This window comes from Eucalyptus grandis, chromosome 10 (assembly GCF_016545825.1).
Source record: "Eucalyptus grandis isolate ANBG69807.140 chromosome 10, ASM1654582v1, whole genome shotgun sequence".
NCBI classification, from domain to species: Eukaryota; Viridiplantae; Streptophyta; class Magnoliopsida; order Myrtales; family Myrtaceae; genus Eucalyptus; species Eucalyptus grandis.
The window spans coordinates 5,125,409-5,197,497 of record NC_052621.1 but is presented as its reverse complement, the minus strand read 5'-3'; the positions used below and the strand labels follow the sequence as shown (position 1 = coordinate 5,197,497).

Here is a 72,089-nt window from a genome sequence, read left to right as displayed (position 1 = left end):
CCGCTGTGCTTCGGCTCGGTCTCCCTCCTCTGGCTTGTCTCTCCTGCATAGGAGCTGTTGGGAATGACGGATCCTCAAAAAACCGGATTCGACACTAAATCGAACCCCTAAATCAATGCGGAAGACGAAGTCCGGGAAAACACGTATCACCGATCGTAAAGCACACCACGGATTTGAGCGTACTTTGTTAGCCACAGATTAGACACCGATGCTGAAGAAGAGGAAGAAATTCTAATCTGATGATGTCAATTGAAGGGAAAACAGTGCCGTTTGCCTTACCGTTCTTTTTGTCTTTTGGAGAGAGAGAACGCGCACGGGAGAAAAGCGTACGTATGTCTGTTTTTCCAACCAGTGTCTTCTCTCTCTCTCTCCTCCCTTTTATACCTTCCCCTTCCACGGGCCCTATTCCCGTGGACCGGGCCTTTTGGGCCCAGCATGGGCGGACGGGCCTTAAGCCCATCTCATAAATCGATCATCTCCCACTCGCACATGGTGGTCCAAAACCAACATGGGCGGACAGGCCCTACTCAGCCCCATCAGAGAAAAATCCATCATAGACTCTCACTTAACATGATGGGCCGAAACAGAATCCTCTTTTCCTCTCTTCAACATTCATACCGATGAATAATCCGTGCGACCAGCATACTTTGAGAGCTCGTTGCTATACATCTGTTAGGAATATATAGCAGCTCATAATGGGTATCACATCCTGAGTAGATTTAGTATGCAGTTCCCTAGATCGATCGATCACATTTATATCTCTCTTGATCTCTTTTAAACAATGATATATATATATATATATATATATATATATATATATATATATATTGTATTCACAATTATGATTATCTCAAAGATAGTCATAATTGGTTAACCGGTGAATACAAAACTACAATGTGATTCTCCAAAATCGATCTTCCTCTTTCCTTCAAACTCTCAATTTCAGTTCAGCTTGCTTTTCTAGAAATGCCCCATTAGATCGAATCAAACTCATGACCATTGGCAACATCCTAAGATAGCAAATATTAAATAGAAATCTTGAGAATAAGTAAGAGTCATGAGGGGACTAAAAAATTGAGGAACTCTTTTCCTCAAGAGTCTCACACGACATAAAAAAGTTGAGATCAAACTTTTGCCACTCTTATTGGTCGTCTCATGCATACGTAGTATGAAATACGTATTACGGTATCAACTCCTTTCCCATGGAGCGTATGTCTACACCTTTCAATACCGTACAGATGATAGTTCAGACATACCCAATGTCTAACTTGAGTTCACTTATCTACTCAATCATAAAATTCATCAGAACTCACATCTAGCATCATAGACAGATAAAGTAAAATATGTGGGTTATTTTACTTTCGGACATAGTTAGTATTATGTCCTCATCTTAACACTTAGTTAAGGCGACATACGTATTTTAAGCTTGAGCTCTCGATTATCACCTAGATAATAAGCTTAAAAACAGTCTCATCTTTATTTATCACACAGTAAATAGAGGCGATTACCCGTGTGAGTGGGCTAATCTTTTATCTGTCCGACATACTTTCTCAACTTAAAGTAATGCATTGAGCATTAAGATGCATAAAGATCAAACAAAGATTCATAGGCATTAATGATGAAAAAATACAAATTCATCATATGTGAACACTTAGGGAAAATTACAATATTCAGTACATTAGCCTCTACGCAGTCCTAGAGATTTCATATGGCCACAAAACACATCTCTAGGTATTGGTTTTGTCATAGGATCTGCTACCATTCTATGCGTAGTATGTACTCTAAGTTCACGTCTTTTCGTGCAACGATATCCTTTACAAAATTATACTTGGTATCTAAGCGTTCGGTCTTGCCATGATATTTTGGATCTTTGGTGTACACTTTTGCTGCTTGGCTATCACAGTTAACCAACAATGAATCTGCAGCACTTCCAATAACACCTAAATGATCCAAAAAACTCTTAAGCCAAACACCTTTTTACACTGCTGCTGATAATGCCACGAACTCAATTTACATCGTGGACAAGGCTATACTCTTTTGTTTCTTACTGCTCCAACATATGGTGCCATTATTCGGTAAGAAAACAAATCCAGAGATAGATTTTCTTTCATCTAAATCTCCTCTTCAATCGGCATCAGAATAGCCCTTGAGTTGCAGATCCTTTCCTTAATAACTCAACATATAATCAGCAGTTCCCTTTAGATACTATAGTATTCTTTTAACGGCTTTCCAACGTGCTTGACCTGGATTAGATTGGTATCTACTCACTATTCCAACTGCATAACATATGTCAGGTCTTGTACATATCACAGCATACATCAAGCTCCAACAACACTAGCATAAGGAATATGTTTCATTTGTTCATTCTCTTGTGGAGTCCTTGGACACAGTCTATGGCTCAATCCTTCACATTTTGCAATAGGAGTGTCTATGGGTTTACAATCCCATATCCTTCAATTCAAAATTGGAATACAACCAATTTTTGACAGTATTGACAAACTCCATATTACTTCCGGCAATTAGTATATCATCAACATATAATGATATGATCACAAATTGATCCTTGGATCTTTTGATATATACACAATAATCCTCATCTATCATTGTAAAGTCATATGCCATTATGGCATTATGAAATCGTATATACCATTGTCTTGACGACTGCTTAAGGCCATATATCGACCCCCAAAGTCAACATACCTTTTCTTCTTGGCCTTTCACTATGAAACCAGCAGGTTGTTCTATATATATATTTTTTCATCTAATTCTCCATTGAGGAAAGCAGTCTTTACATCCATATGATGTAACTCAAGATCCATACTAACCATTATTGCCATTATAATGCGAATCTAGGTAAATCTTATTACAGGAGAAAATGTATCTTAATAATCAATTCATTCCTGTTGATTATACCTCTTCGCCACAAGGCGAGTCTTATGCCTTTCTATCGAGCCATCAGCCTTTTGCTTTATTTTGAGAACCCACTTGTTCCCAATAGCTCTGCGTCCTTTTTGGAAGATCAACCAGTTCCCAGACTTGGTTTGATTTCATTGACTCCATCTCCTCTTTCATTGCATAAATCCATTTTTCTTTACTAGGGCAATTCAGAGCCTCATTAATATTTCTTGGCTCATCCTCATCTTGTGGAGCAAATATAAAAGTGGCGACTTGTTCGCCGTATGGGAGATAGTACACTTAGCACATCATTCCCAATTATGCTCCCACTCGGATTAGATAATGATGATATCATCTCATCATGTGGTTGTAATTGAGAATGAGTTGAATTCAATTCATCACTTCTCATATTACTCCTACTTGGACGAACTCCACTAATATCATTATCTTGATCCAAGGTTTCAAATAGGGAGTAATATTCCCTTATTTCGCCCTTCTTAGGAAATTCATCCACTAAGAATGTGACATCCCGTGATTCAAATTCAGTTATACTCCCACTTTCCTGCTCACCTACGAACACATACCCTTTCGAGTGTTCGGAGTATCTCATGAAAATACTCTTATTTCATTTGGGACCATATTTCCCAAATTTATGAGAGGATTCATTATAGGCAGCACAACCCCATGACTTAAGAAAACCTAAGTCCGATTTTCTACCTGTCCATAACTCATATGGAGTGGAACTAACTGATTTGGAAGGCACCCGGTTAAGTATATAGGCAGCAGTTAACAACGCATCACTCCAAAAAAAGTGATATGTAAGTTAGCATGCGCCATCATGGACCTAACCATTTCCAGTAGGGTTCTGTTTCTTCTCTCCGCAACACCATTTTGTTGAGGAGTATATAGAATAGATAACTGTCTTTCTATTCCTTTTTCATCACATAATTTTCTGAACTCATCAGATAAATATTCTCGACCTCGATCGGATCTAAATACTTTTATTTTCTTGTCTAATTGATTTTCAACCAAGTTCATAAACCTTTTGAAACAACATAATGCTTCAGATTTATGAGAAATCAAATAGACATATCCGAATCGAGTATAATCATCTATAAAAGTGATGAAATAAACAGCCCCATGCCTTCCTCTCACATTCATTGAACCACAGACGTCAGAATGGATTAAATGCAGAGGAAATTCAGCTCTTTTACCTTTTTCAAATGGTTTCCTTGTCGTTTTCCCTTCTAGGCAATGCTTACATATGAGCAAATTGACTTTTTCAATATTGCCCAACAAGCCCTCTTTGGCTAGTCTTTTCATATGTTGTTGGCCCATATGACCAAGTCTAGCATGCCACCATATTCACATCATTATCATATAAAGTAGAAGACGTGAAACAAGGGAATAACATATTGACATCACCACAGTCAACATTTAGTACAATAAAACCATCCAGAAAGTGACCAAAATCATAGTAGTTTGTATCCAAATACAAATCTACACATCTATTATGGAAGTTCATACTAAAACCAAGCTTAACCAACATCAAAACAGACACTTAAATTTTGACGAATCTCTGGAGCATATAGGACATCATGTAGGAACAAGGTGCGTCCACCACGCATATTCAATTGGCAAATGCCAATCCCTTTAACTTCAACTCTGAAATTATTTCCCACATAGATCCACATAGTTCCAGTTGGTATCGTCGGAATTTCACGAAGGATCCTCTATCCTTCCTTACATGGTCTGTCGTTCCTGAATCTACAGTCCACAAAGGATTGGATTCAGCCAATAATGCAGAACTCGACACATAAGCAAAGTTCTCAAATGTGCAAGAGGTGTTTATCTTTTTTTGGCTCACAACAGTTGCGAGCATAGTGACCTCTCTTGTCACAATTGTAACACCTCACCCTTGACATTTTCTTTACTTGAGGACATTTTCCTCTCTTGTGTTGGTTAACTCTTGATTTCTTGCAATAAGGACTTGATCCTTTGCATTCCCACATATTGAACGAATCAATACGCTTGCGCTTAGAGCACAAAGCCCTTTCTAAGCTAGAACCAGCATTGTAAATATCTATTTTCTGCTCATATGCTGTTAGTCGGTCCTCAGCTAGCTCAAAGTGGCGCACATCATTTATAAGATCTTCCATAACATGGTCAAGAGCTTCTAGTGCTTCTTGCTTTTTCAGCACATATTGAATCTTCATATTCAATATTTCACAATTGCTGCCGTTCATATCAGCAATTACATTCTTAGTTGCCGAAACCATCGATCTGAACACATCAGACATATATGCACGAATAATTAATGCCTATCATTTATGCATCCACTTTTACATAGACCCATCATATTAATGAATAATTTCAAGTAAGGCTTCAGAATCAAAAGGTCACTATGTTTCCAATTATCCTTAAAAAATCCTAACTTAAAACTATCATTAATATGATTGTCATATGCAAAATCAATTCTATGAAACTATAGAAACTTCTAACACTACCCACAGCTAATTACCCACAGCAACTAGCAATAGCAGAAAGCAAATAAAATCTTAACATCGAATAAAATAACAATGCTTTCACATGATACAACTAACATATCGGTTGCTACATCAACAACAATCAGGTAGTAAAACATTACATAATTAATCAAAGAAATAAATAGGGAATGTCCCTTCTAATCTATCAGCCATAATATCTGAGAAATTTGAAGGCACATTTGCCAACCATGGAAAAACTTTTGGAGAGCATTCATGTCGCCACCAAGGCGCATTTACTCTACGCCATGTGGCACTCAATCTAAGGGTTGAATTTTTTTGGCCAACTCAATCCTATAGTGCTCTCTTACAAAAGCTTCCACCAGTCTCCTATAACCCGGGACCTCGTTGACCTCCCATAGCCGATCCAACACTGCTTGCCATTCAGGTGGAAGAGTGTTCATCAAAGCCGGCACCTTCTCAAAATCCGACATAAGATAACCATTCCAGATGATTTCCTGTATCATCTGATTGACCCTGATCACATGTGATACTAAATCACCATCATGCCACCGATAATTAGCTAATTCTGACATCAGCCTTTTAAGTCTTGCATTTCCCTCGTTCGTTCTCAGGATTGCAGGTATCCTTGCATAACGCATCACAGTTCCTGCAACAAATGCAGAACTAAAAATGGATCACTTATAATCCATAATAAATATAAGGGAAAATACATAATTTTTCCAAAAATTCATGCAACAAATGCAGAATTAAAAATGGATTACTTATAACCCACATAGGCATGACTGAAAAAGAAAAAAATTCCTTTTTTTTTTTTTTTTTTTTTTTTTTTTTCCGTGTCAACGGTCAAAGTCAACGGTCGGTCAACGGTCGTCGGTCAACGGGTCAACGGGTCGGGTCAACGGGCGTGCGGGTCGGAGGACCGGATGGACCGGTCGGGCCGGTCGGACCGGCCGTGCCGGTCGGACGAACCGACCGCACGTGCCGCGCGCGTGCGCTGGCTGACGTCACGCAGACGTCATCCAGCATGTGCCTCGCGCGTGAGCGTGCTGACGTCACGCAGACGTCATCCGCACGTGCGCGGCATGCGCCAGGATAATCGGGTCGGGTCGGTCGTCGTCGGGTCGGGTCGCCGGCCGGCCAACCGTTGTCGGCGCTGACGTCATCAATGACGTCATCCCGACGGTTATCGACCGTTGGGTAACGTCACGATGACGTCAGCGGGTGACGTCAGCACGCATCGGTTCGCCGATTGGCGCGTGCCGTTTTGCCGGTCGCCGGCGCGCACGTGCCGGTTCGTCACCGGCGCGTGTGGCGCACGCGCTGGCCATAGCCAGCGCTTCGGACGTGTCGCGCCCACGCGCAGCGGCTTCTGGCCGCGCGTGTGGGTGCGTGCGGTGTCATACGGCGGCGTGCGACATGTCGCTGGACTCGTCTCGACGTCGCCTTTCTCCCCATGTGTTCATAAAACGATTTTGACTTACGAAAACTCAGAAAAATGGCCGAACAACGCTCGGGTGTCGGGATTTCTCGCCCCGATCCGTACGGCCGAATGGTTTTTGCGAAAAATCAATCAAAAAACATCAAATTGATCGGGAAAACGTGAACCTGGCTCTGATACCAATGTTGGGAATGTCGGATCCCCAAAAAACCGGATTCGACACTAAATCGAACCCCTAAATCAATGCGGAAGACGAAGCCCGGGAAAACACGTATCACCGATCGTAAAGTACACCACGGATTCGAGCGTACCTTATTAGCCACAGATTAGACACCGATGCTGAAGAAGAGGAAGAAATTCTGATCTGATGATGTCAATTGAAGGGAAAACAGTGCCGTTTGCCTTCTTTTGTTCTTTTTGTCTTTTGGAGAGAGAGAACGCGCACGGGAGAAAAGCGTACGTACGTCTGTTTTTTCAACCAGTGTCTTCTCTCTCTCTCTCCTCTCTTTTATACCTTCCCCTTCCACGGGCCCTATTCCCGTGGACCGGGCTTTTTGGGCCCAGCATGGGCGGACGGGCCATAAGCCCATCTCATAAATCCATCGGGAGCGAAGAAGAAGCACTGCTCTTTCTCTTCTCGGCACATCTCTCCGGAAAGCTCTGCGGCAACAAAACACACAACACCACAAGAAAAGTCAAAACTCTTACGTACAATTTGCGATGAGTTTGCACAATTATCAGAACCCAAGATTTCTTTCAGTGGCATGAACGAGAAACATCGAGAAACGAAGAAATGCCACGCGTGATTTCTTGTTCTTTGACCTGGGAGATTCCATGGCTCGGTGGCGTAAATGTCAAGGACTGGAATGATACGGTGGAGCTGGTCTTGTAGCAAGCCCTCGAGCTGGTTGTGCAAATAGAAAGAGATGAGCTCTTCCTCCGTTGGATAGAACCTGAAGCCTGTCGGATGATCCTCCATCATATTTCTCTTTTACTATATCCTAGGTTTTAAAGTAGAGATGCGGTCGTATGCGTTTTTCTTGACAACAGAACTGGTAGATTGTGTTTTGTGTTTTGGAGAACGTAATGGATCCGGATAGACCCATATATAGAAGTGGACTGCTTGGTTTACAAAAGGGGAAATTTTTTTAACGTATGCAATGAGTTTTTTTTTTTTTTTTTTGGTAAAAACGTATGCAATGACTTAATAAAGAGGACCGAAAATTAAATTATTAAGCACGTTCTATTTTAATTGATTAAAGGTCCATTTAGAGTGGCTTTCTTTTTAAATTTTTTCACTTTTTAACATTTGAGAGGTGCCTTTTTTGATAATGAATGCATGGATTGAATCGTTAAAAACTCATTCTAACGAGCTCTTTTGATTGTCGGCTATATTTTATCTCTTTTATTCCATAGAAAATGAACTTCACTGAAAAATATTTTTGCAAAAAAAGCTATTTTAGAAAAAAATTAATTTTGCTGTATTTAATGCCTTTTGCGAATAAGATAGAATTCAATTTATGATATTTTTTTTTATCAGAAAACTCTGATTTTTTTGAGGAAAGAAAGAAGCTCAAGTAGAGCCCTTGGAATTCAGGTGTGGATATCGAGGTCTCGAGTTTGGGCCGTCGAGACCTTAGATCGGGGGCATTGGGGTCTCAAGAATCCGGGTGTCAAGTTTCAGTCTGTCCATCGGGTGCCTGTGTTTAAACACTCAAGATGACCTTACTTTGAAAGAGATCAAGTTGTAAATGATTTCTGACTTTCAAAACTGCAAGTCCGTTTTTCGAATCTATATTTGATTTTTCAGTTAACTATCAAAAGAATTTTCTTTACTTATTTCCTAAGTGAATCAAATGTTGGAAAAAAGGGTGAATATATGTTCCCACTATCAATTTTTCCAAAAAACAAAATATGAGCATTCATCTCAGAAACTTTTTCGCAAGTTTTTAGAAGTTAATAAATAGCTTTCTTCTTGAAATATGACGAACTAATGAATGAGGCCCTAATAAATCTCGAATCATGATCGATAGGATCACCATCGAACTCTACATAAAGAGACTCAAAATTAATGGGAGAATTATCATACAAGTCATATACCTATTGCAATTGTGCTAATTTAGTCATAATTTTATTTTTGGGTCAATTCAGTCCATGACCACTTTTAGCCTGCTGGAGCTAACGTGGATGTTGGTTGTTTAGCTGATGTTGACATGAATATATTAATATATTTTTTTTTTTTTTAATTTTTCCTTTTCTTCTTTCTTTGCCCCACAGTGGCCAATGAGCCTTCGATAATGGTTGTCAGCCATTGGGAGAGGATCGTGAAGTCCTCACTGGCTGCTAGCGAGGGTCGTGGCCCTTGCCTGGTCTTGCCTAGCTTGGGCAAGGCCTAGGGGATGCAAGTGAGGCCAACCTCGTCATGGCCTTGGGGGTTGCGGGCAAAGGTGGCCTTTTCCATGGCTGGTAAGGCCATGGTCGCTTTCACCCATTGATGGCGAGGCCCTAGCGAAGTGGCCATGGCCTTGCTAGTCGCAGGCAAGGCTACCTTCGCCTACAGTTGGGAGCCCATGGTGAAGGCTTTATGGCCCTCCCTAGTGGCCGGTGAGCCCATGGGGAAAATAATCAAATAAGGAAGAAAACAAAAAAGAAAAAAAGAAAAAGAAAAAGAAAAGAAAAATTAATAAAATTAAAAATTATTAAAAATTATTCATGTCAGTATCACCGTCTATGGTAGTTTCAACTAGTTAAAATTGACCAGATGGATTGAATTGACACAATTGCAAAATGTTTAGAATTGAATTAGAATTTTTTTAAGGCTGAATTGACACAATTGTGATATATTTTTGACTTTTCGATAATTCTCCCAAAATTCAACATGTACAATACCTAATGACATCTATTTATAGAATTCGCATCTCAGTTTTCACTTAAGAAAACTGAATCAGTTGAAAAAGTGCAATAGTTCCCCCGTGCAATATTGGGTGGATGCTAAATGTGTAAATAATCATCATTTAAAAATTTCCCGGCAATAGCATTAGGGAGACAACCTGTCCCTTTTCGCACATCGTGTTTCTCATCGGAAACGCTCACGTGGGGGAAAAGAACAGAAGAACCAAGAGAGGGCAAGACAGAGAAGTAGATTTCTATCTTCGACTTTCAGTACATTAGGTGTCTTAACAACGACGACAACAACAACATGAAGACAACAATAGTTAATATTCCTCGCATCCGACCACATGGAGTCAACCTCATCTTCACTGTTTCGCCGACTTGCTAATTTTTCCATGCAGTGATTTGATTATTTTAGCCGGTCTATGTAGTCGGCTCATCTCATCGCATTTACACACTCACATGAAGTAATATGCCATGATCTTCCACGAAGCTGAGAGCTTTCTTTGATGGGGATGTAATGATTGTTTCTCAACACTTGTGGCGTTTTAAGTGGTTTCAGCCTTTGGGCGGAGGATAGAGATGGAAGTAGCATTGAATCGGGGCTTCAACTGGTTTATGTCAACGCTCTTTACGCCATGGGCCCCTTTATTCAACTTGACAATTTTAAAATTAGCACCGAATCTGGAAGAATAATTAGGTCAAGTTTTCTCTCGTTTTATATCATTAAGAACTATTTCGTCACCGTACTCACTTTTAAATTTCAGAAATAGATTCTTCATGCTATCCTTGGTGTCTTCTAACCACCTTTTTGCTTTTCGGTCCCCTTTGTTTGTTTCAACTTAGGAAAAATGGACTTTAAGGAATGGACGATTCTAATGAAATTACAAATTGTTTTTTGATGTTTGGAAGTTACCAACTTTTCTTCATCATTTATTATTTTTAATTCTCTTTGTTACAAGTTTTTTTTTTAAATTATATGAATTTGATTGATTTTCATTTGAGTGATTTACCAACTTTTTCCCAATTGAATTTTTACCAATCCGAAGTTATAGACTCTCGTAGGAGTTACTTATCAATCTTTATTCGATTCTTTTTAAATATATCAATTTTTGTTATCATTTACCAATATTTTTTCTTACAAATGCCTTAAAATTCATTGACTCTTGTATGAATTCCCAAATCTTTAAATGTGTCACCAGCTTTTTTCAATTAGGTTACCAAGTTGGTTTGGTTAACCAACTCTCCTTAGAGTTGCATACACGTTTATTTATATATTTTCCTAAATTTACCAACTTTTCTATTGTGTTACCAACTTTATTTGTCTTGCTTACTACAACATTAAATTTACCTACGTTAATTGCCATGTTAATTAGAGTGGTTATCAACTTGTCTTGTGTTGCTATCTTATTTGAGTTAACTACCGAATTATATATGATTTATTTTAAGTTTACAAGTTTCTGTTAAATCTAACAAAAATTCGATCCTTTACAGATTTTCATATGCCTTTCTTATCAACGCCTTGAATTAATTGTTATATAAAACTACCAATTTTTATTTAAGTGATTTGCTAACTTTTCTTCAATTAATAATTATCAACTGGTTTCGATTTACAACTCTCATTTGAATGGCTTACCAAGAACTATTTTCTTATTAAATATACCAATTTTTCTATTAAGTTACAGTTCTTATCTGTCTTACTTACCAACTTTCTAAATATACTGATTCTTTTTAGAAATTACTAACCTCAATTAGAGTGATTACTAACTTTCTGCCGATTAGATTACCAAATAATTTTGTGTTACCAAATCTTATTTGAGTTTTATTCTTGGTTAAAAAAATCTTACTCGAGTTAGTTACCAATATTTATTTGGTTTTTTTGAATTGTTAACTTCCCTTATTTTTGGAAAAAAATGTTTTCCTTATTGTTTACTAGCTTTTATTAATCCTTCTTGCTAACGGCATAATTTACCCAATAGTAAATGAAATTACCAACCTTTATTTGTATGACTTACCAATTTTTTGTTCGATTAATTTACCAGCTAATTTTGGTTACTAACTCTCCTTTAAATTATTTACCAAGGTTTACTATTTATTTTTTGAAAAATTTCTTATTGAATTTCTACTTTTATTTGCCTTGCTTACCTTTTTTTTTTTTTTTTTTTTTTTGTAATTTACTCACTTTTTTTAGAAATTACCAACCTTAGTTGGATTGATGACCCACGTTTCTCCTATTAAGTTATCAACTACTATGCATTACCAACTCTTATTTGAATGCGTTAACAATTTTTATTTGGTTTTTTCATTAGTTGGTGAATTTAAGACTTTTTAATTACTTGCTTTCTTATTCCTAAAAAAAAAAAATTACTAACTTTTATTTTTCTTTCATATAAAAGTTTGGGAAAATTCTAAAAAAGGGCCCAGAGTGTCATTGTTTTCTCAAATAAGGGTATGGAGTAGATTTTGTTTCAAATAAGGGCTTGAAGTAGCCATGCTTGTTTCAAATAATGGCTTGATTTCGTCGTTCATCGGCCGACTAAATTTTCCTACCAGTCAAGGATGTTTTCGTTCAAAATTTCTTTTCCTTTTTCTCTTTTTGTTTTTGGGTGTCGGCTAATGGCCGTTATTAGAGGCTAATGAGGGCTCGGTGACCCTCACTGGTCGTTAGGAAGGGTTGGCAAGGGCTCGACGACCTTGCTAGTAGCTAAGAAGGGTTGGCGAGGGCCTGCAAGCCTTCGTTGGCCATTGGCAAGGGTTGTCAAGCCCTCGCTTGGGGTTGGCGAGGGTTGACCTCACGGACGGCCGTGAGGGGCAGCCTCCCCTTGGGCAAGGGTCACCTTGCCTGTGGCTGACGTGGGTGGCCCTCGCCCAACCTGTTGTGGGCATTGTCGATGGCCGACTGACCATCGGCAAAGACAAAGAAGAAGAACCAAGAAAAAGGAAAGAGAAAGGAAAAAAGAAAAAAAAAAGAAGAAAAAAGGGAAAATGGTAAATGACGAAAATACCCCTGGCCTTGGAAAGTCAAGCCCTTATTTGAAACAGATATAATCATTTCAGGCTCTTATTTGAAATAGACATAACTATTTCAGGCCCTTATTTGAAATAAGATTCACTTCGAATCCTTATTTGAGAAAGTGATGGCATTTCAGATCTTATTTGAAAGAAGGTCCACTTCGAGTTCTCATTTTAGACCGGTTATCTTGCGTGATTTGCCAACTTTTCTACAATTAAATTATCAACAAGCTTTATATTCCTGGCTCTCATTTAAGAGAAAATTTATTCACTTTTCTATTGAGTTACTAGTTTTATTTGTCTTGCTCACTAACCTTTTTTACAATTAAGTTATTGCCAAGTTTTGCACATGTAACACTTACTTGAGTTAGCTACTAGCAATTATTTGTTTTTTTTTTGGTAAAAGGTAATAAATATATTAAGGAAGAGCCAAATGTACAAAAGATCTTGATACCAGGAACTTGCACTCCAAATGTAGGAACAAAAGAAGTGGAAGGGTGACGAGATGTAAAAGCCGCAAAAGACGGCACAAACACTACAACAACAAGACCAAATGAAGCACGGCTAGGTCAACCGGCTACCAAACACAACAAATGTGAGGAGGAGGCCACTGTCAGATCGAACTACCTACGGGTCCCCAGTGAAAATAATCGGGTCTAGGCCCCAACTTCTCTGCAACCTTCTGTTTATGAAATTATCTTTGATGTTTAAAGGTGATAGCCTTGTCTCGGACCACTTTGAAGAGGTGATTCTTCATGGCCAGAATTGAGAGAGGCTGGTCTCTAAAGATGATGTTATTCCTGTTTTTCCAAATAATATGACAAAGCGCGCCAAAGGAAAAACGAGCTAGCAATTATTTGTTTATATTTTATAAATTACCAAATGCTCTTATCTTTTACAAAATAAAAAATGTATCTTTTATCAACTTGTTTGTATTATTCTTACCAACCTCTTAAATTTGGCAACTGTTATAATAAATTTTCGACCAAAAAAAACCTGTTATATTAAATTGCCAATTTATGCAACTTACCAACTCTTTTATTGATAAAGTATTTAATAGAAAATTTGTTGAATTAAAAAAATGTTGAAAACTAATTAAAATGAGAGTTAGCAACCATAATTAGTTGATAACTTAAACGGAAAAAAAAGTTGATAGTTCACTTAAGTTAAAGTTAGTAATTTATCTAAGAATTGATAAATTTAACGTGTATTTAAGAACGATAAATAAAGTTAGTAAAAAAAATGGTAATTAAAAACATTAAGTAATACAAATGAATGTTGTAACCTAAAATTAGTTGGTAATTTCATCAGAGAAAAGCCGATAAGTCACTCTAATTAAGTTGGGAAATTTTTATGAAGAGTTAGTTAATTTAAGCCATTACTAAGAAATACAACTAAAACTTTGTAGATAATAAGCAAAGTTGGCAAATTAGAAAAAAAAAACATATGAATAAACATCAATACGTAACTTAGAAGAGAGTTGCTAACCTGGAAGAAGTTAGTAACTGTAAGGGCTTCCTAAGCAATGCAAATAAGAGTTGGCAGCTCAATATAAAAGTTTTTTTTTGGGTAAAATGTAAGATATATATTGAGGAAGGGCCAAATGTACAAAAGATTTCGTCACTAGGAATTTTCACTCCAAATGTAGGAACAAAAGGAGTGGAATGTAAAAGCCGCAAAACACGGCACAACCACTACAACGCTCAATATAAAAGTTGGTGAATTAGAAAACAATTAATCGTTGGTAAATAAATAAAATAGGAATCTATAATCCAAAGCTAGTTGGTAATTCATTATAATTTAGGTTGGTACTTTTATATAAGATTTGGTAAGTTCAAAATCTTGGTAAAATTTGCTGATGTACTTGATTTCTGCCTCGCAGTAGATTGACACTCTGCTTCATGCCAGAGATTATTCGGAGCATCTGCCTCATGAGGAAGATTATTTCCACTACTGTTCTATTTTACGCTGCTCGTCATTATTGATGATGGCTTCTCTTAATATTTTTTCCAATGCAGGTAATTTGATGAAGTGGATGGTGAGCGAGAACTCGTGGAGGAGATGGTAATGAATAATACACTGGAATGCTATGACAATCTTCATTTGTTAAGTATTTAGTACTTCAAACCATAAGAAGATCTTGCTTCAAAAAAAAAAAAAAAAAAAAAAAACCATAAGAAGATCAAGAAAGATCATGTACTGGGTCCTCTGTGGAATAAAGCTTCATTTTTTTTTCTTTTTTTCCTGACTTTGTAATTACGCCTGTCTAGTAGAACTTCTAAATGGTGCGTAAGTTGTTGCTCTCTTGCTCATGACAAGGCCGCTGACTTTTACTCTAACTCCTTGATCTCTTTACGCTTCTTCTAGCATCTGATCTGAGGGAGTTAGTTCAGAAATTGCTCAGGCAAGCAAATAGGTGATATCTATTGTAACATCCCGGGTCTCCACTATACACTAAATCCTCACGGTTTTGTTCCTCTCGGGACAGCCCATACTATTCCAAGAAAACACGTATGTACAGTTAAAGGGACCTAAGCCTTATAAGTTAGCTCAGGACTCCCTCCTTAAGCAATGTGGGACAAGAGAGGGACTCATTTCTTGCGCACGTCCGAGGACCGTCGCTCGGGCCATTGTCTTGCCAACGTTCGATATGAGGACAGGTTCACAGAAAGAGGGGAACCTAATATGCGGTTGCTCTCACATTCAGGTATATAATAAACTACAGGACCAAAAAGCCTTGTGAGGATTCTCTGCAAATGAACTATTTTCACAGGATTGCATGTATTAAAGTTAAGGTAGTATAACTGCCGCCGAAAACCTATAGGTAAACATTTTTAGGTAGAGGAAAAAATTGAGCCGTCAATAAATGATACCGGTGGTATATGGAAACTCTGCTCCTTGAATTCAAATGATCTATTACGTCCGTGAACAAAAATAATCTGAAATTCGAGAGATATAGAGCATCAAACCCAGTTCCGCCGGTATAGTGCCTCAGTAGTTTTCGGTTTACGGATGGGCTAACGTCATCCATGTAAATTAGCCTTTTGCCTGTTGGCCTATGAACCTTCCTCTGATCCTTTCGACATTCTGCAATCAACTCTGACGCGCATGACTAGTATGGCTCTAGTTCAACTTATCAACCTACAGAAGATGCTGCTTTAATCAAGCGGGAAAGAAGTATACAATGTAAATTAACTCGACTGCCTTAATTCAGACACCTCCAGGAAACTGTGGGGTCTACTAGCCGGTTCTGTGATGCACAATGTTGACTGTTCGAAGTGCTGTGTTATGTGATTTTGTTTAGTTTATAAAAGAAGTGCTTTAGCCATCTCTGCGTTCTACCATTCAATATCTTCACTTCTCTTGCTTTGGTTTACTTTTTTCTTTCCCTTGACTGTTGTTTGCCCTATTGGGTCGGCCAAACGGTTAAACCTCAACAGTGGAATATCTGGAAGGAAGTCCTGCCGAGATGTGGTTTATGTTCATGCTCAAACAAGACAATTTCATGCGACCCTCGCCAGACTTGGTAAGGGAAAAAAAAAGGAAAAAGAAGAAGAAAAAATTCATTTTTTTTATAAAAATTTATCAATATCAACACTAGCCATTCTATGTGACACTATCGGTGTCTGCATTAGCAATTTATGGTTCAAATTTCCTTGACGGACTCAATTGATAAAACATGAAAATGTTTAGGACTCAATTGGTATAATTGAAAGGTTTATGAGTTAATTGATTAAACTATAAAATTTTCACAACGTTGTAATATCATGGAACTTGTTAAGGAAACAGAAACTTATAAGGTGACTGATGAATTATTGACATAAGTGAAAGTTTAGATTAAGTAATTGACTTCAAATATATCTGTCATCAATTCAATGATGTTTATGGAATTTACTAATTTACTTCAACTTTATAAGAAAAATAAAGTCGGGTCTTTACTTCCTTTCCAAGACATTGAAAGGATTTCACTTTCTAAATATTAAATTCATTTTGTCATGACTTCTTTTGGGTAAACGGTCGTGAAATAATCCAAGGGGGCTTCTTTTCCCCCTGTTGTCTTCATTGGAGTTTCTCTCCTTGTTCCTTGGATTTTACGGGGAGACCCCTAGGATAAACTCCCATACCCGGTGGTTAATCCCACATGGGCTTGGGGGAGTAGTTTAAGGACCTACTCAGGTCTGAGGTTAGGAATCATTAAAAGGAAGCTTTTTAATCCAAGTAAAACTTTCCGGTCAACATAGAATAACAATAAGGATAAAGCTAAAATTGATGCGCTCATGACCACTTTCTATAATGAAGAAACACGTCATTATCGACCTGCCGACTTTTGAATCTTAACTGATCCACGAACAACTTATTGGAATTACTTTGCCTCTTCTATTTAATTCCATTCAGGATATTTTTATCACACTATTATAAGTTGGGATGTTTTATGACATAAAAAAGGTTTGTGGTATTTTTATCAGAATGGGTAAGTTTAGGGTTTTTACTTATACAAAAAAAGAAAAATCAGATATTTGTGTTACAATGGGCATAATTTGGGATTTTTTTTTGTGATATTAACCATGAAAAAAGGATAATAATTAGTAAGTAATTCAAATAAGAGAACTAAATAAAAATGGTAACTAGCTCAAATAAGAGTTAGTGATGCACAACTAGTATTAAGTCACTAAAAAAAAATTGTTAAGTTCATATAAAAGTTGGTAAAAAATATAACATAATATTCATTTGCATATTGTGCTAATTTTATAATGATGAAGATAAGTTACCGATAAATTATCAAAAAATTAGGTCATCGCTAATTGTCCTAAGGATTTATCAATTCTTCCTTGAGGTGTTTAGTGACAGATAAGTTAATGTCGACATAGAGATAAAAGTCTTACCAATGAACGAAAATTCATCTTGTTAGCTTGATCATGATAGGATGTCGACAGTCTTTTCTAACGACGGCTAATTGCTCGTCACTAAGGGTCTATTTTGCAACTGGTCAAACAACACCCAATTCTATTAATTTGTTTCTAAGAATAAAAAAAGAATAGAAATCCATTTGGTAATTTTTTTGTTTTTGAGAACAAAATTTGGAACAGAATCAAGGAGCAAAAAAAAGTTGCTTCTTTATTCTCGACAACTATTTTAGAATCAAGACAACCCAAATTTATTTTTTCTCTTTTCTCTTCTTTTTTTTCTTCTTCTTTCTCTCTTCTTCTTTCACCATCGCCAGTCATTGACAACCGGTTGGGCAAGATCCAACGAGCTCGCTAGAGGCTCGGCCTTGCCAAGATTGGGTGAGGCTTGACTAATGAGGTGCGGCCTCGACAGGGATTGGCAATGTCTCGGCGAGGTCGCCGGCCCTCATTTGGTTTCACCAGTCATCTCGAGGTCAGCGACTAGCCAAAGCTTGAAAAAGAAGAGAAAGGAAAAAAGAAGAAGAAAAAAATGATAAAATTATTAAAGAATTAAAAGAAAATGGTTTGGATTAGAAATTTTGAATGTCGTATCAAATGCAATTCTATTCCGGCAATAGAAATTTTGGACAGTTATCAAACATCTTTAAATGTTTAGAAATTTTTCTGGGGAATATAATAGAAAAAAATAATTTCTGATCATAAATTATTCTCGGGAACAGAATGATTACTAAACAGATTCTAATTGGCACAATTTTTTGTTATTGTTGTAAATAGTCCACCAGTATATATCAATCTTGCTCACGAATACTGGAATTCACGATCAAGACCAATGGCATTTCCCAAAGAGATTTTTTTTCGTTGGTTTAAAAAAGATTGATGATTAGATAACATTTGCCATAATATCATGGCCATGTTGAGCAAGGCAAAATGCCTTGTCTAACGAATTCTGTTTTAGTAGATTTGCAAAGTAGGTCCATAAGATTATAACTTTCATACCGAAAGAAATTATGCCGCAAGTCCAATTCCATGGAGGATCATCCGTCCAACCGCCTGAGAGGAGAAACTGATCCCGTCAAATGATGTTCGTTCTTTGACTTTACCGATAATCATATTCCATGAAACTAGATATGCCGTATCTGAAAACTGTTTAAAATGTCGGAAGTGAAAGATACGTATTGAACTGAAGTTTCACAGAAGTTTCCTATGCCTCATAGAAAAACTTCATCGCTTGGAAGCCGAAGCCAGGCACGAAGTCGACGAATTGGTGATAGATTTGGCTTTGTCAATTGTCTGAGGTAATTTTCTAGACTCTCTATACATATAATGCTCGGAAAACACGAGGAAAACTCCATCGACGTCTTGAAGATAGTGGGAAGACAGTTGCTTCGGGGAAATTTAACTTGCCATAATATTTGAGCTCGAAAGTCGCTTTAGGGATAGAGACGAGTTCGATTTTAAGAATCCTTTCTCTAGCAATAAAAAGTAGCCGAAGCTGCAGTACTCTAATCGCTGTATGCAGTAGGACAAATACCAAAAACATACCTCACTTTTCACCCAGCGAGCAACCACTTACACAACTCTACTTTTAAAAATATCAAGTACATACCTAAATTTTACTTTTGGAGACCATTTACGATCATGTGGTTTCTTTTAAAAAAACACATCCCCAAAATCCCAAGCTTTCACAACCGCAAAAATGCACTCAAAATCAATTGAAAACCAAACAATGGAAATATAAGCAATATGCTAAAATGAGCCTACAAGGAGGGTGTAATTTGGTCTTTCAAATGTGGGTTTCTGATTAAAGATGAGTGGATGATATTTGCAGAAATTGAGGTATGTAAATGGTCATTGAATAAGTGAGGTATATTTTTGATAGATCTCCTATATACTACTAACGAAAGACCATTAAAGACTTTGGGGAAAGTGGAAGCATCGTTTGGTGAACAAAATTTTGGTAAGTGGACGGCCACCTGGAGGACTTATTTGGAATAAGTGAGCCAGAAATGAAGATAATTAAGGCCATCTCAAGAAGCCAAATCGGAATGAAGCGACATGAAGTCAGTGACTTAAGAGATTTCATTTTTCTTGAAGGGAGGAAAGGACATTGAAAATAGATCTTACACTTAAATAATGCATCCAAGCTTTTATCTATGTACACCTGTTTATTTTCTGATGAGCATTATATTAATGGTAAGCTATGTCGTCCACTGTAGTATTATGCATTACAGTGGTACCCGCTTCAGCACTGTTAATAGCAACTTGTAAATTTTCTCTGCAAAGGAAGGAATTCAACTAAGGAAGATGCATGCAAGTTTTTGAGATAGAAAAAGTAGAAAAAAATGGAAAGATAATTCTTGTTTGGTGAGTGTTTAGGGTTTTCTTGTCCTGTAGGGAGACATCTCGTCTCTTCATATCTGTTCTTACGCGACTACTATAATTAGGGATTTGGATGGTGAGAGTTTGTTCTTGATTCTCACCAGTAATTTTTCAAGATCACATAGTGAAAGAAATCCTCCTTTGCCCATGGATATAGTTAAATGTCAAACTACGTAAGTACATAGTTGGTTTTTGCTGTTACTCATTCGAAGTTTTGAATAGAAATAATGGATCTTGATCGAGACGTATGGAGCATACATATCTATACAAGCACACTTAGCAGTACAGCAAATCGAAAAAAAAAAAAAAGCTGATAAAATCGATAGTAGAAATAATGGATCTTGATCGAGACGTTCTATTATTCTCTTGTATATGCACTTAATTTGAGGATATTAACCCTTTTTCCATCGGGATTTCTATTGCTCCATGGATGAGATCCATACATAAACTGGATTTTCTAAGGACTCTGCTAAAACCAATTGAGTTGTTCCCAATCCCATATAGGTTCTTCTATATCCATACTTGTCGTCTCCATGTCACTAGAAATTCCGGCATAATTTTCTACCACTGGCCTTGATGATGATGCCGATCCACCGCTGGTGCCGCCACCATGTCCACCTAGTATTGTTTCTCCAGCCATCAACTCTGGTGGCCGGCGATCAAATGCTCGAGAGCTCCCGGACACAATGTATACTCGGCACAATGCAAATTCTTGCCTCAACTACAACGTTTCAAGGGGAAAAACATGAAAAACAAATTTGTAGCACCCAGAGAAAGATATGAGAAGATGAATGGCGCTAATTCTTAATAAGGGCTTTAGTTCAAAATTCATCCTTTCAAACCTCTAATAGGTGGGTCATTAATGTGAACATCAATTGCTTGCAAACTTAATTACAAAAAATTTGGGTGACATCCATGAGCATAATTGCTTGGTGGTCTTGGGCCTTTGTCACTCCAAAAGTTAGTTTAAGAGGTGAGGTTTTGCGTCACACTTATAAACCAATTACCAGCCCCTTTCACAACTTGATGGGGGACAATCTCAATAATCTCCTCCTCACACATCGGGCCTAGGTTGGAGGTGTAATAATCAGTAACTCTCTCGCGTGACCTTTTTTTGTCATAATATTTCTAATATGATCCCATATTCAGTTTAATACTATCCGCATTGAGTTTCATTGCTGCTTTATTATCCTCATCAAATTCTGATGACTATGGTTACTGTCTAATTTAAAGATAACTATTTTGATGGGAGACGTTATCTATAAGGTTTTGAATAGGTATATAGATAGGTCATCTAAGCCAAACCCTCTCGTTACTCTCATTATTTTGACCGGATAACACACCATCAATGTCGAGATGGCAATTGGCTAGAAGTGCCTATTTTCAACAGAATTTTACATGTTTTTACATTCGATCTTGATAATTAGGATCTTGGTTTTTCTCAAATTTCTAACATTTTTTGGTCCAGATTTGTTGGCAAACCTAAACTTTGATACTAGTGTTAGGTGGTTTGGGTCTCTCTCACCTCAAAAGCCAACTCAATAGGAGATGTTTTCCTTCATGCTTATAAACCAACCACCAGTCATTTCCACAACTTAATGTGGGATAACCTCAACAATACTTCTTGGTCAGAATATTGGTTCCTCCAGTCAAGATGAAGAAAAATGTGACTCATCTAACAAAGTCCAAAGTTGAATTGCATTGACTAAAAAAAGAGATGACAGTGTATGGATGATTACTCTTTATAGTTTAGTTATTTATATAAAAAATATATATAAATATATATAAAGTCATTAATCGATCAAGTAATGCATGCTTGTGTAAATAATGTTTTCCACCGCCTGATATTTCTAACAAAAGTTCAAGACTGATCACGCAATTAACTAAAACGAAGATCGAATTCAAATAGTTCAAGCACTCGCTTACCCTAAACTTGGGCATACTAGAACTTGCGGAATTGGAATTGGGAGGTGAGATTATTTCTGCGGCTCTGTACTCATTCAATTTCCATTTGGTTTTTGTTCCTGTTGGAGCTTTTCCCACATAGAAGATCATGGACTTCTTCATCCCAATCACTTTGTTGTCTGATGAGTAGATGTAACCAGGCGACCCAGTCGCCTTCCAATAACCCATCGCCGTGCTTCTGCTCGGTCTCCCTCCTCTGGCTTCTCTCTCCTGCATCGGAGCGAAGAAGAACCACTGCTTTTTGTCTTCTCGGCACAGCTCTCCAGAAAGCTCTGCAGCGTTAAAGCACACAAAACACCATTAAAGAAAGCGATAACTTCACTTACAATTCGCGACAAGTTTGCACATTCATCAGAACCCGCGATTCCGTTTCAGTGACAATGAACAAGAAACATCGAGAAAGAAGAAATCCCATGCATAATTTCTTGTTCTTTTACCCGGGAGATTCCACGGCTCGGTGGCGTAAATGTCAAGGACTGGAATGATCCGGAGGAGCCGGTCTTGGAGCGAACCCTCGAGCTGCTTGTGCAAATAGAAAGAGATGAGCTCTTCCTCCGTTGGATAGAACCTGAAGCCTGTCGGATGATCCTCCATCATATTTCTCTATATCCTAGGTTTTTAAAGTGGGCGATGTGCTTTGTATGTATTTAACTTGGCACCAGAATTGGTAGCTTGTGTTTTAGAGAACATAATAGATCTGGACAAGGCCTATATATAGAGATGGACCACTTGGTCTCTAGAAAAGGAATTTGACGTGTGCAATGACATCAATAAGGAGGGTCCATAAAAAGAAAAAAGAAAAAAGATATTAAGTACATTTCATTTTAGTCTATTAAGGTCCATTTGAAGTGACGTTCTTTCGAAGTATTTTACTTTTAACATTTGAGAGTTGCTTTATTTGGTAATGAACACGTGTATGGATCTCTAATCATTTGAGCTTTCGTAGTTGAAATAATAACACAAATAGTTTCTGAACTTTGGCTCAATGTGCAGTATAATTTCCGAACTTCAATTTGTTTAATGTGATTCATAAACTATAACTCAATGTGCAATGTGATCTTCAAACCTTAATTAAAATAATGACATAAATAGATTACATCTCCTTTTGCTTTATAGAATATAAACTTTACGGAAAACTATTTTCAAAGAAATTTATGTTGAGATAGATGGTTTAAGTTTGTCGTATTTGGTTGTCTTTTGCATATAAGATAGAAGTTATATTCTGATTTATTTTTTTTGAAAAAAACACTTAAACAATTTTTTGGGAAAAAACAAACCTCAAGTAGAGCCCTGGGGATCTAGGTGCAGATGGTAAGGTCTCGGGGTGGGGAGGTTAAGTTGTATTTTGAAAAATGATTTCCGACTTTATAAAGAGCAAGTCATATTCTTGAATTTAAATACAAAGTTGATTATGAGAAGACTTTCAGTTGGTTCACTTTTTATGGGACTGAAATGCTAGGAAAAATAGGAAAATATTTTCTAACCATAGATTTTTTCACAAAACAAATTGAGTATTTATGTCGAAAATGGTGGCATTTTGCTTAAAGAGCCCTAATCAAATTGTGAATCAATATTGATATAGAATCGCCGCAAACACTCCACAGAAAGAGACGCAAAACTTAACCTGATGATTTCTACCACAGGCAATACTAGATGGATGATCAATGTGGAAATAACCCATCATCTAGAAATGTCAACGGATGATACTTTCCAGTTTCCATTGTCAGTCTACGAAATATATATTATATATATCCTTCTTCGGACATCGTGTTTATTTATCAGAAACATTCACGCGGCAAATCAGAAAAACAACTTGGAGACAGCAGGACAAAGAGAAACCGCAGATTATTCTTCGTCGCCATCCATGTATAGTCAACGTTGTCTTCATCGTTTCGCCAGCTAGCTCCGAAACCCTAATTTTTCATGCAATAATCTCAGTACATTTAGTCAGTTTCGGCGGCGGGGACATCCATCTAAATGTTCCCACTGGCGATAGCTATATCCTACGATCTTCCAAAAAGCTAAGACGTGAACACTCGTCGTACTATAAGTCGTTTTGGGCGGCGGCCAGAGATAGAAGTAGCGTTCAGATAGCGCTCCAATTAGATTTTGCCGACAAATAATTAGCACCGAATCTGGAAGAATATTTTGGTCAAAGTTTTTTCTTCTTCTGATCGGATAAAACTATTATGCCAACATTCTCAGGTTTAAATCTCATTAAAATATCCTTCATGCTATTCAGTGTGATATTCTACGCCAGGACCACGTTTTATTTTATTTTATTTTTACACTAGTGTGGGTTTCAGCTTACGAAAAATGAGTTTTAAGGAGTGGACCATCCTACTGTTCAATTTCAAAGAAAACGGAATTTTTTTCTGTGATCATATATTTTTAAAAGAGTTGGCACGTGTTAATAAACTGTTGGTAAAAAAAAATAAAGGTTAATATTCTGAAAAATCCCAAACTGGTACATCTGTGACAAATTTATCCCAAATTATTTTTTTGACTATAAAAAACTCCGACAAATTTACCCTGACTGACCATAAAAAACCATAAACTGGTATATTTATGACAAATTTATCCTAAACTAATTTATTTGACCGAAAAAAAATCCCAAACTGGTAAATTTATGACAAATATACCCTTCGCTAAATTTGATTAATACCACAAAAAAATTACAAAAATTGTAAACTATGACAAGTAGAGTGTAAAATCCCAACTTGATATACCAATCAACTGTTATGTGTCATTTAACTTAATAATTTGACAATAATATTTAACGAAAATTAACAGAGGGTAAATTTGTCACAAGTGTACCAGTTTGGGGTAAATTTGTCAAAGGTATACCAATTTGGGAGTTTTGGTGGTCAAAAAAATAGTTTGGGGTAAATTTGTTACTTATGTACCAGTTTGGAGTTTTTCAAGGTATTAACCCAAAAAATAAATTATTGGTCACTTGATTTTTTTTTTTTTTTTTTTGTGACTTGTTGGTAATTTATAGAAACTTACAATTACAAATATTTTTTTTTTTATAGTTTGCAAATTATTACTTTTCCTTTATTCTTCACTAATTTTAATTTTTCTTTCTTGCCCACTCTTCAAATGTAGTAATTCTTGTATGAATCTATCGATCTTTATTAAAGTGACTTACCAAATTTTTTCCTTTTGAAGTACCAACTCATTTTGGGTTAGCCAATTCTCATTGGAGTTACTTATAGATCATTTATATGGTTCTTTAGATTGATTGACTTCTATTGTGGTCTACCAACATTCTTTCTTGTAAATGTCTTAAATTATTGCTCTTATATGAATATACTGACATATATTTGTGTTACCAGCTTCTTTCCATGAGGTTATAAAGTAGTCTTAATTTATCAACCCTCATTTAAGTTACTTACTACAGTTTATTTTATTTTATTTTATTTTTATAACTTTATTAGCTATTTTGTGGAATTGCCATTTTTATTTCCCTACTTACCAGCATGTTAAATTTACCAACTGATTTTAGAAATTACCAATGTTAATTATAGCGATTATCAACTAGTTTTCTATTGCCATCTTATTTTACTAAGTTATTGATGTTTATTTGATTTTCTTTTAAATTACAAATATCTCTTAAATCTTAAAAAAAAAAAAAAAAAAAAAAAATCCTTATCTCTTACAAAATGTTATATTCCTTTCTTACCAACCCCTTAAATTTACCAACAATTGTATAAAATTGCCAAAAATTAATTTAAATGATTTATCAACTTTTCTTCAATTAGAAATTATCAACTACTTATTATTTATCAACTTTTTATTTGGGCTAATTACCAACGATTTTTTTTTAAACTTACCAATTTTCCTATTGAATTACCACTTTTATTTGTCTTACTCACTAACTTAAATTCATCACCCTTTATTAAAATAACCAAGCTCATCTAGAGTAATTATCAAGTTTTCGCCAAGATTACCAACTACTTTTGTGTTTTGAGTTAGTTACCAGTGCTTAATTGTTTTCTCTTAATTATTAACTACCTTTATCTTTGGGAAAAAGCTTTTTCTATTGTTTACTAGTGTTCATTTACTTTCATTACTAACGGCTTAAAAGTACCCACTATTTTATGAGAACAATAATATTTATTTGTGTGACTTACCAGCTTTGCTCCAATTAATTATCAACTAATTTTGGATTACTCCTCTTTTAGTTGCTTACCAACGTTTATTTGTTTTATCTTGATAAGATTTTCCACTGAGTTTCCACTTTATTTGCCTTACTTAACATTTTTTAATTTACCAAATCTTTTTGCAAATTACATATCTAATTAGAGTGATTATAAACTTTCCTTCAATTAAGTTATGAACTAATTGTATGTTAGCATCTCCTATCGAGTAAGTCACCAAGTTTATTTGATTTTTTAATTATCAGCTTTCTTATTTATGAATAAATGAAAGCTTCTTACAAAAACCTCGAACTCACCAACTAATGAAATAGCCGGCCCTTTGTTGTGTGAGTTTCCAATTTTTTTTTTTGATTAAGTGATTAATTTATTTAGGTTACTAGCTCTAACCTGAGTTACTTACCCACATTTTTTTTTTAATTTGGAAAAAAATTAATCAACTCTTCTATTGAGTTGGCACCTTTATCTGCTTTACTTACCAAACTTTTCCTACGATTAAGTTATTACCTGGTTTTATGTAACTAACGCTTATTTGAATTAGGTACCAACATTTATTTGTTTTTCATTTTTCAAATTACCACCTGCTCTTTGACCCCCCAAAAAAAAAAAAAAAAAAAAAAAAAAAAAAAATTACCACCAGCTCTTGTCTCCAACTAAAAAAAATATATTTTACCTTTTACCCACTTTATAGATGGCTTGCTTAATGACATCTTAAATATACCAGTTATCAAATAATATTACCAATCTTTATTTGAATGATATACAGACTTTTTTTTATATTATGTAATCAATAAAACAGTTGGTAAATCTTTACCAAAAAAAAAAAAAAAAAAAACGGTTGGTAAATCAAAACAACAAACAAATGTTGGTAACTTGATAACTTACTTGGGAGAAACATTGTTAAAACACTTAAATTAAAGTTAGTAATATTATATAAGAGTTGGTAAATTTAAGGATAGTTAAGAAAGGTAAACAAAAGCTTGTAAAAACTAAGAAAAGTCTGTAATTAAAGGGGAAAAAAAAAAGCTTAGTAAGTACTTGATTGAGAGTTGGTGACCCCAAACTATCTGGTGCCTTGATCGGAGAAAAGCTTATAAGTGCCTCTTATTAAGATTGATAATTTTAAAAAAGTTACAAATTTAAGGCGGTTTTAAAAAATGCAAATAAAAGTTGGAAAATTGAAAAAAAAAAAATATCGATAAATAACTCAAATAAGGGTTGCTTATCATATACTATGTAGTAATTTACTCAAAGAAAGTGGATAAGTCATGTTAATTTTGTTGGTAGGAGTCAGTAAATGTAAGGGCTCGTTTAGTGATACAAATAGAAGTTGATGAATAAATAAAACTACTAAGCGTTGGTAAATACTTCAAATGAGAATTGGCAATTTAAAGTAAGTTGCTAATGTAATTTGACAAGTTGGTAGTTTATTCCGATTTAGGGTGATAATTTCATATAAGAGTTCAAAAAATTTGAAATATTATTAGGCTATGCAAATAAAAATTGATGAGTTTAGTACAAAAGTGCTCATTTGTAAACCATAAAAAAGTTAGATTTTCTATAATAGCGTTGGTAAGTTTTCAACAGGTTATCTAGAAAAAAGTCACTTGTTATTCCATTTACCAATGTTTTTTTACACTTACCAACTTTCATTGAAATATAATGACATAGAAAAAATATGAACTTTCGGACATGGAACAAAACAATTCTACTGAATTTCAATGTTGTTTTTCAAAATTCGGAATTACTTCATAGAACCACCCATGTAACTTCTTGATTCTTTATTTTACAGATTCTATTGTCGTTTTGACAGTTATGTCTCTCACCGGTGGAAGTGGAAGTGCTTCCCTGCAATTATGCTTAGTCCCTCAGCTTCCAAAAAGCAATTTAAAAAATGATTGCAAAGTCTTAATTGATGCCATTCAACAAGAGTCTTTGCTCTCGGATTATTCAGCCTTTCGTCGTAGATTCTCGCTTCCTACTTTAGCAATATCCAGGCTTTTGATTAAATAGGCACTGCATCCTCTTTTTTTTTTTTCCTCCATAATCTCCCGTTTAGAGTTAAAAATATTATACAGTCGAGTCTTCTTTTATCTATCGTTCTAATATAGGTACTGCATCCATTTTGTAATGACTTGTTTTGAAATGGAAAGTTTATTTCTAGCAAAAGAAAAAAAAAATGCAGAGAAAGAATTTCAAGAACACCATTTATGTGAGTCTTACATTCACTGATTCAACTTGAATGTGAACGTGCGATTTGCAAATTATTCACTGATTCAGTTTGTCAAACATTGTCAACACGTTCACATTCATGATCGTGTGATGATTTGATTCAAATACTCACGAGAGTGAATCTCACATTCACTGATTCAACTTGAATGTGAACGTGCAATTTTTTTTTTCTTTCTCTGCTCGTTTAGAAAGAATCATGCGAAATTCGGAAGCCTTACCAACAAATTTCGACACATCCAAAGTGAAATGCAAAAAACGTGTCGAATTTTTTGGACAACGAGAGAAATTTCAATATCGATACTCAACTGGTTTTAGAATTTTGAAATTAACTGAATATTAGGTTTCTCCACTTTAGAGGGGTTTATTTTTAATGACTAAAATCATCAAATCCATGCGCTATATGATATTTCTTCTTGTTTTTTATTCTTCTTAAAGCGTCATAAATTTATTGTACGAATGCCAATTTAATCTTAAACATTTCTATTTGATTAATATAATCTTAAAATTTTGATGGTTTGTCAGTGTGGGTTTTCAGGTTAAATTTGGCCTGAAATCACTTAGTGAAAGCTAGTTGTCCTATGTAGCACATTTAGTATTGACATGGATAAATTTTGTAATTTTTTTTTAAAAAAAATTGAATTTTACTTTTTTCCACTTTGGCTAGCGAGGCTCGCTTGATGCCAACCATGGTTGAGGCAACCTTCACTAGATCTAAGGGAGGGTCATGACCCTTGTTAGCTACCAGCGAGGGCTGTAAGCCCTCGCATAATGGTTGACGAGGGTCATTGGCCCTAGCAACTCTCACGGACCACAATGGAAAAAGAAGAAGAAGAAAAATTTAAAAAAATTCAGAAATTTTTTGTTTATAATTATAAAAATGTCAATGTAAATGCTAATTGTGTCATGTAGGATGATTATCATCCACATTAACTATTTCTAATCAAAATTGGTTTGAAGGACTATATTGGCAAATTATCAAAAGGTTTAGAACATAATTGGTTAAATTGAAAGGTTTATGAATGAATTAACATCCATACAATATGTTTATAATTTTTTATTTATAATTTTCCCGATATAAATACCTAGATCCAACACTTAAAAAGTGCAATAGAATTTCCAAATCTTTTGTGTGATGTTTAGTTTGGTGTCATTTCTTCTTCCATCGTTTATTTAAGTTTCCTAGCTTGGAAATTTCATTCGTTTGAGTTACATTGGCCACTTGGTTGTTGGAGAAGTTGACTTGGCATTGTTTTAAAAAGCCATGTATTAGTGATCCTACTGTAAAATAATGTCATGTCACTCTTTCCGCCTATCCAAAACTTAAATAGTTGGAAATAAGAATACAAAAGAGAGAATTGAGAGATTTTAATATATTTTGATATATATAAAAGAGTAAGGATAACGTATTTATCGGCTTAGATAAAGGAAATCAAGGGAAATCAAATTAGATGTGCACAAGCAAAATAGATATAGAAAAGTATGTTGGAATATCTTAGAATTGATTCTAATTGTAATTGATTCTAGTAGATATTTGGTTAGTACAGTAAATAGGAAATCTTCGATAGATGTATATTGATGTATATTTTCTTTCCTAGTTTACTTTCTCATTCATACATTATAAGTGTACAATGTACTAGCATACAGTGATATACAAGAAAACACTTCTTACCAATATTCTGTCATGGTATCAGAGCTTCGTTTCCTGTCCTAGCTTCCACAACGCTTCTGAATTGCCATTGCTTCTTTCTGATTTGTAACTGAGGATCCCTTCCTGCATAACAAATCAGCAAAGCAATTAGGAATTCTTTCTCAATACCATGGCAAGAGACAAGAACGTTATGAATCCCTTGGCAGAAGATTCATCAACCCAGGATCAGACAATTTCATCTTCTGATCGAGATGGATCGATTGGAGAAGAGCAGGTGACCAATGTCTCCGGCCCTGCTCCTGCTCCAGTACAGATTCCCGGGCATCCTTACTGGCCTCCAGCTCCATGGTACCCTGCACAATGGGGTCAGTACCCATATGGAACCGACCCGACTGGTGAGTCGGGTTAGACGAATGCGGGTCACAGACCTGGATTCATACCGGGTCAAGGAATGGAACCCTACCCGGTTTCACACGGACCGCCATATCTTTTTCTGTTCAATGGAAGGCGGCTGGAGCTCGGAGATCCACTCTACACGTCGTCGGCAGATGGGCTGGAGTTGCGCCTAATCACCCAACAACTTACCGGGCCGGCGAACTACCACTCTTGGGCTCACGATTTCCGGCGAGCACTCGTTACTAAAGCTAAAGAAGAATTCATCGAAGGAACCATATCTTACCCGACGGATGAACGACTGCAGAGACATTGGAGGCATTGCAATTAGTTGGTGCGCACCTGGATCGGAAATTGCTTGGCGCCGGATGTTGCCGCTGGTCTTCCTCCGACAGAAGATCCGAAGCAATACTAGGATAACCTGCAAGAGATGTATGGAAAATCAGATAAGGCGAGGCTTTTCTCATTGACACAAGCCCTAACTGAGCTAAAACAGGGGAACCTTTCGGTCACTGCCTGCTTCAACCGGGCCTATGGAACGAAATCAAAGCGGCCGAAGACAAATTGGAGGGGTCGGAGGCCACTCTCCGACAATACCATGCGATTAGGGAGAAGGAGAAAGCCACCCGATTCCTACTTACCTTGAACAATACATACGCCGTGTTCTGATCGCAAATTCTTGCGATGGATCCCCAACCACCGCTCGGCCAGATCTTCCAGTTAGCCGTGCAGGAGGAAAACCAGAGGGCCGCCGCGACTAACCATGCTCGGGTCGGAGAAGGGACGGGCTTCGCGGCGTTTCCATTTGGATTCGTCTCGACGGAAACCCTTATCGGGACCGGAGGGAACCTCGGAGGCACAGGGGAGTCGAGAGGAAGAGGAAGAAGCTTCGCGGCTGCGGCTTCGCGAAATGACGAAGGATTTTTTAGGTCTTCGGGAATGGATGGCTGGGATCGCAGCATTAGATCTGACAGTCAAGGAAGATCTACCGGATTGAAAGATCAGTTCTTTAGATCGGACGGCTGGGATTCTCGCGTGCCATCGGACGTCTGGGATCCTCGCGCGCAATCGGACGCTTGGCACTTTGCCACATCAGCACCAATATACAAAGCTTCGTACAGTGCACGAAATGCCACGTCAGCAGGGAAGGTCGGTGGGCAAAATTCAAAATTTAAAAATAAATATTGTGAATATTGCAAACGACCACACCACACTATAGATACATGTTGGAAATTACATGGGAAACCCAACAATAAAAAGGAAAGGGAGTCTTTAGTCTATCAGGTCTCTACACAGAAGAGTGGTGGAACATCTCAGCAGAGTATAACTCAAGAACAATATGAAAATATCGTGCAAGCTTTGAGCCAACTCAAGACTGGAGACACTGGTACAGGATTCTCAGGTACTTTTCTCCATGAAAGGAATTCATTATCTATTGATGCATGGATTATCGATTCAGGTGCTAGTGACCACAGTTTGTAATGAATCCCTATTTTCCCAAGTCCATCAAAATCCACAATCTCCTGTTACGGTACGTCTTCCAAATGGGAACATTACACATGTTACCAAAATCGGTACCGTACATCTTGGTCAGAACTTTGTTCTTAAAAATGTCCTATATATTCCAGATTTTGAGTTCAATCTTCTTTCTGTCGCAAAAGTATGTATGGACAATTCTTGTAAAGCCATATTCAATTCCAAAAATTGTATCTTTCAGGACCTTTCGACTGGCAAAGTGATGGGCTTGGGGAATGAGGCACAAGGACTTTATTTTTGGATCAATTCTCCAGAAGATTTAGAATTATTGAATAAAGGCATTTATTGTAATGCAATTAGTTATAATAAAAATCTTCTTTTGCATCAACGATTGGGCCACAACGCTAAATTTCCTTATCCAAAGTGCTCTATTTGTCCTTTAGCTAAACAAACTCGAGCATCTTTTCCTGTTAGTACATCTCGAGCCAAAAGTCATTTTTCTTTGCTCCACATGGACATCTGGGGACCTTATCATACTCCTCATCGTGATGGATCTCGTTATTTTTTTACCATCGTTGATGACTATAGTTGTGCCACTTGGCTATATCTTATGTAGTCAAAGAGTCAAACGTTTACTAATTTATCAAACTTCCTTTCCTTAATTAGGAATCAATTTGATAAATCTGTACATCGAATTCGTACAGATAATGGGTGAGAATTTTTTACTTCTGATTGCATAACTTTGCTATCTACTCATGGAATACTCTATGAAAGTTCTTGTACTTATACTCCACAACAAAATGGAGTTGTTGAGAGAAAACGTAGACATCTCTTAGAGGTAGCTCGTGCACTCAAATATCAAGCCTCAATCCTTGAAGAATTTTGGGGAGACTGTGTGGTCACAGCAGCCTATCTGATTAATCGCATGCCAAGTCAAATTCTTCATGGTAAATCTCCATTTGAGATGCTTTACAAGAAATGGCCATATAATAACCATCTTAGAGTTTTTGGTTGTTTATGTTATACAACAAATGTGGGTCCTAGAGACAAAATGAGTCCCTGTGCAACACGATGCGTCTTTATGGGATACCCTTCTCTTCAAAAGGGTTATCGTGTCATGGAGTTTTCTACTGGGCATTTCTTTACTAGCAGAGATGTTATTTTTCATGAAGACACATTTCCGTTCAAAGACGTGCTGCCTTCATCACAAGCCACTTTATCAGAAGCCAATTGGTTTCTTCTATTTGATGAAGACTTGTCATTAGCATCTGGTTTTCTTATGGTGCCTCAACCCTCTATGGCATCAGCACCGGTGGAATTTTCACATCCAGAGACGGAATTGCCAACTTCATCTAAGGCAGTTCCTCTCCCAGTGGAGACAATAGAAGTGGCTGCTGACTTATCCGTGGCTCCTGCTCATATAGTTGAGCAAACTCGTCGTTCTGGAAGACAGAGTCGCCCACCTACGTGGATGAAAGATTATCTATGTTCTGCTGCAAAGTCTTCAGGTACACACTATCCCGTTTCCTCATATGTTTCCTTCAATCGGTTATCAACAGAACATATGTGCTATATAAGTCGAATTTCCGAAGAGCATGAGCCATCTTCATTTAATGAGGCAACAAAAGATCCCAAGTAGCGGCATGCAATGGAGTCTGAACTTACTGCACTCATGGAGAATCATACTTGGGATGTTGTTCTCTTGCCACCAGATCGAAAACTGATCGGATGTAAATGGGTTTACAAGATCAAGTTCAAATCAGATGGTTCTATAGAACGCTACAAGGCTAGGTTGGTAGCCAAAGGTTTCATACAAAGAGAAGGTTTTAATTATCACGAGACATTCTCTCCAGTCGCAAAAGAAGTTACCGTCCGGTCCTTCTTATCCATTGCAGCAATACGCAATTGGTCCTTACATCAGATGGACGTCAATAATGCTTTTCTTCATGGTGATTTAGATGAAGAGATTTACATGGATCTCCCTCAAGGATTACGCAGACAGGGGGAGTATCGGGTATGTCGTCTTTGCAAATCCTTGTATGGTTTAAAATAGGCATCTAGACAATGGTATGCCAAGTTTACTGCTGCATTAACCAATGCAGGTTTTCAGCATTCTAAGCATGATTATGCTTTGTTTACACGAAATGTGGGAAAATCATCGATTTATTTGTTGATATATGTTGATGATATATTGGTTATGGGAAATAATGATTCTCATGTTGCGAGATTCAATGAATATTTACATTCCACTTTTCACATCAAGGATTTGAGACCTCCCAAATATTTTCTTGGCATTGAAATCGCCAGGTCTGATAAAGGAATTTCTCTTAGTCAGAGAAAGTTTGTCTTGGAAATCGTTTCTGAAGCAGGGTTATCAGGTTGCAAGCTAGCAGTAATTCCTATTGAACAGAATGCCAAGTTGACAACACATGAATATGATCTCAATTCTTCTTCACCAAATAACGATCCATTGCTTAGGGATCCATCTGGGTATCAGCGACTTGTTGGAAAGTTGATATATCTTACCATGACAAGACCTAATATATGTTATGCTGTGCAAATACTCAGTCAATTCATGCATATGCCAAAAGAGTCACATATGAATGCAGCTTTGAAGGTTGTAAGATACTTGAAGGGATGCCTGGGGCTCGGTATTTTTTTATCTCGTGAGTGTGATATGGGGATGACAGCATTTTGTGACACTGATTACGCAACTTGCCCGATGACTAGGCGATCTATCACTGGTTTTTGTATTAAATTGGGAAAATCATTGATTTCATGGAAGACAAAGAAGCAATCTACCGTGTCATTGTCATCAGCTGAGTCAGAATATCGAGCCTTGGCGAAAACAACTTGTGAAATAGTCTGGATACGAGGACTTCTATCAGATTTGGGAATACAAGTCAGTGGACCAAGTAAATTGTTTTGTGATAATGATGCTGCACTTAAGTTAGCAGCAAATCCAGTTTTTCATGAAAGAACGAAACACATAGAGGTTGACTGTCACTTCACTCGAGACAAGATCAAAGAAGGAGTTCTCATAACAAAAGGCATTGGAATTGTGGCATCCCAAAATTCTTAACGACCTCTAGCTATATTAAATTCTATGAATAGGTGATGGAAGTACCATCAAGTTATGGCCATTTAATCCATAATTTGCAATAAGATATATGGCCAAGCTTTTGAGGGATAATTATGTGATAGGAGAGAAAATCCTATCATTGGCCATGTGTTTTATAAATTGGAATTTATGGAATTATGATTTCAAGATTTTGGCCATGTGGAATTTAGTAATTTAATTCTTAAAAGAAAGAATAAGAAAGGGGTAAAATTGATTTTAATTGGGTTGGGCCTTAGGCCCAATAGCTTGAGCCTTTGATGGGCCAAGCTAGTCGGCCCAATTAGGCCCGCGAAAAGGGGGCTGTCGCCGGCCCAAAAGGAGGCCCAAGAGGAGGCCCAAGCCCATCTTGCATGTGTTGTGACAAGTGGCACAAGACTCTCATGCATTGGCTTAGGGAAGAAGGCCATGCATTGGCTGGTTTGTAGGCAAGTAATCATGAGGTTTAAGGGGGAATAAAAGGGAAGGAAAGGAGAGAGAATGGCTGGTTAGCCATTCGGCCAAGAGAGAAAGGGAGAGAGAGAGAGAACCGTGCGAGAGAGAGAGGAAGAGGGTGCGGCCGAGAGAGGGAGGCCGAGAAAGGAAGGAGCCACCGCTGTCCGACCGCCGTGCTCACCGCCTTGTGCCACCGTTCGTGTGGTCTAGAGGCAAGTGGGAGTCCTCTAGCTTCTCTTGCATGCTTGTATGTAGTTTGCACGTTGAAATTTTGGGTGTTAGATGAGAAAAACCGAAGCATGGATGAGTTGTGTGTGAATGGTGTGACTGTTTGTGTTCGGATCGTGTGAGTCAGTAACTTGTTTGAGCTTGCATGTGTGTTTAGAGTCCGATTTTGGCTTCGATTTCTTCATGAGAGTTGTATCTAACATCTTGAACTACAACATACTGAAATTTCGTGGAAAATGATGGAGATTTGAGGGGTTAAAGTCTTGTTCTACGGAGACCTCAGATCTGGAGAGTTTTCACTGACCTCTTGCTAGATCTGCGATTGTATGTTGATTTTTGATGAGAATCTCACTTCGATTTCTTCATGAAAGTTGTAGGAGACATCTTAGACTACAAAATATTCAAATTTGAAGTGAAATGAACAAGTATAGTCTAGTAAATCGAATAGATCTTGAAGATGATGGTTCTGGTGATGTATTCCGAGACACCCGAGACTTCAAGGACTTAAATGATGACTATAATCTGGTTATTTGACCTAGATCTCTTCATGAAAATTGTATAGGACACCTTGATGTATAACATATCTAAATTTCAGAGGAAACGAAAGAGAATAGCTAGGTGAAATCTCAATATTTCGGAGATGTGTTCACTGGACGATGCGGTAATGGATCCAGAAGCTTCGTGAGGTTGTATAAAATAATATAGAAATAATATGGCTTGGAGTTCTTCATAAAAGTTGTACGAAAATTTCTTGGCTATCACTCTGTAAAATTTCGTAATTTTTGGAGGCCGTATGGATATTTTAATCGAATTTATTCGGAAACTGTGCATTCTGGTTATTATCCGAATATTATGTGCTATTTTGTGGAAATTGTGAAATTGTGTGAAATTCAATTTGGCCATGAATTTTGCATGAAATTGTCATCCTATTGGTTTTTTTAATGATTACTCGAATTTTATGATTTTGGGAAATCATAGATATTGAATTTAATATTTATTTATGAAAATAAATCAATATGATAATAAAAATAATAAAATAAAAATGGATTATTTTATTGGCCATAAATTCCATTTAATTTATTATACATTGTTGCATGTATGATAAGACATTGGTGTATGTATGACCATGAATTGTGATGCATGTGTGAATTCAATGTTGAACATGATTGTTGGTTGCCATTGCATCATATGCCATGCTAAATTGAGACCGAAATTGGTGAACATAAATAATGTTAAATGAGGAGATTGTTGTGGCGGATGATAATGCCTCGGGAGTCGGGATGCCCAGAGGTTCGAATGAGTCGATGCCCTTTGGATGCCTGGTTGTATTATGAATATATGCCCAGAGGTTTTCCCCGGGAGTGTCGGGATGCCCGGTTGTATTATGATACATGCCCGGAGGGTGAGGGGTTGTATCATGATGCATGCCTGGAGGGTAGGGGAAACCATTTTCATGGCGAGCCCGGAGATTCCTCGTGATGCCAGTTGGGGTGCGAGATGCCTGGCTAGAAGGGTAAAGGCCAGATGTCTGGTTGTATCTTGGATACATGCCCGGAGGATATCTCGTGATGCCAGTTGGGATACGAGATGCCCGAAATGTGGGGGTGCCGGATGCCCGGTTGTATCTTGGATACATGCCCGGATGGTTCTCATGATGCTAGGATTGGGTGTGAGTGATGAATGTGGGATGCAAACATTGGTCTCGGGAAAGAGAAATGTGGCAGTCCAATATGAAAAGATGAGATTGAGAAATTGAAATAGAAATATGCATGATGATATGCATGATATGATGATGATGATATGCATGATGATATGCATGACGATGATATGATGATGATGATATGCATGATGATATGCATGATGATGATGATGATGATATATGATAAGGCATGATAATATGCATGATGATATGCATGACGACGACGACGATGATGATATATGATAAGGCATGCATGATGATGATGATATATGATAAGGCATGATAATATGCATGACGATGATGATGATGACGATGATGATGATGATGATGATGATGATGATGATGATGATGATGATGATGATGATGATGATGATGATGATGATGATGATGATGATGATGATGATGATGACATGTATGATATGTTGATGCGATGATGATGATGACATGTGTGATGTAATGATGTTATAATGATGATGACATGTATGATATGATGATGATACACATGTGCGTGTTATGATTTTGATGATGATACATGATAGTATGCGTATGGCTTCAAGGTAAGTAATGCCTGCAATGTATGATGATATGCATGATGCATTGAGTTGTTATTGGATTTCCCTATTTGCTGAGTGGTTGTACTCACCCCTTTTGGGGAATAACATTTCAGATTAGTAGATGGTTTAAGCGGTTGGATATGACCGCGAGGAGAAGGATAGCAAAGGAGGGAACCTTTGGACGCCGACACTGGTTGATAGACCTTAAGCATACGATTGTGGGAGGAGATGTCGTTCATCTTTTGAATTATAGCCTAGTATAGAAAACTATGGCATTTTGATGTATTGATGAATGATGTCCATCTGGGTTAAGTGAATAAAAGTGTACGGCTTTTACTTATAAATGTTTAGTAGGTGTGCATCGATTTCTGAATGTAGGGAAGGGAATTGTTGGATATGCTTCCGTTACGTAAATTGCGCAAGGGACCGTTAATAAAAGATGTAAACCCCCATGGTTGTATGGACCTGCTGCAATTGAAATGGTATCAGAATGACATGTTATTAGGAAAGTAAATGGTAAGCAAACTGTGGCGATCCAAATCAGATCGGGGGCCGTCGAGGGGCGTCACAGGAATAGTGGATCAACCTGCAGATATTTTCACTAAACCACTATGCCAAAGACAACACAAGTTTCTATTGAGCAAGCTAGGCGTCCTCGACATATATAGGCCACCAGCTTGAGGGGGAGTGTTGGAATATCTTAGAATTGATTCTAATTGTAATTGATTCTAGTAGATATTTGGTTAGTACAGTAAATAGGAAATCTTCGATAGATGTATATTGATGTATATTTTCTTTCCTAGTTTACTTTCTCATTCATACATGTACAATGTACTAGCATACAGTGATATACAAGAAAACACTTCTTACCAATATTCTGTCAAAGTAGACAAAATATCTTAGATATCTCTAAAATATATTTTAATATTGCTAACATTCCCCTCAAACTCAAGGTGACATTGTTACTTGGAGTTTGAATTAATGTCAAACAATGCAACGAGAAAATTGTTCCTCTAATGACATCGCAGGATAGGCTTGTTGATTTGTAGTGGGGTGATGTGTGAGACAGCATCTTCTAGATTTGGATTGTTTGATGGTAGCGAGTCGTTTGGTGGTGTTGCGACCTAAATTTCGGGTGCACCACCTAAAATTAGGCTAATGGACTACTAAGTCTAACTTAGCTCGGGCTCTCTCAAGTCCATACAAATTCGCGACTTAGGTTCAATTTTTTTTTTTTTTTTATGAATTTTATCTAGGAGTTGTCATTAATCAATTTATGGTAAGTCGATTAAATACGTACGTAAAATAATGGGAAAATTATTTTACTCCTACAAACCATAGACTTTGGATACGGGGACTTGGTTACACTAGACTTTTCTAATGCCCTTTCGCTATTTTATTTTGAAAAAATGTTTTGTAGGCAGCTTGAATTGATTTTAATTTTCTTCCATAACATGTGAGGTGATTATGCAAGTATGCAAACCACCAATTTAACACTCAATAAAGCAAAGAATAAATTACTGGACTTACCTTTTAGTAACGAAAACATCTGTGTTGTTAAATCAGAATTCACATCAACAACCCACGTAATTTCTTTTTGTTTTCATTTGATTAATGAGAATCATGCTTTATGCAATGCAATATAACTAAATGACCTAATTTTAATAACAGACAATTTCTAATCAAATGGAGCTAGCAACAATCACTAAATGACATGTATTTCATGAATCAAATTTAATATGACATGCACATGAAATTTTTTATTTTATTTTTTCTTAAAAAAGAATGCAATCTAACCTAGGGATTGACGCTAATTTATCCTAAGTCTTTTTTTTTTTTGGTATTTTTTTTATGAAATTCGAAATTAGGAAAAATGTGAAAATTATCTAGCTAAATTAAGATTATTTTCAATTTGTATTAGGAATTAGGTTAAGCCAAATCCTAATTTAAACTAAGATATTATCTTAACTTAGCAATTTCTAACCTAAGATTCAATCTATCTAAAAAAATCAATCTAAACTTAAAATGAAATATGCAATTTTATCATAATATGCAATGACGTACAAAGAATGCCCTAATTCTACATAACATATGCATGATGATTTTTGTTGTTTTTTTTTATTAATTTCGAAATTAAAAATTGCCAAATATAAAAATCTAACTAAAGTGAGATATTATCTATTTTAAGCTAGGAAATAGACTAATTTGAATCCTATCTTAACTTAAAAAATTTATCTCAACATGCAATTTAATTCCAAGATACCATCTAACCTAGATATCATCTAAACATGCATTCTAATATAATTAGACAAGAATCTAACTATTCTATCATGCAATTTTATCTAGGAAATTAATTGTAATCTACATGATATGCAAATGCAATCTTTTTTGTATTTTTGGGATAAATAAAGCAATTAAAGGATAAGCACCAAATCATTCAAAATCATCAAAGATATCATACATTGTTGGAATCAGGGAACAATATCCAAATCAGTTTGATTATTTCGCTAATAAAATCGATAATTTGATCTTAAGCCTCAAGATATTAATTTTATTCCCGCGTGATTAATTATTCCATCTAAAGTCTTATAGATGGAATAAAAAATCGGTATGCGGTTGCGAATTAGGTAGTAAAATATGCAAATATACAATGGATGTGCATCTTACCTAATTTGAGGATATTCTTTCCAAATTTGGACCAAGTGCAATTGGACCGGGATCGTGACCAGCTTCTCAACGGCGAATGGCAGCAAGCGTTACGTGCATGGCGATGAAGCACGGCTCCACGGTGCTTGGCTTGCTCAAAAACCTGCACAAAATAAGTTCTTTCTTTTTCTGTTTTAGCAAAAACTCTCCCGCGGACACAATGCTCGGGATTCCGCGGCGTGGCTACATGCGACTGGAGTTGTCCAAAGATTGGTTTGCCGAAGTCAAGCACACAGTAAAGGGTTGACCCTCAACGAGTTGCTCACGGTGGGATTATGTGTGCACGTTTTCCTTCGACAACATTCAGAACTTTCCTGTGTGTGCTTCTTCGTGGAGTACTCCTATTTTCAATATTCGTGGCCTTTATTTTCCGTTCAAGTGATGGTAGCCCAGAACTCTCCAAGTAATCCAAGTGATGACAGAAAAAGTGAGGCCGGTTCAGACCTATAAGAAACTTCGAACTGGGGACCCTCCACTTTGACAGGCCTAGCGTTGCAGATTGACTGCACCAACTTATTTGCCGATGGAGGGCGTCGTCATCGTCGACTGCCTCTTTGTTCAGGGCTTTGCGTGTCTCGTAGGCGTGGCCGGGCTTGTGAATTTATGGGGCTCCTGAAGTCGCGACGGCGGAAGCAGCAGCTTCTCGGTGTGATTGTTCCTCGGCCGCCTCAAGCTTGTTCCACAAAGCTAAGAGTTGGCTGAAACTGGGCACCCAACAGGTGCCCTTGCTCTAATTCCGACAATGCCTAAGTGAGTGAGAAAATCTTGGCTTAGTCTAATTTCTTGTATATCTCACAGATATTATCCTACATTGCCTTTAAGTCTTCGATTGGTGGGAGTTCGGCCATGACCTTAGGAGTTACACAATTTTCGATTCATGTGCGAACGAGTTGGTTGCACTTGTGTTAGTGTCATTGTAGTTAGTTGTCAATTGAAAAGGGGACATCTCCATTGAGGAAGTCATTTTTATCATTTGTGACCAAGGTTGGCTAGAAGTAATGAGCCCAAGTGGTGTAGTTATTCAGTTTGGTGAACTGTAGATTGATGAGTTGGAGCTCTGGTCTGTTTGTTGGTGATGCATAGAGAGCACCGAGCTCCAAGCTACCGCCATTGGCTAGAATCGCATAGGGGACAAAGGCGGGTTGGAAAATCAAGTAGGGATTTGTCCTCGAACTCGATTGAGTGGATTTGGGTCCAACCCATCCAACCTGATCCTCCTTCTCCAAATGGGCCTTGTTGTGCCCAAGTCTGACTTAGCTGGGTGGCCCATTGGCCTTGAATTGAAAACCAATGGATTTGTGGCCATTGGAGCTGAAAGCTTGAACTGGAGTAGGGATAGATATAATAGGGTGTTAAGCGGAAGGGCTTTCTTCTTCAATCGGATTGATTTGATCCGAATCTTGGTTTTGAGGTGAATTGTTGACTTCCTCATTTGTACTTTGATTTTTTGACATAGTATCAAAAATCAAATTCCTACGGGGGTGCTGATCTATTTTGCAAAATTAGGATTGTCATAGCAAAAAAAAAAAAAAAAAAAAAAAAACCAAACGGGAAGCAATTTCAGAATTGCGGAAACTAGACCAAAAAAGAAGGCTTTGAAACCATAAGGGAAATTGAAGTAATTTGAGGAATTCTACATATTATATTCCATTCATGTACATGAGGGTATATATAATACAAGAAGGTACGATATAAGGAAATAACATACAAGATACTATTTTCCTTTTTTGAATTGACCAAATCAATTAATCTATCAATCTAAGATTTGCATGACCAACCGTGGAATCAAATCATGTCTCCAACAAATACATTTGAGTTTAGTAAGTGAAAATAATAGGAACTTTGATAGATATTAATTCTCTACTTGATGGACGAATGGCAATATTTCGTTACGAGAAAATATCAATTCTTTTTCGAGATGTATAAAGATGGATAAATTCACATTGACATCCATCAGGACATGGTATTATATACAATCATTTCTAGCAACGGGGATCATGTTGTCCCTAAATACCACTTTTTTTTTTTGGGCAAATGATCTCCTATTATATATCACTTGCTTATTAATACTGAAGTTCATGATCAAGATGAGTGCCGCTATTAAAAGTAGGGGTGTCCAAAAAACCATGTCCAAAAAACCAAACCCGACTCGACCTAACCTAAACACAACCCAAACATGAAACAAGTACTGTATATGTTTTGGGTCTTGATATTATTTGGGTAACAAATATAAAATAAACAAATAAATATGTTTTGGGTTGGCTCAGGTTGGAACATTGTTCGACCTGAAAACACATTAACTCCAAAGTTCCAAACAAGGCAACAAACATGTTCTCAAGGCCAAACACATACTGTGCCTTCTTCTCCGACGACTCACGACTGTGCCTTCTCCTTCTGGTTAACTCCGCCGCCGTCCACGACTACACCTTCTCGTTGACTCTGCCATCGCCCTCTTCTTTGCTCCTCGCATTCTAGAGTTTCACTTCGCGGTAGGATCTTCGACGGAGCTTCCATCTTTCGCTCACGATCGCCAGTTCGGCATCTGCGGCCACTGCTATGCTCCCTTTCTCCTCCACCCGCATTGTCGACGCCCAATCGCGGCTGCCCATCTCGGCCGGCGATAGGCAACTTGGTTTCACGACTCGCAAGCTTGCGTTCGTCGCAAGAGCGGCCGATTCCACCGAGCCCACGTCCTCTGGCAAGGCGATTATCCCCGGCGATGAGTCCTCTCTAGCCAAGGTCTCGCTTTTTTCCCTTCCTCTTTGTATTTTCCATTTCGAGCATTTTCCTGGGAATTTGTGATGGTGGATGTCGTGGATGTCTGGCTTATTGTTGGTTGCGTGCTTGCGTGCATGTTTGATTCGTGGCCCGTTATGGATTGTGATGGGAGGACTCGTGGGGATCGTTCTCGTGAGGTTGAATGTCGCCACCTACGTTCTTGTCTTTGGTTGTGACTGAGGATTGATTATTTGATTGAGTTTGTGAGCAAGGGATTTAGATAGGTTGATTCGAGAACAGCACGATGCGGATTGGAAGAATTTGTATCTTATGCTTCAATTGGATGGTAATCGGGCTGATCAAATCGATGGGGCAGTTGACAAATTGTTGCTTGGTCGCGGAGAGTCCAATTTGCGCTCTGTTAGGGGGGTTTAGAGGGAAAAAGGCATCTCAAGCTTGTCCAGACAGTGAATTATTACTTAGCTGAGATAGAGTAGCTCGTTGCACAGTGGTAGACACTAGCGATAAAAGGCAATAAAAGCAATGCGTGTTTGACTTGTTAATTTTCATTTCGTTTTATTTCATTTCATATGATGTCGACCACCTGTGTGATGGATTGCCGCTGTGAGTTGGTAGGCACATGCAAGGGATTTGCATTGTCGAAATATATTTCACAAACTTCCCTACATTTCCTAGATTGCAGTCTATGCATTTCTGGAATGGTCAACTCGGATACGAAGGCTGATAGCTGTGTTTTAACTGGTGATGCTGAGACGAAGGCAGTGAAACGGTAAGCAATGTCTTCATATATTCAAGAAGCAATTTTAGCTATATCTAATTATTCTCCGATATATTAGCTTTTAAACACCCTTGGTGATTGAAAGTCTGTAATCTTTTTTACATTCTTTCATGCTCTAGAATTCCGGATTCCTCATTTTTGTTAGCTACATCTGCAAATTTATATATCCCTCATGTTTGCATATGTAGTCAATGGAAAAGCTCAGCCAAAATTCCTTAAATTCTCCAGCCATATGTTCACGGGCTTAGTATGCATGGTTTTTATTCTTTAGCTAAGTGCTTTCTTGAGCTAAAATACATTAATTTCTTCCAAGAGTGTATATTAATAATGTATGTCAAGGCACTTCAATGAGGAGAGTTATGAATTTATTTAAGGACGCTCTTGCGTATTTTCAAGTGCATCTGATTTTTCTAGGATTTTAATAATTGTGTGGAAATTGAAAGCTGATCTAGTTAGGAAAACAGTTGTCTCCAGTTTTGGTTACTTTTGTAGTTGTTACTATGAATAATGGAATATGAATGTGCTGAGCTTGCATATCCATTGTTTGTAACAGCAAGTTGAGCATTCTTTCGAATCTTGGAGCTTCTTTGGCATTGTCATGCTAAGAGTGCTCGAATTTTATTAGATACATAGCAACCTCTTTTGTTGACTATGATAAGATATAATATCCCGGCCTTCTGAAAATGGTTTCCTATGCACGTGTTGTATTGGACTTATTAACCATAACCTAGCGGCAGGGCTGTGACATTGCCTTCCTTTAAGGTGCACATAGACCCATAGGTATTCTTGACTGATCTAAAATTTTCTCAGGTAAACAATTATGTTCTTATCAAGTGACTTTTCGAGGGCATCATCTTTTATGTGTTTGTTGAGATGCAACCTTTCCTATGCAGCATGGCTGGACAAAGACTTTGTGTCCACTGCATTGTTTTATTTTGTTTTACATAATTTTTGGATAGCTTTTCCACTTCATCGTAACCAACCAAGAGATTATAAAAAGTAGAGTTCTACTAAACTCCAGTACTTTTATGTGTCCACTGCGTTTTTTATTTTGTTTTATTATAATTTTTGGCTGCACAAATGATTGCCTAGTTGTCACAGACAAAGTATGAGAATGCTTTTACTATACAACAAGCATTAAGTTGTGCAATTTATTTAAGGAAGTAGATGTAAAATCTTGTTTCGCATCACCCTTCACATTCACTCTAAGTCATCAATTTTGTGATCCCTTTAATCGTTTGTTTCGGGTTTCTGTTTTTTTTTTTTTTTTTTTTCATGCTAATTCTGTTGTTGGGTCTTTGAAGATTTTCTGAGCTAATATTACCAAGGGCAAAATGAGAAAAATTGTGTTGAATCAGAGGTAAAAATTGACCATGTGTTTCAATCTAGCAAAGAAATAGTAATGCTTGTAATATGCAACAAAGGATGGTCTTTGTTCCACCTCTCTTCTTTTGAACTATTGCATGCTGAAGCTAAACCCATGATTTCTGAGTTGATATTACCAGGGGCTGTATGCTTGAATGCCTCATACTCTAATTGGTTTTTTTTTTTTTTATGCCTTCCTAAGGCTAATTAAGGGTTTGGCTTACTATAAGTTATTGAAATAATAATTTGCAGGCTCTAATTGTTATAAATAGAAGAATTGCTAGATGTCTTCAACGGGTGATTCTAATGTCCCAAATAAAAGGAGGAGATCTACAATTTGGAACATTTTAAAGATTCCTGGTCAAGAAAAAGACTGAGTGTTTATATCGTGGCATGCTAGTGGTCAATGGACTAGCTCAATGAATCATCATCTAGCTAGATTTAAGGAATATCCATATGCAGACATAGGAAAAAGGCAAAAAAGTGCCTCGGTCAAGTTGTTGGGGATGATAGTTTGTCAGGTCCTTGGAAATTTGATCAGGATGCTAGCAGAAAAGATTTAGCAATCATGTTTATTCTTAGTGAGTTGCCATTTAAGTTGGTAGAGCATGAGGGATTTCATCGATTTGTGAATAGAATCCAACCAAAATTCTTGATCTCATCATGCAACACATTAAGGCACAATTGTTATGATTTATACATGGAGGAAGTAAATTGAAGAAATATTTTTCTGAGACATCTCTTAGAGTATGTCTAACAATTAATACATGGACATCTCGTCAAAATTTAAGTTATATGTGTCTGACTACTCATTTTGTTGATGTCGATTGGAAATTGCAAAAGAAGATATTAAATTTTTGTCAGATTCCGAGTCATTCTGTTGAGATAATAGGAAAAGCAATTGAGAAATGTTTAAATGATTAGGAGATTCATAGTGTTTTTTTTTCTATCACTGTGGATAATGCTAGCTCGAATGACTTGGGAGTTCATTATCTAAAAATGATACTTAACTCTTGGAACTCTCTATTAGTGAGAGGTGAATTGCTTCACGTGAGGTGTTGTGCTCATATATTAAGTTTGATTGTAAGAGAGAGGTTAAAAGTATAAACGATTCAATTGCTAGAATAAGTTCAGCTGTGCGCTACGTGAGATCTTTCTCTGGTAGGTTAAAAAAGTTCAAGGGTTTTGTTAAGTTAGTAAAAATTGAGTCGAAGAGTTTTGTATGCTTGGATGTGGAAACTTTTGGAACTCGACATGCATGATGTTGGAATCAGCTTTAAAGTTTGAAATAGCTTTTAGTAATATGGAACTTCAGAATAGCAAATATGTCCAAGAGCTTTCCAAGGGGAAATGGTTGTCCACTAGTGAGGATTTGAATTATGCATGTCACTTTCTTTCTTTTCTGAAGTTATTTTTTGATAAAACTATACAAATTTCAGGTTTTTCTTATATCACTAGCAATAATATGATAAAGGACATGTATGAGATTCATACGATGATTGAGAGATATTGTGGAAATGAGGACCAAAGCTTGCGGGAAATGGCTTAGAGAATGAAAATGAAATTCCGTGAGTATTTTGGCAAGGTGAACAATACAAATCTCACTTCATTTATTGCTTGCGTATTTGACCCGCGACATAAGTGGGACTACGTGAAATCATGTTTATGAAAGCAAGCGGGTAGGAACTTTACAAGAAAAAAAGTTATAACATCTCTGACATTATTGTTTGAGTAATATCGCACGGGTGTATGCCTTTAAAGCAACTTGAGGCTAAAAAGCACAATGATGGTAAGCATGTAAAAATCCCAGTGGTTGGTGCTGATATCACGACTAAAATGTATTTTAGCCAAACCAAACAACAATATTTGGATGAATTGGACAAGTACTTTGAGGAAGCATGTGAACGTTATAACTCTAAATTTGATATTTTAAGTTGGTGGAAAGGAAATTCATCAAGATATCATATCCTTTCTACCGTTGCTCGAGATATCTTAGCCATGCCCGTCTCGACTGTAGCATTGGAGGCTATATTTAGCACAGGAGGTCGTGTTCCTTGACCCCAACCGTGGCGAAGGCTCTTATATGTGCTCAAGATTGGTTACGATCGGCGCCACTTTCACATTTGATTGAGGAGGACTTAGAAGACCTTGAAATCTGTGAGTTGAGTGAGAAAATATGGTTGTAGAATATTTATACCTTTCTTTATTTTAATGTATACATTAATTCTCATTTTCGTCGTGTATTTATTATAGAGTTGCCAAATACAACCACGGAGTCAAACTCGATATTGACTTCTCTCGATGATTGACGTATTGGAGGCTAGTACTTGATAAATAAAGAAAATGAAGTTAAGTTTTGCAGCATTCTCTATTATTGAAGCTAAGCTCGAAATGAGTCTTGAAATGATCATCTTCTTTGCTTTTAGTTATAGAAGTGACCGTCCATGAAAATTTAGGGATTTGTTAGGCAATCAGCTCACTGGCTCTATACCAAACAGACTAGCTTCTTCAAATATGCAACTTGTGTAAGTGCTATTTCTCAAATTGTTTTACATAATATGATATATTGTGTCCTACTTTTATTTTGTGCGAGAGAGTTTGAGCATTGCCCTTTAATCTGTCAACTTCTAATTTTCTTCTCTCTTTGTTCTAGGTTATTGAATGATAACTTATTGGAAGGGAAGGTTCCTGAGGACTCTATTCAATTGGTGTCCATGGAGGATCTATAGATTAGGTTGTTCTCATGGAGGATCTATAGAGTAGGTTATCCTCATTCACTCGTTTTGTTGAATTTCACTTTTATTGAACTTAGTAGAGACAATGTACTGCGATGCTTCAAAATTTGGTTGAGTTGATCCATTAAAACTAGCCGAGAAACCCAATGGGAAATTCATTGGGCCATAAAGAAGAGGTGAAGAGAGGAAAATGGGGGAAAATAACAATGTAAACTTGAAACCCGATCCAACCCGACTCGACTCGACCTAAATTATTATTTCGGGTATTATGGTTTTCAGGTTGGGTCGGGTCGGGTTGGAACACACTACATTTGTGATTCGGGTTAGGTTGGGTAACGTCAAAACCCGACCTAGCCTGACCTGTTGACAACCCTAATTAAAAATAGATTTCTTTTAGCAAGTTTCGAAAAGATTGATGTCTAAAAAACGTGCCATAGTTTCATCCATTAGTTGATTTGCATATAAAATGGAAGAGTAAGGCAAAATCCCTCATATACAGAAAACTAACATAATAAAAGAGAAAGTAGATTCATTATCTTTTGTGGGAAAATTATCCAAAAAATCCTAAATCTCATATACGCCAACTAATTCAGTTAAGAAATTTTTAATTATACCAATTTAGTTCTAAATCTTTTAATGATTTGCTAATATAGTTATTTTGGCCATAAATTGTTGATGTGAAAGTCCAATCAGCCTTGGCCACCTTATGTGGTGTGGAGGGCGCTAATGTGAATTTTTTTTTTTTCATTTTTCAATTTTTTCTTAAATTTTTCCTTTTTTTTCCATTCCTTTTTTGTTTCCTTTCACCAATGGCTGGCCTTGTTTAAGTGAGGATCGCCTTGCTAGATTTGATGAGGGTTGCCTTTGCTGGCTACACCTCCCCTAGATTTGGTGAGGGCTGCGAAACCCTTGCCAGACTTGTGTGAAGGCATCGCGGTCCTTATTGGCCATGCCTTGCTTGTTGCTGACACTTGCTATGACCGAGAATCCGCCACAGGCAAAAGTAAAAGAAAAATAAAAATTCATTATTATTATTTTTTAAAATCATCAACATCAATGCCAGTCATAAAACATAAGATGACAAAAATCTACATTAGTAATTTTTGATCAAAACTTACCGAAATGACTATATTGGCAAATCTTTAAAATGTTTAAAATTAAAATTGACACAATTAAAATGTTTGGAACGTAATCAACTACCATACAATATGTTTAGGATTTTTAGGACAATTATCCCAATCTTCTCCTACAAATTGGTTTTGCATGAATAACCGTGATCTAAATCAAACAAAATTAACACTTTTTTCATTTTTAGAAGGTTAACAATGTACCTCCGTGAGATTATAACTTTCGTAGTGAAAGAAATTATGCCGTAAGTCCAATATTATGGGGGACCCTAGGAATTGATCTTGATACCTCAACTTTACCAATTGATAATCATATTTTACGAAAAGATATGATGTATCTGAAAATGTGAATGAAAGTTTCATAGAAGTTTCCTATGCATCTATTACACGACTTCGTTACTGGAAACTCGAGACATCATGGGTCGGTGAACGTGAACAAGCCACAAAGACCGAGATTTGTTGATAAATTTTGCTTCGTCATGTCTGAGATCTTTATAGATTTGGTGGGATGACCGTCACTTTGGAGAGATTTATCTTGTCATCATGATTGAGCTTAAGTACATCGAGGATGAAAGTAACTTTTGGGATAAAGACGAGTTAGATCTAGAGGATCCCTTCTCTACTAATAAAAATTGCCGAAACCATAGTCTTCTTCTCAATGATATATAACAAGACAAATATAAGAAAACATACCCTACCTTTCGCCGAAGGAGCGGCCACTCTTATATTTTAACTTTGCTCATTCACATCTATACATAATACCATTTACAGAAAGATGCTTTCTACTACCAATAAAAGGCCATAGATTTTTTTGGGGAGAGTCCATTTGATGATTAAAATATTGTTAAGTGGACGGTCACTTGGAAGAATTGTTTGGGACGAGTGGGGCGGAAGTAAAAATATAATAAGGTTATCACGAGAAGCCAACTTGGAATGTAAGTGATAGGAGGAAAGTACCTTGAAAGAGCTGCTTCTTTTCCTTTAAAGATCTTATAATTAAAAACGCCTTAACTGTAGCAGTATGAATTACAGTAGTACCCTCTACAGTCCTGCTATAGTAACTATAAATTCGAAGGGGGACAGCCGGCCTTGGATAAAAGGAATTCATTAAGCATATAGGCTCTCTATTCTATTTGAAGCCTAGTGAGCACTTTTAGACAACTAACTGAATCAAATAGGAAGACATTAAATCTTCTTTGCAAAGAGAGGAATTTAACTAAAGAAGATGCACGCAAGTCTTTGAAATAGAAAAAAAAGGAGAAAAAAAAAATTGAAAGAGAATACCTATTTGCGTTGGATGGTCTTGGACCTCTCTTATCCCAAAAGCTAGCTTAAAATGTAAAACTTTCCTTCATACTTATAAACTGATCATCAGCCTATTTCCACAATCGATGTGGGATGACTTCAACAATTTCCTCCTCATACATCGGGCCCTAGGTCGAAGGTGCAATAACCCGTAACTCTCTTATGTGACTGTTGGATCCAGACTTGTTGCTATTCTGAGTTTTAATACCAGTGTTAGATAGTCTTGGGTCTCTTTTACTGCAAAAGCTAGTTCAAAATGTGAGGCTTTTCTTCACACTTATAAACCGGCCATTAACCCCATTGGTGCAACCTCCACAATTTGGGGAGTGTTTAGGGTTCTCTTGTCGTGTAGTATCCTTGAGAGATACCTTGTCTCTTCATATCCGTTCTTACGTGACTACTATTATTAGGGTTTTGAGTATGGGTTTTGTCCTTGAATCTCACCTGTAATTCTTATTGATCGCAGAGTGAAACAAATCCTCCTTTTGTCCACGAATGTAATTAAATAGCCAAACTACGTAAGCGCTTGTTTCTGGTTTTTGCTTTATTACTTGTTCAAAATTTTCGATTATCTTAATTTGTTCACAATTGCACGCTCTGTACCCACTTTTTCCCGACATGCAAAGAGCAAAGTGAACAATCATATGCATGTCAGCTAGCACTACTTTCCGATGTTTATCCTTATACATGGAGCATACACACCTACATGAGCACGTAAAATCACAAAGAAAAGGCTCATCAAATCGACGCTAGCGATACTGGATCTTGATCAAGATGATTTGTTATTCACTCGCAGATGCACATAATTAAAGGACACAACTTTGTCATTAATTCCATCGGGAGTTTTTATTATTTTCATTTACACATAATATGGATTCTTATAAGCAACCGCTGGAAACTATAAGGGAAAAACATCATTTGACAGACAACTTTCATTCAACATCTGGTTCTAATGACTCTATTAAAATAAATTGAGCGGTTCCCAATCCCATATAGGTTCTTCTGTTTCCATGCTAATCGTCTCCCTGTAATTGGAAATTTCAGCATTATTTTCTATCATTGATCTTGATGGGGAAGCAGATTCGCCGCTGCTGCCGTCACCAGCATCTCCACCTTGTATCGTCTCTCCAGCCACCAACTCCAGCGGCCGTCGATCAAATGCTCGGGCGCTCCCAGACACAACGTACACTCGGCACAACGTGAATTCATGCCTCAACTACAGCATTTCAAGGGGGAAAATGTAAAAGCAAATTAGTTGCACTTGGAGAGAAAATGAGGAAATGAGAAAATTAATGTTTTCTTATACACTAGTACATGGCAATGGCAAACTAAGGTAAATGAATAATAATTGATAATTTATCGATGCTAATCTTAATTCCGTCCAATCGAGCCTCTAATAGGTGGGTTATAAATATGAACATGACTCACTTGCAAATTTGACTAAAAATAAATCTAATAAAATTCATGCGTATAACCTACTGGTCAAAATAATGGTTTCTTTATTTAAGGAAGAAGAAAATATGACTCATCGATTCAACTGCATTGACTAAAAAAAGAGATGACGAGTGCATGCATACATTCTACATATTACCCTAAACACGGGCATCACTTTTGATTTTATTTATGTTGAATATATAGAACTTTTCAATCGATTAAGTAATGCATACTTGTGAAAATAATGTTTTCCACCGCTAATAGCTCTTACGAAAGTCCAAGACTGCTCATGAATTAAGAAGATCAAAATTCAATTAGTTCATGCATGCGCTTACCCTAAACATGGGCATGCTAGAACTTGAAGAATTGGAAGGGGGAGCCGAGATTATTTCTATGGCTCTATACTCGTTCAATTTCCATTTGGTTTTTCTTCCTGTTGGAGCTTTTCCTACGTAGAAGACCATAGACTTCTTCATCCCAATCATTTTGTTTTCCGATGAGTAGACGTGACAGGGCGACCCGGTGGCCTTCCAGTAGCCCACCGCCGTGCTTCTGGTCGGTCTCCCTCCTCTCGCTTCTCTCTCCTGCATAGGAGCGAAGAAGAACCACTGCTCTTTGTCTTCTCGGCACAGCTCTCCGGAAAGCTCTGCGGCAACAAAATACACACAACACCACAAGAAAAGTCAAAACTTTACTTGCAATTTGCGATGAGTTTGCACAATAATCAGAACCCAAGATTTCTTTCGGTGGCAATGAACGAGAAACATCGATAAACGAGGAAATGCCATGTATGATTTCTTGTTCTTTAACCTGGGAGATTCCACGGCTCCGTCGCGTAAATGTCAAGGACTGGAATGATCCGGCGGAGCTGGTCTTGTAGTGAGCCCTCGAGCTGGTTGTGCAAATAGAAAGAGATGAGCTCTTCCTCCGTTGGAAAGAATCTGAAGCCTGTCAGATGATCCTCCATCATATTTCTCTTTTACTATATCCTAGGTTTTTAAAGTAGGGATGTGGTCTTGAGCCAAAAAAAAAAAAAAAAGTATGGATGTGGTCGTGCGTGTTGTACTTGACAACAGAACTGGTAGCTTGTGTTTTGTGTTTTAGAGAACTTAATGGATCTGGAATAGACCTATATAGAGAAGTGGACTGCTTGGTCTACAAAAGAGGACAAAATTTTAGCGTATGCAAGGAGTCAGTAAGGGGGTGCATGATAAAAATTATTTCTGTTCCAGAAATGATTTTTCTGTTCCAGACCAATTTTTGGAACATAAACTTATTTGATAACGCTTATCAAATTTTCTATTTCTGGAATAGAAATCTATTCCAGAAATAGAAATTGAGGAGAAATCAGAAATATAAATTTTCTATTTCTGATTTCTTCAGAAATCAATTTCTGATTTCTCCTAACCTAATTTCACTCTTCTCCCTCGTACGCCTCTTCTCTGCCTCCTCCTCCGCCTCTTCTCTACCTCCTCCTCCTCCTCCGCCTCTTCTCTACCTCCTCCTCCTCCTCCTCCTCCTCCGCCTCTCCGCCTCTCCTCCGCCTCTGCACCGACGCCCTCTGCCTCTTCTCTGCACCCCCGCTGCTCGTTCCCCTGCGAAGCCAGAAGCCCTCAACAGATCCGAGCACCGACGCCCTCCGCCTCTTCTCTGCACCCCCGCCGCTCGTTCCCCTGCGAAGCCGAAGCCCTCTGCAACAGATCCGAGCACCGACGCCCTCCGCCTCTTCTCTGCACCCTCGCCGCTCGTTCCCCTGCCAAGCCAGAAGCCCTCAACAGATCCGAGCACCGACGCCCTCCGCCTCTTCTCTGCACCCCCGCCGCTCGTTCCCCGCGAAGGCTGAAGCCCTCGCAACAGATCCGAGCACCGACGCCCCAAGCCGCTCCTGCTCTGCTTCGTCTCACCAAAAGCCGCCATCGCCCCGCGACCTCAGCCGCGCGCCCTCTCCTCATCCATCGACGAGTTATCAAACAGATTTTTTTCCTCAGAAACTAGTCCAGAAATAGAAATATAAAAATTCATTTCTGTTCCAGAAACTATTTCTGGAACAGAAATGTTGTCATGCACCCCCTAAAGGACCGAGAAGAAAAATTATTAAGCATGTTCTATTTTAGTGGATTAAAGGTCCATTTGGAGTGACTTTCTTTTTAAAAGTTTCATTTCTTAACATTTGACAGTTGCTTTATTTGATAATGAATGCGTGCATAGAATCATTAAAAACTCATTCATATGAGCTTTTCTGATTGTTGGCTAGATTTTGTCTCTTTTAATTCATAGAAAATGAACTTCACTGAAAAATATATTTTTTTAAAAAGCTATTTTTGAAAAATGGTTTATTTTCCCTGTATTTGGTTACTTTTTGTAAATAAGATGTAAGTCATTTTCTGATATTTGTTATCAGAAAACTCTGGTTTTTTTTTTTTAGGAAAAGAAAAAACCTCGAGTAGAGCCCTTGGAATTCAGGTGCAGATATCGAGGTCTCTAAGTTTGGGCTGTCGAGACCTTGGATATGAGGCATCGGGGATCCGAGTGTCAAGGTTCATTGTCCGTTAGTCGGGCGCCTGTGTTTAAGCACTCAAGATGACATAAACTGATGTCCAAATTGCAAATCGGTTTTCTAAATCTATATTTGATTTTTTAGTTGACCATCGAAAGATTCCTAAGTGATTCAAACGTCGGAAGAAAGGAGAATAATATATTCCGACCATTAATTTTTCGCAAAAACAAAATGAGCATTTATCTCAAAAACTTTTCCACAAGTTTTTAAAAGTTGATAAATAGTGTTTTTCTTGAAATACATAAACTAATTAATGAGGCCCTAATTAATCGTGAATCATGATCGATAGGATCACTGCTGAAACTCCAAAGAAAGAGACTTCAACATGTACAATACCTGATGACATCTACCATACGCGATTCGCATCTCGATTTTCACTTAAAAGAATTGAATCGGTTGAAAAAGTACAATAGTTCCCACGTGCTTTATTGGATGGATGCTAAATGTGTGAATAACGATAATTTGGAAATTGCTAATTAAGGATATTTCCCCGGCCAGTCTCCACAAACGTGTCCCTTTTCGCACATTATTCACGCAGGGGAAAAGAACAGAAGAACCAAGAGGAGCAAGACAAAGAGAAGTAGATTTCTATCTTCGATTTCCAGAACATTAGGTATCTGACAACCATAACAACAACAAAAACAAGACAACAATAAGTAATATTCCTCGTCTCCGACCACATAGAGTCGACCTCGTCTTCACTGTTTCGCCGGCTTGCTCCTGACCATTATTTTTCCATGCAGTAATCTGATTACTTTAGCCAGTCTTTGTGGTCGGCTCAGCTAATCACATGTTCACACTCACAAAAAATTATATCCCATGATCTTCCACGAAGCTGAGAGCTTTTCTTAGATGGGGGATGTGATGATTTTTTCTCATTACTTGTCGCGTTTCAAGTGGTTTCAGTCTTTGGGTGGAGGATAGAGATGGAAGAAGCGTTGAAAGAGTACTTCAACTAGCTAATGTCAGCAGTCTTTACGCCATGTGCCTCTTATTCAACTTGACAATTTTAAATTAGCACCGAATCTGGAAGAATAATAAGGTCAAGTTTTTCTCTCTTTTTATATCATTTGGAACTATTTCATCATCGTACTGACTTTTAGATTTCATAAACAGATTCTTCAAGTTTTCCTGCGTGTCCTCTTCGCTATAACAACCTTTTCTTCTTTTCAGCCCCCTTTGTTTGTTTCAACTTAGAAAAAAATGAATTGTAAGGAATGGACGATTCTAATGAAATTACAATTTTTTTCTTTTGCCAACTTTTAATAGAAAAGTTGGTGAATTAAAAAAAAAATGTTGAAAACCGAGTAAAATGAGAGTTAGTAACCAGTATTAGTTGATAACTTAATGGTAGAAAAGTTAATAATTCACTTAAATTAAAGTTAGTAATTCATCTAAGAATTGATAAATTTAAGGTGCAGTTAAGAAAGATAAATAAAAGTTAGCAAAAAATCAAAATTAGTAATTTAAAATGAGCAACCAAAATGAGAGTTGTAACCTAAAACTAATTGGTAATTTGATCAAAACAAAGCCAATAAGTCGCTCTAATTCAGTAGGAATTTAATAAAGAGTTAGTTAATTTAAGCCATTACTAAGAAATACAAATAAAACTTTTTAGATGATAAGCAAAGTTGAAAAATTAGAAAAAACACAAATAAACATCTATAAGCGACTCAGAAGAGAGTGGCTAACCTAAAAGAAGTTAGTAATGTAAAAGGGCTTACTAAGCAACGCAAATAAGAGTTGGCAGCTCAATAGAAAAGTTGGTGAATTATAAAAACAACTAATTGTTGACAAATAAATCAAATAAGATTATGTAATTCAAAGCTAGTTGGTAATTCATTATAATTTAGGTTGATAATTTCATATAAGAATTAGTAAATTTGAAATCTTAGTAAGTTGTGCAAGTAAAAGGTGATAAATTAGTACGAAATGGTAATTGGCAAACTATAAAAAAATCGGATATTTTCATGCAAGTGTTGATAAGTTACAAATAAATTATATATAAAAAAAATCATCTGCCATAAGCTAACAATAGGTTATCTAAATAAATCACCTACCATTCTACCAACATTTTTTTTTTTACACTTATCACCATATATTGAAATTTACCAAAACAAAAAATATAATTTTGTAGGTGCAAAATGATAAATTTCTACTGAATTAGATTTTCTTTTTCCAAATTCAAAATTACCTCATAGAATTTCATTATTGTACGATTTTGTGGAACTATTGCCAATTGTTCTAAATGTTTCTATCAAATGAAGTCGTTGTTTATTATCTAAATATTCTAATATTCCTCCTCATGCTTCATTTGATCTTTTTAACTAGTACTAAGCATGGAAATAATAACTGGGGAGACAAATGAGGATGGAAAGACTCGAATTTAGGATTTCTAGCTCAATACCATGTGAGATTTTATGGGACCATTGCCAATAATTTTAAAAGCTTGAATTGTTAAATAAATGCATGATTTATTATTTAAATATTATAATAATTGTGATGACATTGGTTAATTTGGTATAGTTGTGCATTGTGCTTGCACTAGGCTTGCATCCCCAAATGAATTACAAACAAGAGAAAATCGGGAAAAAATGTCCGAAAGGCCCTAAACCTTTACACTTTGGCCAATTTAGCTTTTAACTTTTTAATTTTATCAATTGAGTTTAAATATTTTAATGTTTTGCCGATTGAGTTCATCTGGTCAATTCTAGCCAGAAATTACTAATGTGTACATTAGCCATTTTATGTGGCATGATTGGTATTTATGTGGATGGTTTATATATATATGATTCATTTTTATGTTTCATTTTTTATTTATTTTTCTTCATTTTTCTTTCCAATTTTTTTACTTGCTTTCTTCTCTCTTTTTTTTTTTTTTCTTTAAGCCCAACAAGGGCTAGTCGACCCCTGCCCAATGGCCATCAAGGGTTGTTGGCCCTTGCTTGTGACAAGGAAGGGTCATCGAAGTTGGTAGGAAAAAATTGAAAAGAAAAAAGAAAAAAATAATAATTTTTTTTTTAAATCATAAAAAATGTCAATATTAACGTCGGCCATTCCATGGCACTAGCTGCATCCATGTCAACAATTTCTAGTTAAAACTTTCTTGACAAACTCAATTGATAAAACGTGAAAAAGTTTAGGGTTTAATTGACAAAATTGAAAGATTTGAAACCGAATTGGTCAATGTTTAATAAGTTTTGGACTTTTTAAACAATTTTCTCGAGAAAAATGTATAAAATTTTGACAACATTGTAAAGTCGTGGAACTCCTTGAGGAAATAGAAACTTATATGGTCGCTGATGAATTATTAACATAAGTGAAATTTTAGGTTAAGTAATTGACTTCAAATATATCTGTCATCTATTCAATGATGTTTATAGAATTTACTTCAACTTCATAAGAGAAAAATAAAGTCGAGTCTTTACTTCCTGCCCAAGACGTTGAAAGGATAACTCTTTCTAAATATTTAAGTCATTTCATGACTTCTTTTGGGTAAACGGTCGTGAAGTAATCCAAGGTTAAGAATCATTAGAAAAAAGTTTCCTACTCCAAGTAAAACTTTGCGGCCAAAAAATAGAATAATAATAAGAATAAAACTAAAATTGATGGGCTCATTGGCACTTTCTTTGATGAAGAAACACGCCAGACATTTGAATCTTAACTGATCCGCGCACAACGTATTGGAATTACTTCGCCTCTCCGTAGAATTTTCTTTGGGAAACCGTTTCTAATCCATATCATGAGGCAGAGTAATATACTTAAGTAAACGCCTTTGGACATTTATCGTGTATACTATAAATGATATATTGAGAGAAGGATACTAGAAGTGACAAAATTTGTATATGACGCTCATTTTAGTGCCAAAAGTTTTTCTTTTAGAATACATAAGTACTGACTCTAATATGGATTGTTGGAAATTCGACATGACCATATTTTATTAGCTTCTCAATCCAACTTGGTTCACCTGCATGCCTACTTAGTTATAACCCCTAAATGATGCCATGAAGATAGGTTGACAAGTGATTAGTTGAGTGCTAAAAATTGTAAATATGGATTGTTTGAGTGCTAATTATTGTTACAAGTGATTACTTAAGTGTCAGTTGTTATTAAAAAATGATCACTTCAATACTAGTCATTATTAAAAAGTAATCACTTCAGTACCAATTTTAATTAAAAAGTGATCATTGTGCAATGTTGTCTTGGACGTTCATGTGGACTGGATTTTTTTTTTTTTAAATGTGTCAGATCATATTAAAGTTTTAATTACAAATGCCACATAATCAATTTGACTGAAATTTCTTGCCGAATGCACTTAAGTGTTCGTTTTTTCCGACTTAGAACTTATGTGAGTTGACGAAAAATTTCTATACTAAAGTGAGCGTTGTACATAAGCATTTTTAGTGTCCCTCTCCCATGATATATCTCATTAGAAAGTTTTTACTCATTGTGTCCGTCCATAGCCTTTGTCCAAATTGCATGTATGTTTGACATATAGATTTTAACAATTTTAGATATCCAATTAAGGATTGATCCAACCCTTAAACAAAAATATTGTTATATGGGGTAGAAGGACACTAAACGTGTCAAAAGTTGTGTACAACGTTTACTTTAGTGCCAAAAGTTTTTTTTTTTTTCTATAACTTAAGTGCTAGATTTTTTGAAAAAATGATTTTTCTATTTCCAACTCCAATCCGTTTGGCTGGAAATTTGATGTGACCTTTTTATTTATTTATTAATTTCTTAAGCTGACATAGCTCGCCAGAGGGTCCATCAAAATCTCAAGCATAACGACATCATCTAGTAGTTTTCCACGAGTGAATATTTCAGTATCATAAGTTGCAAATAGTGATAATTTGAATGCCAAATTTTGTTAAAAGTCATCACCTAAGTATCAATAGCAGTTAAAAAATGATCACTTGTGTTAAATATGACTCGAGTTTGAGCGTTCGCTAAAACGCGAAATTCGGTGGACTCGCGAAGGAATTACAAAAGAATAAAATAAAGAAGAAGGAACCCTGCATTTTCGAATTCCTTTGAAAAAGGAAATCTGGGCACATGTATTATAATAATATGAGTTTCCCTTTTGGCGTGAAGTTCCTCCGTGAAGAATCAATCGGTGCGGCCCAAGGTCAAAAGTTTGACCTTGGGCACACGCACACGTATTTCACGCGTGGACTTCTGGACGTGAAGCAAAGGTGGAGGTGGGCCCTCGATGGGCACACGTATAAAAGGCAATCTTTGCAGGTCTTCTTTTGTAGGGCTTCTGAAAAATTGCCGACCAAAACCCTACGTAGAAGTCATCCAAGGAAGCTACGAAAAGGTCTTCTTTTCGGGGTGTTGCTGTTGCACCCGTCCGAGAGAAAAGGAGGAGCCGCATATCTTCAAGCTGAAGCGCGATCAAGAAAAGGAGTTCTTTTTGCGATCAAGAAAAGGAGTTCTTTTTCAGCGTTTGTTTTTGAGCTTGTGTGATAATTTTGTGCCGTGACTTGGGTTTGGGTTAAATTAGGGTTTGGGAAACACCGAGAGAGTGTTTGAGTGACTTGAGCGTGTAATCTCCTTGTATCGCTTGATCTATAGTGAAATTCGCTGTTGCTCTCCCCGTGGACGTAGGTCTTTACGACTGAACCACGTAAATCTGGTGTTTGATTTTTTTTTTTTTTTCTTCTTCCGTCTATATTTTGTTCGATCGCTCGCCCTATCGCAACAACTTGTGCTACAAATTTTTTTAAAAATGAACATGTTGGTTTCACTTCTTTTTTTTTTTAATTTTTTTTTCACTTGTACCGCACTTGCTCATAGCTAGTGCATCTTGTACTTGCCCCAATGCTAACTCTGTGTTAGTGCAACCACAAGATGCACCATAACTAACTCTATACCAACAACACATAGCAAGTGCTTCTTGTACTTGTACCAACACATACAACTGTTGGTGAAATCACTGCTCCAACATCGGGCACAACCTGCAGAACTAGCACAATGACAACCAAAAGCAAAATATGGAAATGGAAAAAGCATAGACAAAGTCCATCGACGTTAAACTTAGTCTTTACATTTGGTCAATTTGAATAACCAAATAAAGCATCTTAACATCCAGGGGTTGGCTCTTTACCAAACAAAAATATTCAACTCAACACCTAACAGTATCATCTCATTAGTAATCAACATTTCTCCTCCCCAGGCCAAGACCCTCCACATCAGGGAACCGTCATTGCTACTGGCCGATCAGTGTGACCACTAACATTTTCACCGAATCCGGCATTTGCGTCGACTCTTAGTAAGATCTAGCAGCTCTCCGAAGCCGACAAAGAATGACAAACCCTAGCGATTGTTGAGAGATGACCCTTGAGTGTCGAGATCAGGGACGAAAAAGCGATCGCACTATGAGATCTGCTGAACCGAAGTAGGAAGAAGGAGTTGGAAATGAATCAACCACAAAATGTGGTTGGGGGGGGAGGGAGAGAGAGAGAGAGAGAGAGAGAGAGAGGAGAGGGAGAGGGAGAGGGAGAGACTATAGAGAGAGGGACAAAAATCCATGTGGATTGAATTTAAAAAAAAAAAAATACGCCAACTCATTTTATTTTTTGATTATAAAAGTCATGAAATCATTTTGGTCGGAATTTTTTGCTATTGGTACTTAATGATAATTTTTCTTAGATTTGACGCTTAAGTGAGCTGACAAAATATTTGACACTAAAGTGAGTACCATATACAACTTTCGATACTTTTGGGGTCCTTTTAATGTTAAATGGAGTAATTTTCATTTAATTGCATTAAACCCATTTAAATTGCATTTTGATTGGACTGAGCTAATGGACTTAGATAGAGAGACTCGAAACTTAATTTTTTGAGATTAAGCTTGTAAATAAAGAATTTGGACAAGTTCTCTATAGTTTTGTCTATGAATTACGCACATGATAGCCAAAGTCCACACGTTATCAAGGGAACGTTGCAATGTTTTGTTAAAATCAAGAGCAATGGGGACATGCAGTAATTTCGGTCAAATGGAAGGTCGGGAGGAAAGGGAAATTTATACATGGCCAAGTTATCTAAAGGAAAGAGCAATATTTATGCCAGGGCAAGTTCTACGGTGGTGATCGCTCAAAAAATAAAATAAAATCAAGAAACAAAGAAAGAAACCGAGAGTTCGAGTGATACGTTTCCCGGAGATGGGATTTGGTGATATATTCAGTCGGTGTAATTTTGGAAAAGAATATTGGAGGGCAAGTGATGATATCTCACTGTCACCCCACGTCCATCTAATTTTGGGAAAGATATGGACTGAAGAAGTACGCACAACACACATGCAAGAGGAGGACGACAGAAAAAAGAAAGAAAAAAGAAACATACATTCACCAAGGAGAAGGCAAGATCGTAGTAAAAAATGAATCTCTCTCTCTCTCTCTCTCTCTGTGATTGTTTCTTTCTCGTCCACACTATGCGCCACGACACCTCAGCTTGTTGCCCCGGAACCACGGAGAGACCTGTTCCTCTCTGCCGCGGGGACTACGCAGTGGCTCACTTGGAAAGTTAGAAAACGCGCCAGCACCGATAGGAGGAGATACTCGCCGATGACGACCGCTGATCTCTGGCTCATCCATTGCCCGAACAACTTACGTTCTCTCGTCCATCCATCATCACATTGACTTCGCTAGTCTTCCATCCATCATACACGCAAAGTCAAGTGGTGGTCAAAAGAGTAATGATTGATAACGAAGTGCTTAGTGGAGCCGGCGACGATTTTCGTTCGTAAGGAGACAAAATCACGCACTCAGGATCCCACGTTCTTCACACACAAATAACGCCAAAAGAAGAACAAACGCGTAGGAAAGAACCAAGTGTTCTCTGTGGTCGCTGCCTTTTTGACTATTCCCACCATTGAGCTTCGCAACCGCTGTCAAGCTTTGTCCCTGTGATCTCACCACCTCTTGTTGCCGCTGCCCAACTTGTCAAAGAGCCCCGTGATCTTCTCAATTGCGCTGTGTTCTAGTTCCTCGCTAATCACGCCACTTGCTTCGCTCCAACTTGTCAAAGAGCCCCGTGATCTTCTCGATTGCGCTGTGTTCTAGTTCCTCCCTGGTCACGCCCCTTGCTTCGCTCGGTCACCGCCTCCTGCCCGCCGGTCTCGACTGAAGTCGGAGTCCAAATTTAGGTAACTTGCAAGTTTTTTATTTCACATTTGAATGCCTAGTTACCTAATCCGGATTATTACGGTTCTAACTTGATTTGCTATGTGATGTTAGGCCTATATTAAATAGGAAATTTCCTCTTCGTGATTATAATTGGGGTTTTTAAACTTTAAAACTTAAGATCAGATCCCTAATTACATTTGTTTCTTTTGATTACAGGTAATATGGTGAATATTTGACCATGTGGATCGCTTTTCATTAATTTCGAAACATTATTTTAATGAAAAATACAAAAAAAAATTGCATAACACTTAGGATAGATTGCATTCAGTTTAGTTTCCTAATTTGGAATTGCACATCATGTACTAATTAGGAAATTACCTAAATCAGATTAGGATTCAATATAAATTATTTACTAATTAAAATTAGGTAATCAAATATTTTAGGTAGTTTCTTATTTTAATTTTAAAAGAAAATCATAAAAAAAAAATACACAGCATGCATAACATTTTAGAATTAGTTGGATCATTGCCACATCATCGTCATTGCCAAATTTTATCTAGTGATTTCATGTTTAGCATCATAAAAATTAGATCATCCATATCACATCATCAGTCTAACAATTCATGCATGTTAAATGAGAATTCATGTAATCATAAAATTTAGATTAATTTGCATCCACAAGATGAAAAATGCAAAAAGCCATGCATTTATTTTTAATTAACATCTTGCAGATATTGAGACATTAATCAATGTGAAGTTATGCCTTGCTTAATGCATTGAGGTTTGCCTTATTTCTAACAATTTATTTATTACTTTGATTTATCGCGTGTTACATTAATTGATTGCGTATCTGCATAATCACCCATTACATGTTACTGGTTAGTCCGGTTAAATATTTTGAAAATAAAGACAAAAGGTACCGAAAATGCATTATATTATTATAATGTAATCAAGTTCTCGTATCCATAAATCTTTAGCTCGCAAACATCTTACTTTGATTACTAATCAACCCATGATAGATTAATGATAACTCCTAAACAAATTTAATTGCATGTAAAATTGATTAAATCAAAACCCCGAAGTTGCTATGATAAGGACTTGAGAGAGTTGTGCCGAGTCTTTGGCTTAGTAATCCATTAGTTTTCCTCTTCCTCTAAGGAAGTCAAGATAACTTACCAATACCCCTAACAGGTTTGTGAAGTTAATCAATTTTAAGTATTAAATTGTGATTAAAAAAAAAAAGACTTATAGTCGAGTCCTAACGAAGAAAGCTTTTGTGAGGCAACCTTCGGAACCTCTTGTCTCACTATTTACTTGGAGTTGGTAAGACAAGAACTGTCGTGACTTTAAGGGATTGATTTGGATTTTCGAGAAGTATGGATGAAAGTATCTTCAAAATTCCTTTTTGAAGACAAGTAAATAAACATCACAGGTGATCAATGAGTAGGCCCAGGTTGGCCTTTTGATTGGACCTCATAGGCTCTCCTAAACTCGAATGAAAAAATTATATAATTAATTTGCGGACTAGAACCTAAGCAGGTTCTTAAAATGTTCAAGGAGGGAAATAGGAGAGAGATCCACCTAATGTGGGAGATTCTGCGCTGTCCTTTGGATTTTCCCTTTATTAAGAAGATAGATAAACAGGGAATTTGGGGGTCTTACAATGAAGAAGATAGACTCCACGTTGAGGTGTACTTTTATATCTCGACTACCACCGAGTAAGTTGGTATAGTAGTCACCCGCATCAATCAGTAGGCCTGGGTTGGCCTTTTGATTGGACCTCAGAGGCTCTCCTAAACTCAAACGAAAAAAAATATATATAACCAATTTGCAGACTGGGCGTGTCTAGCTCAGTTTCAGCCAGTGGGCCCTATCGGAATAGGGTAGCTTTGTAGTCCCCCCGAGCTAGCACAGAAAGAACAGAATTTCTCCGTCTTGCGAGGATAAGACAGGGAGAGGATAGAGTTTTGCCCGATCAAAAATAAAAAAAATTCAAATCAAGCCTAAGTGGGCGTTAGGCAACATTAGTCTAATTAAGACACGAATTAATCAATCAAATGCTAACCATTAAAGTAGTCAAAGTAGAAACTTCCATAACGACGATTTTGTTCAAATTTCATTATCAACGAACCCTATAGTTGCTTCAAAGAGTGCTTTGTCGCTAGTAGAGGTGTTAAATGGGTTGTGCAACTCATTTATGATTAAATGGGTTGTTAATAAGTCAAGCTTTACTTCCTAAAGCACCCATAATAAATTTTAATGGGTCAAGACTAAGATATATGGGTCTTAAATGGGTCAGCTCTCTGACCCATTTAAAACCCATTAAAAATGAACCCACTTATTTTCACTCAAAGTCAAAACCTCACCATCTCTCTCTTCTCTCTTTAACTTTACAATTTTTTTTTATTTATAAAAACTGAAATTATAATTATTTTTATTTTATTTTAATTTTTTTTCTTTCTTCTTCCTTCGGTCGCCGGCACGGCGATGGTTGGTGAGGCGAGAGGCCTCGCCGACGCCCGATGAGGCTTGAGCCTTGCCGATCTGGCGAGACTTGAACTTGCCGGCATCGGGCGAGCAACGAGCCTTGAGCTTGCCGGATCCGGCGAGGCGGAGGCCTCGTTGACGTCGGCGAGCGGGCGAGCTCGAGGCTCGCCTATGGCCGACCGCCGATCGTTGTCGTGGCCGGTGGGCGGCCAAAGAAGAAGAAGAACAATAAAGAAAAAGAAAAAGAAAATTAAAAATTAAAAATTAAAAATTATACTTTAAAAAATAATAATAATAATTAAAATTTTATTTTTTAAATAAAAATAATTAAAATTCCATTTTTTAAATAAAAATAATTAAAATTCAAATTTTAAAATAATTATTTTAAAAATTATAAAAATTGTCCATTAAATTTGTGTTGTATAAAATTATTTTAGTTTTTAAATACATATATAAGAAATAATTTTTTTAGAAAAATTATTGATTGGATTTATATTTCTTGGAAGTTTTTAGTAATATAATCTTTAAAAAAATATAAGAATAAGTTTTCCTAAATTTGATTAAATATGAAAATATTTTATTAATATGGGTCGGGTTGGGTATGAGTTGGGTATGGGTTGAATAATTTACATTAGACATAAATGAGTCATAAATAGGTTAATGAGTTAATTTGAGTCGACCCATTAATGACCCGACCCAAACCCGACTCGATCCACCCTTTTAACAAATCTAGTCGCTAGATATTCAAAGGTTCACACAAGGCAGCCGAGGACGTCATTTAGGATCATACGTCACCATCACGCGAGCAAGTGATAAGGTCATGACGTCGGATTCTAGCGAGTGGTGAATTTTCAATGGAGAAAAAGGTTTCCAAAGTGTGTGGCGGCTGGCAATTATAGAGTCAAAGAAAGGACTCGCGCACCTTCTTGAAGAAGGCACGCTCTTTATCTCTAGCATTATCACAAGAACCGCACGAGCTAATTGTTGAAAGCAGGTCGTTGATTGATATACTTAACCGGGAATATAATGAAGCTTCGAAAATTAGGAGAGTCAAAGAAAGGACTCGGGCACTTTCTTGAAGAAGGCACGCTCTTTATCTCTAGCATTATCACAAGAACCGCACGAGCTAATTGTTGAAAGCAGGGTGTTGATTGATATACTTAACCGGGAATATAAGGAAGCTTCGAAAATTAAGATAGTATTAGTTCAACTTCAACTGATTTCCACCCACTAAAATCACTAAAGAGTCAAATCGAGCAAGTGATGAAATCAACAAAACTACAGTTCGCAGGATTCACTATGTCTCGTGTTGATATCGATATTCTTATAACTTGTCTTTTTTTATGAAAAGAGTTGCAGAGTAGGTATTTTCTACGAAACTCTTACCATCCCGCAAGACGATTTTTAGGTTGTCGAGTATGTATATATCTATATATATATGTGTGTGTGTATATATAGAGTGATGGAGAGAGAAAAGTGTAATGAAAATCATGAGATGTATATGCATTCTAAAATTTTCCAGTTGATTCAAACAACTCATGAAGCATTTTCAAAAACTGCCATGGTGAGGCCCATTTGATGACCAAAATGTCTAAGGTGCAAATTTTCCTCGCTGAAGCTTCATTTAAGTTGTCAAAGAAAGGACAAAAAAGAAAAACTAGAAAATAGAACTGTAGAGATAACTTAGAGCATTTGTAAGTCCAGTGTCGGTTCCAAAACAAGCGCATTCAGACAAATGTATATATAATAAGTGAAAATAACAAATAAAAAAAAATGTATGTCTGTATGTACTACATAACCAATTTGTACGGTCCCTACTTTTATTAAAATTTTGGGTAAAATTGCAATCTTTCGGTCTTCTAAAATGGAAAGTGGGTTCTGCCCTAGTCAAACATATGTAAGAGTTTTCTTTATGTGAGCTATATTAATTGAGATTGTAATTACCGTTTTACGAAGTTGGTTTAATAAGATAAGGCATAAGGTTTTCTTATCAGTTGAATATGGGCCTAGCTTGTGTGGGCCGAGTTGGGCCTAGCCCATGATGAGAGGGCCCGTCCAAAACTTTATAAATAGCGCTAAGGTTCTCTTCTCGTCCTCATTCTTCCAGAAACTCTCTCTCACCTCACATAAGGCAAGCTGTGAGTGGCGGTCTCATCGAGCCAGGAACCGAGGGTCATAGAGGAGAAGATCTTCGTCGTTGAAGGCTCGAATTGCTATTGTTTTGCTGTAAGAACTATGAATTCAAAATCAGGTACACAAATCTTCGTCTTCTCCTTTAAATTCTTCGAGTTTCTAGCTATGTCGATCTTGAGGATCCGTTTAGACGGCCTACAACATATGCTCACTATAAGGTGCTACTTTTGCCTGTAGCACTTGATTATAACTAAGTAAAAGGCTTTTTTCTTTTCCTCTCATAGACATCACGGACGCAATACGAACACACGACTCTACGCTTTTTTGATCAAAATCCTCGTACTTTCAGTTTTCTAGCCAAGTCATACCTCTATTTATAGTCTATGGTGGATGCCCTAAGTAAGCAGTATTTAATCCAACATCCCCCAATAATGTGCTTCGACGTCCATATTAATTGGATTTGGCAGGATTTTGTGCAGAGTTGGACTTGATTAGACATAGGGCCCGTTTGGTTTGGCTTTGGGGACATGCATATGCCTTTGAAGTAAAGAAGTTTTCCAAAATATTACATTTTTTGGTAAATTGTAACCTCAAATAACATTGAAAAATAGGTTTAGCATAAATACTGTTTGATAAAACCCATATTTATAAAGGGATTTTGCTATATATATATATATATATATATATATATATATATATATATATTTAATCTGAAAATTTAATCTCGTGTAAGTTGGCCATTGAACACCGCCGCCAACCACTGGCCAACCACCAGACAGCCAAATCTGGCCTCTGGATTGCCAAATCTAATGCTTGAGGTTGCAGAGGCTAGATCTAGCTTCAGGATTGCCAGATTTGGCCTCTGGATAGCTTGAAATCGCAGAGGCTAGATCTGGCTACTTGTGGTCGCAATCTCAAGCGACATCGCCTAGGTTGTGTGAACCTAGGTGACGCCACTTGAGGTCACGGAGGCCAGATCTGGCAACCCGAGGTTGTGCAACCTCAGGCGATGTTGCCATCGGAGGTTGTGCAACCTCAGGCGGCGTCACTTGATTCATGCAAGCCAAGTGATGCCACCTAAGCTCACGCACTCAGGCGACATCGCCTAAGTCATGGGTTGTGCCATCCCAGGTGGTGGTTGCTAGAGATGCATGACCCCCAAGTAATGATGACAGTCGCCGGAGAATAGGAAGATGAAGATGAACAAGAAGAAGACAAACAGTGACGCGAATGAATAGTACACTTGCATATTTGAAATGCCAAAAGCTTAAAATAAGTCTGGACTTGCATTGAGTTTTCAGCATTCTCAATATTAACATTTGGCCAAGGGACTTTCAAAAATACTTACTAAACGTCTAATATTTTCCCCAAGGGGTTTTGGAGGCCCTAGACTCCTTAGGAAAGCTGAACCAAATGGGGTCACTGTGTAGAAGTAAAAGAACTTGATTTGAAAAAGGCAAAAGTACAAGGACTTAATTGAAAAAAGTAGTTACCGTACAAGACACAAAAATAATATTTTTTCTTTTCTTTATTAATCCCGAGCTTTGGGCTTGTCGACATAGTTCATGCGGATTCTAGTTTTTCCTTCTCTTTTAACGAGTAATTCTAATTTTCAACAATCCATGAACACCTTGTTTATCTCACTTCTAAAAGCAAGAAAAGGACATGGACTGTTTCTAAATAGCATGTTTCTAAATCCCGTGGTGGTCTGAACCATAGGAGCACATCAAACAAGCAGAAAGGTTTAGGCAAAATTGCCTCCCGAGTCACTATTCTCTGCTTCTCTTCTTGGATCCTCGCACACTCTTCTTTCAACTTCGTGTTTTCTTCCTTTAAACAAGCCTTTCATCAATATGGAATAAGCCAGATGAGGCACTGCGTCCAATATAATCTCCTCCAATCGACAAAGAAAATTTGAACAGTTGAACTACAAACTGCAATCACCTCACTCTCTCTTCAGGAATCATTAATCGCATTCTTAACTACCAGGCACCAAGTTTTCCAAATTATATTTCAGAGAAAGCCTATTGAGATCCTATAAAAACGATTAAAAAGACATTCGATAAGGAAAGCAGGGTTGATTTTATTCTTTAATGAGAAATTCTTCTTCTCTCACTTGCTTGTCTCAAAATGTTTATGGGTGATTCTAACGGTTTCGGCTTTCGTAGTCACAATCAACTGTTCAAGGGTTGCCTTTTCAGCTGCAGCTCCATCTCTGTTTCTTTGAAGCCTAATATTCTGATCTCTCGGTTGTGCTAAGTGTGCCTCTGTCATAATTCACCTGCAGATATTCAAGAAAGCCATTTAAACATCCAAAAAATGTACCAACAAAAGAAAGAAGATCTATTTAAAAGAATTCAATGTGACTCCTCCATTTGCATTGAACATACGGAAGGGAAAAGAAAGAGATTTGTCAAGTATTTGGGTGGGCTACTCCAGACTATCTTCAACACACAGCATAAGGAAACAAAAATAGTACAAGAACCATAACCCGTATGCTCTGCAGATAAATACCATCGAATTCCATGCATGTAATTAGCAATCTTTCAGTGTGCTGTACAGTTTACCACTGAAATCAAAACTTAAGATCCCCACTAGCTTAAATTGCGAAACAGAATGGTGACACACCTGATCAACATGAATGCCATCCTTTATGGAAAAGAAAGCAATGGAGAATGCCCCTGAAAGTATTTGACATCCTTTCACATCGGATACAGAGATATATATCAGAATCTACTGTCATTGAATATACCTGTTCGGTGAATATACTCTGACTTTGTTCATATCTCAGAGGTTTCAGGTAGAGATAATCCTCTGATTCCTGTTTTCCATGGCTACCAAATTTTTCCGACTCATTTAGGATTGGTTTATATATAGAACAGCCACCATAAAATATGTGGCGATTTACATGAGTTGTTCCGCTTCTGTTGTAACAAACATAGAGATGACCAGAGGGGTTGTACATACATTCTTCACATTCGCCAGGCTTCTTTTCCACCTTCGTAAATTGTTGCCATCCTCGACCCTGTCTTCCTTTTCTCTTTTCACCTGTGCTTATCTTGAAAGGAGTAGCATCTACATCGACAATGATTCCATTTGCTGCATCAACCATCTAGACAGAGAAGTTAACGGAATGAGTGCATTGCACTCTACGTCATGATAAAGTAATGATCCACCTAATAAGAAGGAATGCTAATTGCAGTCAAGGCAAATGAGCTCGCAAAGTCTTAACGGGTACCTGAACAATAAAAAGCTTGGAGTGATAATATCGAGTTTCTAAAAGAAGAGCACTCACAGATGGGGCCAACTGCCGATTCAATCAGTGTATAGGAATGCAGAACATCCATGTTGGGGACACCACTCAAAGTGAGAAATTAAAGGAGATGATACTCGAGAAGTTGCTTGGCTGAGAAGCTCCCAAAATGGATCAGAAGCTCAATACCACTTCAAATTTCCTGGGATCATGTCGATCTCACGATTTTTATTTATCCATTCACAACTTGCAAATCATAACGAAGCATGACACGGTTGAACTGGTGAATGTTCTTTTCACATAACAACAAATTGAGACAAATGAAAGCAGAGCTGAAACTAGAACCAAATTCATCCTCCATCTTCCTCACAGTTCACAGTACATATACCCTACTTAACTCTATCGGAACCAGCATATCATAATGTCAGGTTTCACCTTTGATCAGTTTAGAGCAACACTCACCCTACATCAATAGCGCCACCGGAGACTTGTGACATGTTTTTGATCAGCAAGAACAATTAACCAAAAACAAAACTTTATGAGCTAGGAGACAAAGATACACAAATATCATAAGAAGGACACTAAAAGTGTCATAATTTTTGTCATAATTTTTGTACAGTGCTTACTTTAGTACTAAAACTTTTCAATGAATCTCTTATATGCCTCATCGAAAGAAAATGATCACTTAAGTGCATCGTTAAAAAGTTTGGATACTTCATAAAAAATTTATGGCAGTTCTAATATCCTTTTTTCCATGAATATCCAACAACCAACCGACATTACAGTCCCCTAAAGAGCGTCAGAAATCACACCCAGCAAAGATCCTAAAGCTAAACAGGAAGCGAAAGCCATTTAACAGTAATTAAGAGAATGAAAATAAAGAACCTCGGGAGGGCGCAAGGGCATCCGATGAATGCATTTGAGTCGAGCTCGTAGATACAGGACAACGAATAACAAAAAGTTGGAAATTCAATGCAACCAACCCTCAGACCAAAAAAAAAAAAATTCCAACCAACCCGAACTGGATTTGGTTGAAATCTCGGAGCTCCTTCTACCGCCGTGCCCATCCTTGAAGAATCAAGTTGAGGGGCTTTTGCCTTTTCTCATTAATTGAGTTTAATAAAATCTCGAGTTATTATCTATTAGTGGGAACTTAATAGACGTAAGCATAAGTAGGGATTTTCTTTTTTTTCAGAATAGATAAATCATAATAAGTGTTGATAAATGTCATAAAGCCATTAGCAAAAAAATAAAATAAAATAAATGACCAGCGACTTTCCTTTCAGATAACTTATTGGTGACAAATCAACACTTTCATGCAATTACCAAAAAAAATTCAATAGTTTGCAAGTTAGCAATTTTTGTGCTAACTTTCCTACTTTTATCTATATAGCTTACTC

General features: G+C 37.0%; 3 protein-coding genes and 1 long non-coding RNA gene across 7 annotated transcripts in view; 1 reads left to right on the top strand and 3 right to left on the bottom strand.

Annotated features, from left to right (window-relative positions):
- Positions 1-7,822, bottom strand: part of LOC104423431 (NAC domain-containing protein 90-like) — an 8,849-nt gene extending 1,027 nt beyond the window's left edge. Inside the window, exons 1-3 of the mRNA XM_039302766.1 lie at positions 7,663-7,822; positions 7,443-7,500; positions 1-47 (exon numbers count right to left, since the gene is read on the bottom strand). The exon at positions 1-47 is cut by the window's left edge and continues 206 nt beyond it. Coding sequence (XP_039158700.1) covers positions 1-47; positions 7,443-7,500; positions 7,663-7,822 — 265 coding nt within the window. The remainder of the gene's footprint in view (positions 48-7,442; positions 7,501-7,662) is intronic.
- Positions 7,823-20,351: 12,529 nt separating this feature from the next.
- On the bottom strand, positions 20,352-22,627 carry LOC104423430 (NAC domain-containing protein 90). The gene is made up of 3 exons (XM_010035923.3): positions 22,433-22,627; positions 21,957-22,267; positions 20,352-20,751 (listed from the first exon to the last, which is right to left on the bottom strand). Exons 1-3 carry the CDS (start codon positions 22,590-22,592, stop codon positions 20,500-20,502), a joined length of 723 nt encoding a protein of 240 aa, XP_010034225.1. The 5' UTR covers positions 22,593-22,627; the 3' UTR covers positions 20,352-20,499.
- A 20,318-nt stretch (positions 22,628-42,945) lies between these two features.
- On the top strand, positions 42,946-48,403 carry LOC104421319. Of its 4 annotated transcripts, none has more exons than XR_005546896.1 (4): positions 42,946-43,383; positions 44,059-44,152; positions 46,966-48,051; positions 48,180-48,403. It is a non-coding gene; the product is annotated as an uncharacterized LOC104421319 (long non-coding RNA). The 4 variants fall into 4 exon arrangements; XR_005546894.1 differs by having other exon boundaries at positions 44,059-47,683; positions 47,780-48,051; XR_005546895.1 differs by having other exon boundaries at positions 44,066-48,051.
- A 3,251-nt stretch (positions 48,404-51,654) lies between these two features.
- LOC104423429 (NAC domain-containing protein 90) lies at positions 51,655-53,097 on the bottom strand. Its single transcript, XM_010035922.2, has 3 exons — positions 52,938-53,097; positions 52,463-52,773; positions 51,655-51,909 (listed from the first exon to the last, which is right to left on the bottom strand). The coding sequence occupies exons 1-3, from the start codon at positions 53,095-53,097 to the stop codon at positions 51,655-51,657; spliced, it is 726 nt and encodes a 241-aa protein (XP_010034224.1).
- Positions 53,098-72,089: the final 18,992 nt, after the last annotated feature.

What these genes read in the sequence shown, in the direction of transcription:
- LOC104423429 (XM_010035922.2), bottom strand. Translation starts at nt 53,097, where the DNA reads ATGATGGAGGATCATCTGACAGGCTTCAGATTCTTTCCAACGGAGGAA. An exon ending in GGAGCCGTGGAATCTCCCAG is followed by an intron (nt 52,774 to 52,937) that starts GTTAAAGAACAA and finishes TTGTTGCCGCAG; the next exon opens with AGCTTTCCGGAGAGCTGTGC. An exon ending in CTAGCATGCCCATGTTTAGG is followed by an intron (nt 51,910 to 52,462) that starts GTAAGCGCATGC and finishes GAAATGCTGTAG; the next exon opens with TTGAGGCATGAATTCACGTT.
- LOC104423430 (XM_010035923.3), bottom strand. Translation starts at nt 22,592, where the DNA reads ATGATGGAGGATCATCCGACAGGCTTCAGGTTCTATCCAACGGAGGAA. An exon ending in CGAGCCGTGGAATCTCCCGG is followed by an intron (nt 22,268 to 22,432) that starts GTAAAAGAACAA and finishes TTAACGCTGCAG; the next exon opens with AGCTTTCTGGAGAGCTGTGC. An exon ending in CTAGTATGCCCAAGTTTAGG is followed by an intron (nt 20,752 to 21,956) that starts GTAAGCGAGTGC and finishes GAAACGTTGTAG; the next exon opens with TTGAGGCAAGAATTTGCATT.